The 71,939-nt window shown below is 47.6% G+C and overlaps 1 protein-coding gene and 1 pseudogene across 2 annotated transcripts; both read right to left on the bottom strand.

Annotated features, from left to right (window-relative positions):
- Positions 1 to 14,651: 14,651 nt before the first annotated feature.
- LOC140420108 (uncharacterized) lies at positions 14,652 to 51,011 on the bottom strand. 2 transcript variants are annotated; one of them, XR_011946189.1, is made up of 3 exons: positions 50,702 to 51,011; positions 30,987 to 31,994; positions 14,652 to 18,582 (listed from the first exon to the last, which is right to left on the bottom strand). XR_011946189.1 is itself a non-coding variant. In XM_072504126.1 (2 exons), exon 2 carries the CDS (start codon positions 38,140 to 38,142, stop codon positions 37,366 to 37,368), a length of 777 nt encoding a protein of 258 aa, XP_072360227.1. In that variant the 5' UTR covers positions 38,143 to 38,500; positions 50,702 to 51,011; the 3' UTR covers positions 37,203 to 37,365. The 2 variants fall into 2 exon arrangements, 1 of the variants encoding a protein (XP_072360227.1); XM_072504126.1 differs by lacking the exons at positions 14,652 to 18,582; positions 30,987 to 31,994 and adding an exon at positions 37,203 to 38,500.
- A 14,971-nt stretch (positions 51,012 to 65,982) lies between these two features.
- On the bottom strand, positions 65,983 to 69,394 carry LOC140420103 (uncharacterized; annotated as a pseudogene).
- Between the last annotated feature and the right edge of the window lie 2,545 nt (positions 69,395 to 71,939).

Here is a 71,939-nt window from a genome sequence, read left to right as displayed (position 1 = left end):
GGAGAGTGGCACCCCGCTTTACGGACACCGAGCTTGAGACCCTGCTGGACGCCGTGGAGGAGAGGCGGGCAACCCTGTACCGCGGCCCGGGAAGGAAGCTGCCAGCTGCCACCATTCATCATGCCTGGGCACAGGTGGCAGAGGCAGTAACCTCCGTGAGCAACACCGTCCAGACAGGCCAACAGTGCTGTAAAAAACTGTACAACCTCCTTGGGGTGTGTAGGCAGCACTGTGCCTCTGGCACCAAACCCATCCCATGCTGTTCCTTAGCTCCACCCAAACAGATTTCACATTTTGTATTCCTGATCTGAGATCCTCCCTTATTAATGTACTGATGCCGTCCCTTATTATCAGTGCAACACCACCCCCTTTTCCTTTTTGCCTGCATCAACAGCAAACTCAACAATCATTACCTTCAGACCCATCATCCAAGTCATTGATATAAATTGTAAAAGATTGACTCCCCAGCACTGATCCCTGTGACACACCACTCGTTACATCTTGCCAACCAAATAATGACCTATTTATGCTAGTCTCGGTTTTCTGGTAGTTAGCCAATCTTTCACTGTGAAAGACAGTTCTGGAGTTAAAGGCTGCCAGATTGGGAAAAGAAAAGAACGGAACCCTCAGGAATCACTTTGGACTGATACTTTTATGGTGTAGGTTTCCTACAAAAATAATATTTAGTTAATGTTGCTTCTAGTTTGTTTGTTCCAGTAAAAGTTATAAAACCTTAAGTCATGTCATGTGATCCTTTAATTTGTTGACTGGGGATTTGATTTTTGTTTTGAAGTTACTGATCTTTACAGAGATTCTAATCTACAAGTTCTGTCTACCTATTTAAGCCTCTGGCACCTTTCTGTCTCGTTATTGATCGTGTCAATGACAGCCAGGCAACTGAGCTGAGGGCTGAATTTAGCTGAGAAGAACGGGGCCTGTGCCCCAGTTGGGAATCTGCTATGGGTGTCACACTAATAGACAGGAAGCTGCTGGAGGACTGACTGGGAAATCAGGTGATGGGGATGATTAGGGCTGATGGTGTCTCGAACCCAGGGTTTTGTGCTCCTGTGTTCAAAGTGGGGAGTCAGAGGAACAAGCTACAGAGGAACCGAAGAGAAACATTTGGGTCCCGAATATTGTGAACATCCTTTCATGGTTACTCTTTTACTCTGGTTGTCTTTGATCCGCAAGTAATGTTCCGATATTATTTACAACCATGTTCTATTTCATTAATAAACTTGTTTCATTGAAAATATTTGATTTTTGGTGGTATTTTTCTGCTTAAATTCATTCACTTTGGGGAAAGTGGGTGAAAGAGGTTGACAGGCTCTTTAACTGAAAGTGAGTCTCTCTTAAGCTAATTGTAAAGGTGCCAGAGGGGGAGAGGAGATTTTAGTTTTTGACACAATGTTTGAAAATATGGTTCAGAGAGTCAATTGGGATTGACTAATTTATGGAGTCTTTTTCAGGAAATAACAAGGAATGTCAATATAGGGGAACCTGTTTATCTAGGTTTCCAGAAGGTATTCCCCAGGGTGCCACATCAAAGGTTATTGCACATAATAAGAGCTCAGGATGGTGGGGTGGGCGGGAGGAGCAACATATCAGCATGGTTAGAAGGTTGGTTAGCTAACAGGAAGCAGAGAGTAGGTATAAATGGGTTACGTTTGGGTTGGTAAGATGCAACAAGTGGAATGTCACAAGGATCAGTGCTGGGCCCTCAACTATTTTACAAACTATATGAATGAGTTGGGTGATGGGATTGAATGTATGGGGGCTAAATTTGATGATGGCACAAAGCTTGGTAGGAAAGTAATTTGTGAAGTGAACTTAAGGAGTCTGCAAATGACAAATAATAATAGACAAGAAATAGGTTAAGTGAGTGGGAACAAATTGACAGACGGACCATAACTTGGGAAAATGTGAATGTGTCCACTTTGGCAGAAAGGGTTAAATAATACAGAACATTATTTAAATGGTGAGAGATTGCTGAAGCATGAGGTACAGCGAGATCTGGGCGTTTTCAGAACCCCAAAATGTATCATGGAGTTCAACCAACCTCTCCCTTTAATGGATTTCTTGCTTTTCCGAGCACATGGCTTTTTCCTTAGATGTGGGATTACAATTATGGACACGTGGGTTTTTAAACACAAAACACTGTTTATTCCATGAACTCAACTTAACATCTTAAATAAACTTTGGATCTCTTAACACCCCTTACTTCAAAGATAACTCAGAAAATATTGCAACAGTAAATAACTCCTTAAAATGTTCCTTCAAACTTCCAAGAGACTTAACACCTTGAAACAGTATCACATCAGGTTAAAGGCTTTACTTTAAATCACCCAAATGATCCAGAGATAGTCTTTCATGGTAGAGATCCAGCTCACTGCAAAACACAGACACACACCCAGCTCTTTTCAAAACTTGCAGCTCACTGGAAACACACCGACACACACACGCTGCTTTTTAAACTGAAACTAAAAACCTGCAAAGTGTTTGACCTAAGCTCAGCCCCACCCATTCTGACATCACTGTTTTCTTAAAGGTACATTGCTTAAACATCCATGTCTTAAAGGTACCCTCACATGACAGTGTCCTGGTACAGGAACCATAGTAAATTAGTTTGCAGGTACAGCAAGTGATTAGGAAGGCAAATTGAATATTGTCATTTGTTGCAAAGGGACTGGAATATAAAAGTTGGGATGTTTTGCTGCAGTTGTACAGGGCCTTGGTGAGACCATATTTAGAGCACTGTGTATAGTTTGGGTCTCCTTATTTCAAAATGAAATGCATTAGAAGCAGTTCAGAGAAAGTTGACTCCATCGGTTCCTGGAATGGGGAGGTAACCCTCTGAGGAAGGGTTGGACAGGTTGGGACTGTATCCATTGCAGTTTAGAAAAATGAGAGATGATCTTATTGAAACATGTGAAATCTTGAGTGGAACTGACAGAGAGAATGTGGAGAGGATGTTTCCCCTTGTGGCAGAGACTAGAACTACATTTAAAAAGGATTTCCCATTGAAGACGCAGATGAGGATATTTCTTTCCCCTGAGGTCTATGAGTCTGTGAATCTCTCTTCTCCAGGGAGTGGTGGAGTCAGGGTCATTGATGGACCACCAGACGGACAACCAGCCTCACTGAAGTTCTCAACATGAGAGTTTTAAATGGATGTTCAATGGCTCCTCTCTTTATCCTGAACCCTCAGGAGGAGTCCAACAGGTGAGAGAAAACTCAGAGCTCTGGCCTCACAGTTGCTTAATCAGAACGGAAATGACAACTTGCCAACAGCTCCCAGGTTGTACAGAAAGAGGAAGATATTTGGCCACAAGCCCTCAGCTGAGAGAGATCTACTTTCGCTTTCACAGGCTGGCTGGAAGCATTTTAAATCTCCAGGCAGAGGGGGAATAGAGAGAGTCCAGACTTGCAGTGTGCTGCCTTCCAGGTGTAAATAGAAGTGAATTAAAATGGAGATTGCTTCTTCTCCTAGCCTTCCCTTCAGAGGTTTCTGAAGGGTTACACCAATCACAATGAAGAATGGGGTAAATCTGAGCTGATTGACTGCTAGTCAAGTCCATCAAAATGACATCACGGGACCCTACCACACAGCACAGAGGGGAATCCCTTTGGCCAGTTCAACTAACAGCTTGCAGCGGGGTGTTTCCAAAGTCTGTAGTTCAAACCCAGAAACTGCAATAGTGCAGCAGTGAGCAAAACAGTAAAATAAAGGGACACATAGAACAGACAAGGATTTAAAAAAGATTCCTTGCACATGGACCAATTACAAAACCTGTCATTGAACCATCTGTACCCGCCCGAGCCACGTCAAACTCTCAAACAATTGTCTTCCCCACGCTCCGTCCCCAGTACAGGGAGTCAGCATTCCCATGCCAAGCAGTGAAAACATGGTGGCCTTGACACCCAGGTGTTGTCCAGGATTCCAGGCACTCTTGTTTTCTCTGTCCTCTGGGAGCTGTTTATCTCCCTGTTCCCACACAGCATGTCGTCTGTTCTCAGCTCTGCTCGATTTCTGCTGGAGTTTGGTCCCTTTTACACCTTTCGGATCAATAAAACATTTGGTCAGTGAAGACCCAAACCACAATTTCCCATCCTGTCACCTGTCAACCATCCTGACCCAGAGCGTAATCACAACAGGAATAAAAACAGGAGAAGTGTAACAATCAAATAAAAATAAATCCACAGCCAGTCATAGAATTTAATTTAACGTTCATTAATTAGCAAGAAAACCTGAAGTAGGGGGTCCTCCAGGATTTTTACAGTCCACACCTTGAGGGGGAGGAAAACTCTCTCTGACGCCTCACTCAATTTCATTCAGTTATTTTCCCGTTCTGTTCTGGCTCCACCTGGGGTAACATCTACTCGATCTTTTCTTCTCCTGAAGGAGCACCGTGAGTTCTAGGTCACTGGCACATTAGGACAGGTGCTTCAAGGAACAGATCAAGCATGGATGTAAAAGATTCTCTAGCTCTCTAATTACTCTTATCCAACTTGTGGATAGTTCTTACTCAGTATTATTTCTCCCAAGCCCTTCATTGTCCCATTATCACTTTAATTTCACTCCCACTTTGCCCATGTCCAGTGTGTTTAATTCTATCCTGATTGTTTTAAAGTCAGTTTCTCTCTGGAGTGTGTGTCAATGTCTTGATGATGTCACAATGGTGTCTCAATCTCCTGGCCACATTAACCATTTCATCTCCTGCTGTGTCTCCAGTAGCTGTGTGTGTTTGGGACCCGGTCTTCAGTCCATTTCATCATGAATTTAGGCTTGTTATTTTTCACATGTAAGAAATCACATCTGCACACCCACAACACCCGGTATCCCCAAAATCATGTCACATATTCCTAACTCTCAGATGCTCTGATGAAAAGATCAAAGTGAGTGTCTGTTGGTCTTACCTGCCCTGTTATGGTGGTGATATTTCGTGTAGTATCTGGGCTTTCAAATGTGGATTTCTTTAAAATAAAGTTCATGGACCAGGGTGTAAATATATCTGGGTGGCACGGTGGTCAGCATTGCTACCTCACGACGCCGAGGACCCGGGTTCGGTCCCGGCCCCAGGTCACTGTCTGTGAGGAGTTTGCACGTTCTCCCTGTGTCTGCGTCGGTCTCACCCCCACAACCCAAAAGAAGTGCTGGGCAGGTGGATTGGCCACGCTAAATTGCCCCTTTAGTGGAAAAAAATAATTGGGTCCTCTAAATTTTTTTTTAAAGCACGTCAATATTTCCAAGAGATAGTGATCAACTTTTTCATCCCGTCTGCACATTCCAGACTTTCACTAGAACGTCGGAGGATACCAGATTGATATATTCCATTCACCCACACCCAAGGCAAACATTCCAATCATTAATTGTCCAGGACAATATTCCCAGTATCTTTCAAACAGAAATTAAACATTCCCGTTCGATCTCAGGTATTAACATATTCTGTTTGTTTGTTCATGTCAGGCCTGGGATTGTTCACCTCGGAGCAAAGGAGGTTGAGGGGAGATTTTAGAGAGGTGGACAAGAATATGACAGGTTTATTTGATTTGATTTATTATTGTCACATGTATTGGTATACAGTAAAAAGTATTGTTTCTTGCATGCTATACAGACAATGCATACCGTTCATGGGAAAGGAAGGAGAGATTGCAGAATATAATGTTACAGTCATAGCTAGGGTGTAGAGAAAAGATCAACTTAATACGAGCTAGGTCCATTCAAAAGTCTGATGGCAGTATGGAAGAAGCTGTTCTTGAGTCGGTTGGTACGTGACCTCAAACCTTTGTATCTTTTTCCTGACGGAAGAAGGTGGAAGAGAATATGTCCGGGGTGTGTGGGGTCCTTAATTATGCTGGCTGCCTTTCGAGACAGCGGGAATTATAGGCAGAGTCAACGGATGGAAGGCTATTTTGTGTGATGGATTGGGCTACATTCACGACCTTTTGTAGTTTCCTGCGGTCTTGGGCAGAGCAGGATCCATACCAAGCTGTGATACAATCAGAAAGAATGCTTTCTATGATGCATCTGTAAAAGTTGTTGAGAGTCATAGCTGACATGCCAAATTTCCTTAGTCTTCTGAGAAAGTAGAGTCGTTGGTGGACTTTCTTAACTATAGTGTCGGCATGGGGGGGACCAGGACAGGTTGTTGGTGATCTGCACACCTAAAAACTTGAAGCTCTTGACCCTTTCTACTTCGTTCCCATTGATGTAGACAGGGGCATGTTCTCCACTACGCTTTCTGAAGTCGATGACAATCTCCTTCGTTTTGTTGACATTGAGGGAGAGATTATGGTCGTCACACCAGTTCACCAGATTCTCTATCTCATTCCTGTACTCTGTCTCGTCATTGTTTGAGATCCGACCCACTATGGTGGTGTCATCAGTAAATTTGAAAATCGAGTTGGAGGGGCGGGGAATATTTTGATGCGGTGAATGGTAATGACCTGGAACTTGCTACCTGTGAGGGGCAGGTGTTGTGTGGAAATGAAGTCAATGGAAGATTTCAAACAGAAATTGGATCGGCATTTGAGGGAACTAAACTGCAGTGCTGCAGGGATAGAATGGGGCACTGGGAACATATAAGCCATGACAGGTCAATGGATGGGAGGCAGGTTCGTGTGATGGACTGGGCTGCGTTCACGACTCTGCAGTTTCTTACGGTCTTGGGCCGAGCAGTTGCCATACCAAGCTGTGCTGCAGCCAGATAGGATGCTTTCTATGGTATATCTGTAATAAAAGGTAAGATTCAATGTGGACATGTTGAATTTCCTTAGTTTCCTGAGGAAGTATAGGCGCTCTTGTGCTTTCTTGGTCGTAGTATCGACGTGGGTGGACCAGGACAGATTGTTGGTGATGTGCACACCGAGGAATTTGAAGCTGTCAACCATCTCCACCTCGGCCCCATTAATGCAGACAGGGGTGTGTACGATACTTTGCTTCCTGAAGTAAATGACCAGCTCCTTAGTTTTGCTGACATTATTGTCATTACACCATGCCACTAGGTTCTCTATCTCCCTCCTGTACGCTGACCCATTGTTGGTTGAGATCCGACCCACTACGGTCGTGTCATCAGCAAACACTGAGGTGGAGGTTGAGCCAAATTTTGCATATAGGGAGCTAAGTAAGCAGCCTTGTGGAGCCCCGGTATTGAGGACTACCGTGGAGGAGGCATTGTCGTTTATCCTTATTGATTGTCGTCTGTGGGTCAGGAAGTTGATGATCCCATTGCAGGGGGAGGAGCTAAGTCCTAGGTTTTGGAGTTTTGATATGAGCTTGCCTGGGATTATGGTGTTGAAGGCGGAGCTGTAGTTAATGAATAGGAGTCTGACATAGGAGTCCTTGTTGTCGAGATGCTCCAGGAATGAGTGTAGGGCCAGGGAGATGGCGGTGGCATCTGCGGTGGACAGGTAGGGCCATGGCGTCTGCGGTGGACCGGTTGCGGTGGTATGCGAATTACAGTGGATCAAGGCACTCTGGGAGTCTGAAGTTGATGTGTCTCATGGCCAAACTCTCGACGCACATCATAATGATCGATGTCAAGGACACCGGATGGTAGGCGTTGAGGCACATTGCCTGGTTCTCCTTTGGCACCGGTATGGATGGTGGTCTTTTTGAAGCAGGTGGGAACCTCGGAACGGAGTAGGGAGAGATTGAGGATGTCCGGAAACACATCCGCCAATTGGTCCGTGCAGGACCTGGGTGCACGCCCAGGGCTCCTGTCAGGACCCACCGCTTACCGAGGGTTCACTTTCAAGAAGGCCAATCTGACTTGGGAGGCTGTGACGCTGGGTATGGGTGTGTCCAAGGCTGCTGGGTCAGTTGACAAATGTTTGTTGGTTTCCTGCTGAAGTGAACATAGAATGCATTGAATTAGTCTGGTATTGTCTTTTGATGTCCCTGTTCGCTTTGCAGAGGTCGCACCTAGATTTCTTGTATAGGTCAGCGTCACCTGTCTTGAACTCCTCAGATGTGGCCTTCCGAATCTCCCGAATAACCATAGTTTCTGGTTGGGTAACAAACGTACTACCTTCTTCACGCAATCTTCTACCCACTTGCTGATGAAGTCTGTGATGGTGCTGGCATACCTGTTTAGGTTGGCTGCTGAGTTCTTGAATATGGACCAGTCCACTGACTCCAAGCAGACACGCAGGAGCTCTTCTGTTGCCGCAGACCAGCATTGCACGACCTTCTTAATTGGATTCTCCCGTTATGTTTCTGCTTGTATGCCGGGAGAAGGAGTACCGTCTTGTGGTCCGATTTTCCGAAGTGCGGTTGGGGGATGGATCGAGAGGCGCCCTTGATGTTTGTGTGGCAGTGGTCAAGGATGTTGGGGTCCCTGTTGGGACAGGAGATGTGTTGGTGGAATTTTGGCAGTACACTCTTGAAGCTGGCCTGGTTAAAGTCCATGGCCACAATGAACAAGGCCTCCAGGTATTCTGCTTCATGGTTAGGTGTGACTTCGCTTGTGTTTCATCAGGTTGGATGACGTTCTAAAGCTCTTTGTGCAGTGAGAGCAGCTGAACGGTCTCTCCTCAGTGTGAATGCGCTGGTGGATCATCAGTACCTGAGAGCTTTTAAACCCACTCCCACAGTCAGAGCATTTAAAGGGTCTCTCATTGGTGTGAGTGACATTGTGGCTCAGCAGGCTGGATAATTGACTGAATCCCTTCCCACACACAGTGCAGGTGAATGGCCTCTCCCCGGTGTGAACTCGCTGGTGTGTCTGCAGGTGGGCTAACCGAGTGAATCCCTTATCACACACAGTGCAGGTGAATGGCCTCTCCCCAGTGTGAACTCGATGGTGGACCAGCAGGTTGGGTAACTGAGTGAATCCCTTCCCACACACAGAGCAGGTGAATGGACTCTCCCCAGTGTGAACTCGATGGTGTCGCTGCAGGTGGGATAACCGAGTGAATTCCTTCCCACAGTCAGAGCAGGTGAATGGCCTCTCTCCAGTGTGAACTCGTTCGTGTCTCCGCAGGTTGCCAATGTCAGTGAATCCTTTTCCACACTGGGAACAGGTGAATGGCTTCTCTCCAGTGTGACTCCGTTGATGCCTTTCCAGCTCATGTGGGGCTGTGAATCCCTTCCCACATACAGAGCAGGTGAACGCCTTCTCTCCAGTGTGACTGCGTTGATGCCTTTCCAGCCCGAATGGGCCTTTGAATCCCTTCCCACAGTCCTCACATTTCCATGGTTTCTCCATGGTCCGGGTGATCTTGCATCTCACCGCATTGGACGATCAGTTGAAGCTTCGTCCACACACAGAATACATGTACAGTCACTCCCTGATGTGAATGGTGTGATGTTTTATCAGGCTGTGTAACTGGTTAAAGCTCTTTCCACAGTCAGCGCTCTGGAACACTCTCACTCGGGTGTGTGTGTCTCGGTGGCTTTTCCAGACACACTGATGTTTAAAATCTTTTGAAGCAGACAGAATAGACAAACATTTCTCCTTCCAGATTCAAGACCGATGATATTCGGTTCCCAAGTATTGTGTGACTTAGACAGTTCTTGACGCGATATTTAGTTTGAGATATCGGCCTCAAGCCCCTCTTATTCTAACTTCCTGCAAGAAGATTTGACAAAAGTCATCACTGTCAGTACAGGATAGAAATTCAGAACAGACAATTCTAGTTTCTATCGAACATTGTTTGCTCTCTCTCTTTCCCTCAAATGCTCTAAATCTCCATTCAACACACTCTCCCTCCATTCTCACTTTGCTGTATCTAATATTCACCCTCCCAATTCTCATGAAGGCACTGAATCAGGCTGATTGACAGATCCATGCTCACTGCTTCCTGTCCTGGACACAGAGGCTGCCAGACAGATATGTGTCTATGTTACTGGACAATAAATGTGTGTAATATACGGATTGGATTCACTTCCTTCCACTCCCAATTCTCCTGAAGGTGCTGATTGATGCTGATGAACAAATCTAAACTCACTACAACCTGCACAAGAGTAGAGACTCTCCATCTAAGTGTATTTACTGATTAGAGATGGGGTGATCCTGAGGGAGAATTTTATTTAGTCATGGAGTGGGCATGAGCAGGAACCCACTGCCCACAAGGGTTGTGGAAGTCGAGATGATCAACAATTCAAAATATAATATGAAGAAAATAAGCTTTCAGGTGAACAGGGATATCGAGGGGGAATGGGACTGACTGGATTGCTGTACAGAGAGTCAGCATTGACTTGAGTTACCAAATGGATTCTGTCAGTGCTGCAATGACTGTATGACTGGAAATATATAATGTAGGTACAATACTATATTACAAAACTAGAAATAATAATACATGTATTTTATGACAGAACCATCAATAATATATTTAATACATTCCATATAACACTAGATACATCTCTGTCCGATATAACATTATGGACGTCGATGATGAGGCCAGCATTTATTGCCCATCCCTCGTTGCCCTTCAGAAGGTGCTGATGAGTTGCCTTCTTGAACCGCTGCAGTCCTTGAGTTGTATGTACATCCCTGTGCTGTCAGGGAAGAAGTTCCAGGATATTGCCCCCAGCAACAATGAAGGAAGGGCGATATATTTCCAAGTCCGGCTGGTGAGTGACTTGGATGTGAACCTCCAGGTGGTGGGGTTCCCAGGTATCTGCTGCTCTTGTCCTTCTAGATAGTAGTGGTCATGGGTTTGGAAGGCGCTGTCTGAGGAACAAAGAACAAAGAACAAAGAAATGTACAGCACAGGAACAGGCCCTTCGGCCCTCCAAGCCCGTGCCGACCATACTGCCCGACTAAACTACAATCTTCTACACTTCCTGGGTCCGTATCCTTCTATTCCCATCCTATTCATATATTTGTCAAGATGCCCCTTAAATGTCCCTATCGTCCCTGCCTCCACTACCTCCTCCGGTAGTGAGTTCCAGGCACCCACTACCCTCTGCGTAAAAAACTTGCCTCGTACATCTACTCTAAACTTTGCCCCTCTCACCTTAAACCTATGCCCCCTAGTAATTGACCCCTCTACCCTGGGGAAAAGCCTCTGACTATCCACTCTGTCTATGCCCCTCATAATTTTGTATACCTCTATCAGGTCGCCCCTCAACCTCCTTCGTTCCAGTGAGAACCTTGGTGATTTACTGCAGTGCACATTGTAAATGGTATACACGGCTGCCACTGTTTGTCGGTGTTGGAGGGTTTGAATATTTGTGGAAGGGAGAGCAGTCAAGCAGGCTGCTTTGTTCTGGATGGTGTAGAGCAGCATCTTGAGTGTTGTTGGAGCTGCATTCAACCAGGCAAGTGATGATTATTCTATTACACGCCTGACCTGTTCCTTGTATATGGTGGACAGGTTTTGGGGGTCAGGAGGTGCGTTATTTGCTGTAGTCTTTGACCTGGCCTGGTGGCCACCGTATTAATATGGCTAGTGCAGTTGAATTTCTGATCAATGGTAACCCTCAGGATGTTGGTTGTGGGGGATTCAGTGATGTGAATGACACTGAATGTCAAGGGGTGGTGGTTAGATCCTCCTTTGTAGGAGATGGTCATTGCCTGGCACTTGTGTACCACAAATGTAACTTGCCACTTATCAGCCTACACCTGGATACTGTCCAGGTCATGCTGCGTTTCGACATGGACTGCTTCAATATCTGAGGAGTCGCAAATGGTGTTGAACATTGTGCAGTCATCCATAAACATCCCCACTTCTCACCTTTTGATAGAAGGGTGGTCATTAATGAAGCAGCTGAAGTTGGTTGGGCTGAGGAAACTGCCCTGAGGAATTCCTGCAGTGATGCCCTGGAGATGAGATGATTGACTTCCAATCACCACAACCATCTTCCTTTATGCCAGGTATGACTCCAACCAGCGGAGGTTTCCCCCTGATTCCCATTGACTCCAGTTTAGCTGGGGCTCCTCGATGCCATACTTGGTCGAATGCTGCCTTGATGTCAAGGACAGTCACTCTCACCTCACCTCTGGCATGCAGCTCTTTCGTCCATGTTTGAACCAAGGCCGTAATTAGGTCAGGGGCTGAGTGACCCAGGCGGAACCCAAACTGAGCGTCTGCGAACAGGTTATTGCTCAGTGAAGTGCTGTTTGATTACACTGTCGATGAATTCTTCCATCAGTTTGCTGATGATGGAAATAAACTGAGAGGGAAGGAATTGGCTGGGTTGAATTATGTCCTGTTTACTGTCCCCTTAAATGTCAGCCATCTCCTGGGGAAAGCAGCCCTTTAATTGTGAACATTAGGAAAGAGACGATCCTTTTAGCCAGACAAATAAATGTGTCAAGCTGAGGGAGCAAAGGATGTCAATGTCCTTAAAAGAGAGAGACCTGGGCCAAGCTTTGCAGAGTCTGCACCCTCCCTGGGTTCACTTCCTTTCCCTTCAGTTGCTGCAAGTCACCAATTGAAGGTCAGAATAAGTAAATAAATGGAAAGGGGGAGCAAAGAAAGTGTTTTACTCACAGATGTTGGAGACAGGAAGATGATTGAGTCTGTGTGAAGCTCATTCAGGGTTGGAGGAACAACAGTTTTGCTCGGCAGAAACCTCCATGTCCAGCTTCCGCAATGAGACAATAGGGGAGCTCTGATTGGCGGAGGAGCAGAGTTCTTCCGGTCCTCCAATCATCCCATTGGTCACAACTCAGCAGTAAGGTCTGCGGTTGTGAGCTCACGTGCACATGCGCAGCTGCCCCTGTCGCTCAGACATGCGCAGTCCCGGGCCAGGGGAGAGGAAATCATCGATAGCCGGAGCTGTCAGTCGGTTGCCTGGAAACTGTATCGAGGAAGTGTTGGGGGAGGGGAACAAAAGGTGGGGGCGGGGCACCCGTGTCCGCGCGCTGGGCGTGTGTGCTCCAACGCAATGACGTCAGTGCGGAGCAGATTTATTCCTATTGGCTGATTTGGAGGACGAGCTCCTTTGTGATGTCACAATGTGGAGGTTGGACAATGATTTTCAGACTAAAACTTCCTCCTCTGGGCAACATCTGGGAGCAAATCAATGTCTCCCCCTTTCATAAGTTATAAGATATAGGAGCAGAATTAGGCCATCTGGCCCATCAAGTCTGCTCTGCCATTCGGTCATGGCTGATCTCATCCTGGCCTTAACTCCACCATCCTGAGATTTCGCCATAACCCTAAACTCGATTAAAAATCTGTCTAACTCCTCCCTACATTTACTCCTGTCCCAGCTCCACCGCATTCTGGGGTCGTGAATTCCACAGATCCACAGCCCTTGGGAGAAGCAGCTTCTCAACTCTGTTTTGAATTTGCTACCTCTTCTCGTTCTCGAATGCCCCACAATAGGGAGCAGCTGCTCCAAGTCTACTTTATCTTTCCATTTCTTGTCTCATTCTGGGGGGGGGACGTTGGTGACTTGCAGCAACTGAAGAGAAAGGAAGTGAATCCTTTGTTGCACACATTTTGAGTTCAGTAATATAGACATATTTCTGTCTTGCAGTCTGCATGGAGATTTTCAGGCCTCTCCAAGACTGGAAGCAGTGAGCTGTCAGCCTGAATCAGCACTTTTAGAGAATTGAGAGGATGAATATTACATACAGCAGAGTGAGAATGGAGAGTGTGTTGGATGGAGATTTACAGCTTTTGAGAAAAGAATGTTTCATAGGAACTAGAATTGTCTTCTTAATTTCCATTGTGAATACCTTTTCCAGGATATTAGTCGATTTGCAGAAAAAGACTTCAGGATTTGGAAGAGTCACTTGGTTATGGGCGGCATGGTAGCACAGTACTTAGCACTGTTGCTTTACAGCACCAGGGTGCCAGGTTCGATTCCTGGCTTGGGTCACTGTCAGTGCGGAGTCTGCACGTTCTCCTCCTGTCTGTGTGGGTTTTCTCCAGCTGCTCCGGTTTCCTCCCAAAAGTCCCGAAAGGTGTGCTGTTAGGTAATTTGGACATTCTGAATTCTCCCTCTGTACCCGAACAGGTGCCGGAATGTGGCGACTAGGGGCTTTTCACAGTAATTTCATTGCTGTATTAATGTAAGCCTACTTGTGACAATAAAGATTATTATTATATCAGCACCTGAATATCATCAGGAGAACCATTACTGCAAAAGACACTTCTGGGGTTAAGGATTGCCAGTCATGCAAAGGAATAGAATAGAAGTAAACACAGGAACGAAGAGTCACATTGGGCTGGTTCCAGGAGAATTGAGTGACAACTTCAGCAACGTCACCATGGAGTGTGATTTTTGATAGTATTAAAAGTAAAAAGGCAACATTCTATTTATAGTTTATGGGATACATTCCATTTTTAATAGTGCTTAGGCATTGTTGTTTCTAGTTTGTATGTTGCAGGAAAAGTCATAAAACTTGAAGTTTTTGTCTTATGACTCTTTAATTTGAAATGAAATGAAAATCACTTATTGTCACAAGTAGGCTTCAAATGAATTTACTGTGAAAAGCTCCTAGTCTGGATTTACAATTTATTTTTTTGAATTACTGATCTTTTCAGAGATCTTGCACAGTTGGTTAGTGCCACAAGTTTCAACTTCCCATTTAAGCCTTCGACAACTTGCTGTCTCTCTATTGCTCATGTCACTGACAGCCCAGCAACAGAGCTAAGGGCTGGAGATGCCGTGATCCCTGGAAAGGAGCTGGCATCAGTAGGAAGCAGAACCGTAGGTTGTTTTTTTTGGAAAATATTTTATTAAGGCATTTATAATTGTAACAATTTTAACCATCAGGTATCAAAAGGAACAAAACAAGATAAACAACACACCCATCCAGTAACAAACCCCAGCCAACATGGCTTACAAAAACAGGACCTCGTTCCCCAGCCCCCCTTTCCACTGGTGTTCCTAACCTTACTCAAACCCCCCCCCTGCTGACAGCTTAATTTTTCTTGAAGTCAATGAACGGTAAACCACTGTCGCTATCCCCTCAAGGCGAACTTGATTTTCTCGAGTCTGAGAATCCCCGTCATGTCACTAACCCATAACCCCAAATTTGGGGGTTCCGAGTCCCTCCATCCTAGTAGGATTCGTCTCTGGGCCACCAGAGAGGCAAAGGCCAGAACATTGGCCTCTCCCACAGTAAGTTGTCTGTTCTCAGCTCTGCTCGATTTCTGCTGGAGTTTGGTCCCTTTTACACATTTCAGATCAATAAAACATTTGGTCAGTGAAGATCCAAACCACCATTTCCCATCCTGTCACCTGTCACCCATCCTTACCCAGAGTGCAATCACAACAGGAATAAAAACAGGAGAAGTGTAACAATCAATTTCAAAATAAATCCACAGCCAATCATAGAATTTAATTTAATGTTCACTAATTAGCAAGAAAACCTGAAGTAGGGGGTCCTCCAGGAATCTTACAGTGCACACCTAGAAGGGTGTGTTTGGGGGGGGGGGGAGGAGTCTTTCTGACCCCTCACTCAATGTCACTTCATTATTTCCCATTTCTTTTCTGGCTCCGCCTGGGGTAACATCTACTCCATCTTTTCTTCTCCTGAATTAGCGCCGTGAGTTCTCAGTTACTGGTACATTAGGACAGATGCTTCAAGGAACAGATCAAACATGGATGTAAAAGATTCTCCAGCTCTCTCTTTCTGGACAGTTCTTACTCAGTATTATTTCTCCCAAGCCCTTCATTGTCCCATTATCGCTTTAATTTCACTCCCACTTTGACCATGTCCAGTGTGTTTAATTCGATCCTGATTGTTTTTAAGTCAGTTTCTCTCTGGAGTGTGTCAATGTCTTGATGGTGTCACAATGGTGTCTCAATCCCCTGGCCACATTAACCATTTCATCTCCTGCTGTGTCTCCAGTCGCTGTGTGTGTTTGGGACCCGGTCTTTGTCCATTACACCATGCCACTAGATTCTCTATCTCCCTCCTGTACGCTGACCCATTGTTGTTTGAGATCCGACCCACTACGGTCGTGTCATCAGAAAACTCATAGATGGGAGCGGGAGCCAAATTTTGCCACAGTCGTGTGTGTACAGGGAGTATAGGAGCTAAGTACGCAACCTTGTGGAACCCTAGTATTGAGGACTATCGTGGAGGAGTTGTTGTTTATCCTTACTGATTGTGGTCTATGTATCAGGAATTCGAGGATCCAATTACAGAGGGAGGAGCCACGTCCTAGGTCTTGGAGTTTTGATGTGAGCTTGGCTGGGATTATAGTGTTGAAGGCACAGCTGTAGTTAATGAATAGGAGTCTGATGTAGGTGTCCTTGTTGTCGAGTTGCTGCAGGGATGAGTGTAGGGCCAGGGAGAAGGCGTCTGCTGTGGACCGTTGCGGCGGTATGCAAATTGCAGTGGATCAAGGCACTCTGGGAGTGTGGAGTTGGATGTGAGTCATGGCCGACCTCTCGAAGCACACCATAATGATCGCTGTCAAGGCCACCGGATTGCAGTCATTGAGGCACGTTACCTGGTTCTTCTTTGGCCCTGGTATGATGGTGGTCTTCTTGAAGCAGGTGGGAACGTAGTAGGGAGAGGCTGAGGATGTCCGCAAACACGCCTGCCAGTGGGTCAGCGCAGGATCTGGGTGCGCGATCTGGGATCTCGTCAGGACCCATCGCTTTCTGAGGGTTCACTTTCAAGAACGCCAATCTGACTTGGGAGGCTGTGACGGTGGGTATTGGTGTGTCCAAGACTGCTGAGGCAGTTGACAACGGTTTGTTGGTTTCCTGCTCGAAACAAGCATCAAATGCATTGTGTTTGTCGGGGAGGGGTGCGCTATTGCTGAAGATTCTACTCGGCTTTACTTTGTAGCCCATTATGTTGTTTGAGCCTTGCCATAACCAATGTGAGTCCATGTCGTTAGTCTGTGACTCTAGCTTCACGTGATATTGTCGCTTGGCGTCCCTGTTGGCTTTGCAGAGGTCGTACCTAGATTTACAGGTTGAGCCACCTGTCTTGAATGCCTCAGACATGGCCTTCAGTAGGGAGTGAATCTCCCAATTAAACCATGGTTTCTGGTTGGGTAAGATACGTACTACCTTCTTTGACACACAATCTTCTACCACTTGCTGATGAAGTCTGTGATGGTGCTGGCATACTCGTTTAGTTTGACTGCTGAGTTCTTGAATATGGACCAGTCCACTGACTCCAAGCAGTTGCACAGGAGCTCTTCTGTTGCCTCGGACCAGCACTGCACGACCTTCTTAACCGGATTCTCTGCTTAAGTTTCTGCTTGTATGCCGGGAGAGGGAGCGCCATCTTGTGGTCCGATTTTCCGAAGTGCAGCCAGTGGATGGATCATCAGGCACCCTTGATGTTTGTGCAGCAGTGGTCAGGGATGTTGGGGTACCTGTCGGGACAGGAGATGTGTTGGTGAAATTTTGGCAGTACACTCGAGGTTGGCCTGGTTGATGTCCCCGGCCACGATGAACAAGGCCTCCGGGTATTCGGTTTCATTGTTATTTATAGCGGTTAGAATTCATCAAGCGCCTTCTTCACTTCCGCCTGGGGTGGGATGTAGACCGCCGTGATGATGGCAGAGGTGAACTCCGTGGAAGGCAGTATGGACGGTACTTCACAGTCGGGTATTCCAGGTCCGGGGAGCAGTAGTTCACCAGGGTCGCCACATCCGAGCACCAGGAGTTGACGAGGAGACAAACCCCTCCACCCACTCCAGGTTCAGTCCTGGATGTGATTAACAGCAGGAATAACAGCAGAATCCAACCCAACATTACTTGTGAACCCTTTGGTGTCTCAGCATGTTGGACGACTGAGTGAATCCCTCCCCACAGTGAGAGCAGGTGAATGGCTTCTTTCCAGTGTGGACTCACTGGTGTGTCAACAGGGCAGATGAATCACTAAATCTCTTCCCACAATCAGAGCAGGTGAATCAAGTGTGAACTCGCTGGTGTTCCCGCAGTGTGGATGACTTTCGAAACCTCTTTGTGCAGTGAGAGCAGCTGAATGGTCTCTCCTCAGTGTGAATGCGCTGGTGGATCATCAAACCTACAGCACGTTTGAAGCTGCTCCCACAGTCAGAGCATTTAAAGGGTCTCTCATTGGTGTGAATGACATTGTGGCTCAGCAGGCTGGATGACTGAGTGAATCCCTTCCCACACACGGTGCAGGTGAATGGTCTCTTCCCGGTGTGAACTCGCTGGTGTGTCTGTAGGTTGGATGACTGGGTGAATCCCTTTTCACACACAGTGCAGATGAATGGCCTCTCCCCGGTGTGAATTCGCTGGTGTGTCTGCAGGCTGGATAATTTAGTGAATCCCTTCCCACAGTCCTCACATTTCCATGGTTTCTCCATAGCCCGGATGATCTTGCGTCTTACCACGTTGGACGATCAGTTGAAGCCTCGTCCACACACAGAACATGTGTACAGTCTCTCCCTGATATGAATGATGTAGTATTTTTTCAGACCATGTAACTGGTGGTTGAAGCTCTTTCCACAGTCAGTGCTCTGTAACAGTCTCACATGGGTGTGTGTGTGTGTGTCTCAGTGTTTTTCTAAACACACCGATGTTTAAAATCTCTTGAAGCTGACAGAATAGACAAACATTTCTCCTAGATTCAAAGGTCGATGATATTCGGTTCCCAATAATTGAATGACTCAGTCAGCTCTTGACGTGATATTTAGTTTGAGATATGCACCTCAAATTCCTCTCGTTCGAACTTTCTGCAAAAAAGATTTTACAAAAACCATCACTGTCAGTACAAGATAGAAATTCAGAACAGACAATTCTAGTTTCTATCGAACATTGTTTGCTCTCTCTCTTTCCCTCAAATGCTCTAAATCTCCATTCCACACAATCTCCCTCTATTCTCACTCTGCTGTATCTAATATTCACCCTCCCAATTCTCCTGAAGGCACTGAATCAGGCTGATTGACAGATCCAAGCTCACTGCTTCCTGTCCTGGACACAGAGGCTGCCAGACAGATATGTGTCTATGTTACTGGACAAAAAATATGTGTAATATACGGACTGGATTCACTTCCTTTCCCTCCCAATTCTCATCAAGGTGCTGATTGATGCTGATCAACAAATCTAAACTCACTACAACCTGTACAAAAGTAGAGACTCTCCATCTAAGTGTATTTACTGATTAGAGATGGGATGATTCTGAGGAAGAATTTTATTTAGTCACGGAGTGGTCCCTACTGAAGGCCACTGCCCACAAGGGTTGTGGAAGTCGAGATGATCAATAATTCAAAATAAAATATGAAGAAAATAAACTTGCAGGGGAACAGGGATATCGAGGGGCAACGGGACTGACTGGATTGCTGTACAGAGACTCAGCATTGACTTGAGTTACCAAATAGATTCTGTCAGTGCTGCAATGACTGTATGGCTGGAAATATATAATGTAGGTACAGTACTATATTACAAAACTAGAACTAATAATACATGTATTTTCTGACAGAACCATCAATAATATATATAATACATTCCATATATCTCTGTCCGATATAACAATTTAAAAAATTCATTTACGAGACGTGAGAGTCACGGTTCAGCCAGCATTTATTGCCCATCCTTAGTTGCCCTTCAGAAGGTGGTGATGAGTTGCCGTCTTGAACCGCTGCAGTCCTTGAGTTGTAGGTACATCCCCTGTGCTGTCAGGGAAGAAGTTCCAGGATATCGCCCCCAGCAACAATGAAGGAAGGGCGATATATTTCCAAGTCCAGCTGGTGAGTGACTTGGAGGTGAACCTCCAGGTGGTGAGGTTCCCGGGTATCTGCTGCTCTTGTCCTTCTAGATAGTAGTGGTCGTGGGTTTGGAAGGTGCTGTCTGAGGAAACTTGGTGAGTTACTGCAGTGCACATTGTAGATGATATACACGGCTGTGTAACTCTCAGGATCTTGGTTGTAGGGGATTCAGCGATGGTATTGCCACTGAATGTCAAGGGGTGGTGGTTAGATCCTCCTTTGTAGGAGATGTGTTCGTCGGTGTTGGAGGGTTTGAATATTTGTGGAAGGGAGAGCAGTCAAGCGGGCTGCTTTGTTCTGGATGGTGTAGAGAAGCATCTTGAGTGTTGTTGGAGCTGCACTCAACCAGGCAAGTGGTGATTATTCTATTACACACCTGACTTGTACCTTGTAGATGGTGGACAGGCTTTGGGGGTCAGGAGGTGCGTTACTCGCTGTAGTCTTTGACCTGCCCTGGTGACCACCATATTAATGTGGGTGGTCCAGTTCAGTTTCTGATCAATGGTAACCCTCAGGATGTTGGTTGTGGGGGATTCAGCGATGGTATTGCCACTGAATGTCAAGTGGTGGTGGTTAGATCCTCCTTTGTAGGAGATGGTCATTGCCTGGCATTTGTATAGCACAAATGTAACTTGCCACTTATCAGCCCACATCTGGATACTGTCCCGGTCTTACTGCATTTGGACATGGACTGCTTCATTATCTGAGTCGTCGTGAATGGTGCTGAACATTGTGCAGTAATTCGCAAAAATCCCCACTTCTCACCTTATGATGGGAGGTCATTGATGAAGCAGCTAAAGATGGTTGGGTTTGGGATACTGACCTGAGGAACTCCTGGAACTGAGATGATTGACCTCCAACCACCACAACCATCTTCCTTTGTGCCAGGTATGACTCTAACCGACGGAGAGTTTTCCCCAATTCCCATTGACTCCAGTTTAGCTGGGTCTCCTTGATGTCATACTCGGTCAAATCTTGCCTTGATGCCAAGGGCAGTCACTCTCACCTCACCTCTGGCATTCAGCTCTTTCGTCCATGTTTGAAAGCTGTAATGAGGTCAGGAGCTGAGTGACCCTGGCAGAACCCAAACTGAGCGTCTGCGAACAGGTTATTGCTCAGTAAAGTGCTACTTGATTGCACTGTTGATGACTCCTTCCGTCAGTTTGCTGATGATGGAAATAAACTGACAGGGAAGGAATTATGTCCTGTTTACTGTCCCCTTAAATGTCAGCCATCTCCTGGGGAAAGCAGCCCTTTAATTGTGAACATTAGGAAAGAGATGATCCTTTAAGCCAGGCAAATAAATATGTCAAGCTGAGGGAGCAAAGGATGTCAATGTCTTTAAGAGATAGCGAAACCTGGGCGAACATTTGCAGAGCCTGCACCCTCCCTGGATTCATTTCCTTTCTCTAGTTATTGCAAGTCACCAATTGAAGGTCAGACTGAGAAAATAAAGTGTTTTACTCACAGATGTTGGAGACAGGGAGATGATTTAGTCTGTGTGCAGCTCAAGCTCATTCAGGGTTGGAGGAACAACAGCTTTGCTCGGCAGAAACCTCCATGTCCAATTTCCGCATTGAGACAATGGGGGAGCTCTGATTGGCGGAGGAGCAGAGTCCTTCCGGTCCTCCAATCTTCCTATTGGTCACAACTCAGCAGTGTCACCGGAGGTGAGCTCCCTCTGCACATGCGCAGAGTCCCCTCTCCCTGAGACCATGCGCAGTCCCGGGTGGGGAGAGAGGCAGTCATCGATAGCCGGAACTGTCAGCCAGTTGCTTGGAAACCTTGTCTCCAGGATGGGTCGGGGAGGGGAGAAAAATGGACGGGGGCGGGGCTCCTGTATCCGCGCGCGGGGCGAGTGCACTCAAATGCAGTGACGTCACTGCGGAATGGATTTATTCCTATTGGTTGATTTAAAGGACGAGCATCTTTGTGATGTCACAATGTGGAGGTTGGACAATGAGTTTCAGACTAAAACTTCCTCCTCTGGGCAACATCTGGGAGCAAATCAATGTCTCCCCTTTCAGAAGATCATAAGATATAGGAGCAGAATTATGCCATTTGGCCCATCGAGTCCGCTCCGCCATTTGATCATCGCTTATCTCATCCTGGCCTTATCTCCACTGTCCTGAGAGTTCTTCAGAACCCTTCAACCGATTAAAAGTCTAACTCCTCCCTAAATGTACTCACTGTCCCAGCTCCACCGCACTCTGGGGTAGTGAATTCCACAGATTCACAGCACGTGGGAGAAGCAGTTTCTCCTCAACTCTGTTTTGAATTTGCTACCTCTTATCCAAAGACTATTACCTCTCGTTCTTGAATGCCCCACAAGAGGCAGCAGCCGCTCCAAGTCTACTTTATCTTTCCATTTCTTGTCTCATTCTGGGGGGGATGTTGGTGACTTGCAGCAACTGAAGAGAAAGGAAGTGAATCCAGTCTATGTTGCACACATTTTGAGTTCAGTAATATAGACATATTTCTGTCTTGCAGCCTGCATGGAGATTTTCAGGCCTGTCCAGGACGGGAAGCAGTGAGAATGGATCTGCCAGTCAGACTGAATCAGCACCTTTAGAGAATTGGGAGGATGAATATTACATACAGCAGAGTGAGAATGGAGAGAGTGTGTTGGATGGCGATTTACAGCTTTTGAGGAATGAGAGAGGAACGAATGTTTCATAGGAACTAGAATTGTCTGTTCTTAATTTCCATTAGGTTTACAGGTTTACAGCTTCCGCAATGAGACAATGGGGGAGTTCTGATTGGCGGAGGAGCAGAGTCCTTCCGGTCCTCCAATCATCCCATTGGTCACAACTCAGCAGTAAGGTCTGCGGATGTGAGCTCACGTGTATATGCACAGCTGCCCCTGTCGCTCAGACATGCGCAGTCCCGGGCCAGGGGAGAGGAAATCATCGATAGCCGGAGCTGTCAGTCGGTTGCCTGGAAACTGTATCGAGGAAGTGTTGGGGGAGGGGAACAAAAGGTGGGGGCGGGGCTCCCGTGTCCGCGCGCTGGGCGTGTGTGCTCTAACGCAATGACGTCAGTGCGGAGCGGATTTATTCCTATTGGCTGATTTGGAGGACGAGCTCCTTTGTGATGTCACACTGTGGAGGTTGGACAATGAGTTTCAGACTAAACTTCCTCCTCTGGGCAACATCTGGGAGCAAATCAATGTATCCCCCTTTCATAAGATCATAAGATATAGGAGCAGAATTAGGCCATTTGGCCCATCGAGTCTGCTCTGCCATTCGATGATGGCTGATTTCATCCTGGCCTTATCTCTACCATCCTGAGATTTCTCCATAACCCTAAACCCGATTTAAAATCTGTCTAACTCCTCCCTACATTTACTCCTGTCCCAGCTCCACCGCATTCTGGGGTCGTGAATTCCACAGATCCACAGCCCTTGGGAGAAGCAGCTTCTCTTCAACTCTGTTTTGAATTTGCTACCTCTTCTCGTTCTCGAATGCCCCACAATAGGGAGCAGCTGCTCCAAGTCCACTTTATCTTTCCATTTCTTGTCTCATTCTGGGGGGGACGTTGGTGACTTGCAGCAACTGAAGAGAAAGGAAGTGAATCCAGTCTATGTTGCACACATTTTGAGTTCAGTAATATCGACATATTTCTGTCTGGCAGTCTGCATGGAGATTTTCAGGCCTGTCCAGGACGGGAAGCAGTGAGAATGGATCTGCCAGTCAGACTGAATCAGCACCTTTAGAGAATTGGGAGGATGAATATTACATACAGCAGAGTGAGAATGGAGAGAGTGTGTTGGATGGCGATTTACAGCTTTTGAGGAATGAGAGAGGAACGAATGTTTCATAGGAACTAGAATTGTCTGTTCTTAATTTCCATTAGGTTTACAGGTTTACAGGTGGGCAGCACGGTAGCATTGTGGATAGCACAAATGCTTCACAGCTCCAGGGTCCCAGGTTCGATTCCGGCTTGGGTCACTGTCTGTGCGGAGTCTGCACATCCTCCCCGTGTGTGCATGGGTTTCCTCCGGGTGCTCCGGTTTCCTCCCACAGTCCAAAGATGTGCGGGTTAGGTGGATTGGCCATGCTAAATTGCCCATAGTGTCCAAGGTTGCCCTTAGTGTTGGGTGGGGTTGCTGGGCTGTGGGGATAGGGTGGAGGTGTGGACCTTGGGTGGGGTGCTCTTTCCAAGAGCCGGTGCAGACTCGATGGGCCGAATGGCCTCCTTCTGCACTGTAAATTCTATGATTCTATGATTAGATGATTATTTACCGAAAAAAAGACTTCAGGATTTGGAAGAGTCACTTGGTTATGGGCAGCATGGTGGCACGGTGGTTAGCACTGTTGATTCACAGTTCCAGGGTGCCAAGTTCGATTCCCGGCTTGGGTCACTGCAGAGTCTACATGTTCTCCTCGTGTCTACATGTGTTTCTTCCGGGTGCTCCGGTTTCCTCCCACAAGTCCCGAAAGGCACGCTGTTAGGTAATTTGGACATTCTGAATTCTCCCTCAGTGTACCCGAACAGGTGCCAGAATGTAGCGACTAGGGGCTTTTCACGGTAATTTCATTGTAGCGTTAATGTAAGCCGACTTGTGACAATATAGATTATTATTATTAATCAGGACCTGAATATCATTAGTAGAACCATCGCTGCAAAAGATACTTCTGGAGTTAAGGATTGCCAGTCAGGCAAAGGAATCGAATGGAAGTAAACACAGGAAAGAAGAATCACATTGGGCTGGTTCCAGGAGAATTGAGTGACAACTTCAGCGACAAAACCATGGAGTGTGATTTTTGATTGTGTTAAAAGTAAAAGGGCAACGTTCTATTTATAGTTTATGGGATACGTTCCCTATAAAAATAGTGTTCAGGCATTGTTATTTTTCGTTTGTTTGTTGCAGTAAAAGTCATAAACTTGAAGTTTTTGTCTTATGATTCTTTAGTTTGTTCACTGGGTTTAGAATTTATCTTTTGAAGTTATTGATCTTTTCAGAGATCTTACGCAGTTGGTCTTGAGTCACAAGTTTCAACTTCCCATTTAAGCCTCAGGCAACTTGCTGTCTCTCTGTTCCTCATGTCAATGACAGCCCAGTAACAGAGCTGAGGGCTGGAGATGCTCTGATCCCTTGTCAGAGCTGGAATCAGTAGAAAGAACCATAGTTTCAGGTTGAGCTGTGTGTTAGCTGCCCGACCATGATGACCATATATAAATAGCTAACCAGGTAATAGGTTGTGATGAGGGTTTATAAACAGACCCTGGGTAGACGAGTTAACTGAAGGTGTGGGTTTGTCAGCTGTACAGTGAAACCAGGCTTCCAACAGCCACAGAGACCTGTAATATTGGACACTGGGTTTAACCCTGTTCTGTATTAAACAGACCTATCTGATACTGGGTTATTGTGATAGTTAATCTGACCCTTAATTCATTCAATTCCAAAAGTGAATAACATTGATTCAAGTACAGTGATTACTCTGTTAATCTGTGAACAAAGTGGTGTCAGTTCATGAAGATGTGTCTGAACTCAATTTCATTACTTATTTTTGTTACTGACTAGGGTCTCTCCCACTCTCGCTCTCTCCTCTCCCCTCTCTCTCCTGCCTCCCTCAGTCCCTGGTGCTCCTCTCTCTGGTGCCTCTCTTGCCTTCTGTCTCACTGTTCTCCCTCTCCTGTCTCAGTCTCTGGTGCTCCTCTCTTCTCTTTGGTGCCTTTCCCTCTGCTGCCTCTCTCTCTCTCCTCAATGCTGAGGAAGGCAGGTGGGGGCAGCCCAATGGCACAGTGGTTAGCATTGTTGCCTCACGGCACCGATGTTCCAGGTTTGATCCCGGCTCTGGGTCACTGTCCGTGTGGAGTTTGCACATGAAATGAAATGAAAATGAAAAATGAAATTCACCCTTGTTTGCATGGGTTTTGCCCCCACAACCCAAAGATGCGCAGGGTAGATGGATTGGCCACAATAAATTGCCCTTTACTTGGAATTTATTAATTGGTTACTCTACGTTTATATTTTAAAAAAGGAAGGCTGGTGGGATAGTTTCCTTTGGTAGCCGAGGGCCAAGAATATAAGAGCAGGGAGATTGTGCTGGAACTGGATCAAACACCAGTTAGACCACAGCCGGAGCACTGTGGACATTTCTGGTCACCACATTACAGGAAGGATGTGATCACTCGAGAGAGGCTGCAGAGGGGATTTATGATGATGTTTTACGGGATGGAGAATTTTAACGATGAGGAAAGATTGGAGAGGCTGGGGTTGTTCTCATTGGAACAGAGGAGGCTGAAGGGAGATTGAATTGAGTTGTGTGTAATTCTGAGGGGCTCAGATAGAGTGAATATTCCCCTCAGCAGAGTCCAACCCCTGCAGTCAAACATGAAGTCGCTGGTGTGTCAGGAAGTGGGATGGGTGAATGACTCTCTATCCGCACAGAGAACACGGAAACAGCAGCTCCCCAGCTTGAACTCGCTGGTGTGTCAACAGGCTGGAGGATTGGCTGAATTCCTTCCCACTCCTGGAACATTTTTCAATGTCCTCTCCCCAGTGCCAGCAGGCTGCCTGACTGAGTGAAGCTCTGTCCACAGACAGAGCAGATGAATGGCCTGTCGTTAATATGGAGATGCTGGTGTCATATTGATATTGTTCATTCCGGGGACTTCCGGTGACAACATGTCGGTGGATGTCACTCGTTAGGTGGCTCCTGCGAGAGTCTCGGACTTTTGGACGTTTATGTCTGGTTTTGGGACAGCTTTTAGATGAGTTGTTGTGGGAAGTCATAAGGAGGCTGACGAAGTCCCAGAGGAAAGGTGCTGGAAAGAAGGGGGTGAGCGAAGGTCCGCCGGCGAGTGCTGCTGTGAGTCCTGCAGGAAGGAAGGTGGCGGGGGCTGGGTCGTCGGGTGGGGCCGCTCCCCTCACCGGGGAAACTCTGACCGAGGTGATGTCAGAGCTTCAGACATAAGTAGATATTACCCCTTTGAACTGAATTGGCCACATTCCTCTCGGAGGTCTGTTCTATTCTCTGAGCCTCACCCATTTGTCCCGGTTGATCCTCGGTCGTCGCTGAAACGGAATCTTTGATGCTTGGTTCTTATTCTCCTTCTGACCCGTGTCCCAGACAGGTCAAATTTACTCTACTTCGAACTGTCGAATGACATCTTTCTTCTAACCACAGATCCATTCTTCAGACATTGTGGTTCAAGGTGTCAACTCAGGTTCTGCTCGGCATTTCATTGGTGGTTTGGGAGGCTCTGAAAGTGGTCGTAAGGGGGGAGGTGATCCTGTTTCAGGCCAAGGTGGATAGGAAGGAGAGGGAGGAATGCCAACAACTGATGGAAGAGATTTTGGAGGTGGATGGGAGGTAGGTGGGGGACCTGGACCCAGGGCTCCTGGCAAAGAGAAAGGAGTTACAGGCGAGGTTTGACCTATTGTGCACAGGGAAAGTGGTGCATCAGCTGAGAAGGTTCAGGTGCGGGACAGGATGGAGGAGTTGGTGGCGGCTCCGGAACAGATTAATAAGGTGTTTGAGAGAGTTAGGGAGGAAAGGGCGGCTAGGCAGCAGCTGGTCGACTCCATACTGGAGGTAGACCGTAAATACTCCGAGGCCCCGACCGTAGAGCTCCTAGCGGAGAGGAAAGAGCTACAAAGGAACTTTGACCTGCTCTCCACCAGGAAAGCAGTGCACCAAATCCGCCAAGCACGTGGGAAAAACGGGGCCTGGAAGCACCACTAGTACTGGGAGAGATCATGGACAGCATTAGCTCCATGCGGCGGGGAAGGCACCGGGACCAGACGGGTTCCCGGCGGACTTCTACAAAAATCTGCGACAGCACTGGCCCCGCACCTGCGGGCGATATTTACAGACTCGCTGGCTAAGGCACACTGCCACCCGCGCTAGCACAGGCCTCAATCTCGCTGATACCTAAGAAAGACAAAGCCCCAACGGAATGTGGGTCATACAGACCCATCTCAATGCTGAACGCGGATGCCAAAATACTGGCCAAAATCCTAGCCAAAAGGCTAGAAGACTGTGTACCTGAGGTGGTCGCAGAGGACCAGACGGGCTTTGTCAAAGGTAGACAGCTTACCTCGAACATCAGACGCCTGTTGAACGTGATAATGACCCTCTCCGGGGAGAGAACACCAGAGGTAATCGTCTCCCTAGACGCAGAAAAGGCCTTCGACAGAGTCGAATGGAAATACCTCAGAGGTACTGGAGCGGTTCGGGCATGGAACAGGGTTCACCTCCTAGGTAAAGCTCCTATAAAATAATGAAAAAAGTGAAAATCGCTTATTGTCACAAGTAGGCTTCAAATGAAGTTACTGTGAAAAGCCCCTAGTCGCCACATTCCGGCGCCTGTTCGGGGAGGCTGGGACGACAACGCTCCTATGGCGAGCGTACGGACCAACAATACCAACTCCCGATACTTCCAGCTGCACAGGGGCACCAGACAAGGATGCCCACTGTCCCCGCTGCTGTTCTCTCTAGCGATCGAACACTAGCAATCGCGCTCAGAGCAGCAAAAAGCTGGAGGGGATCCGAAGGGGAGGCAGAGAGCACAGAGTCTCACTCTATGCAGATGACCTGCTCCTCTACATTTTGGACCCACAGAGCAGCATGGACGGAATCATCGCGCTCCTGAAAGAGTTTCGCGCCTTCTCGGGCTACAAACTCAACATAAGCAAAAGCGAGATCTTCCCCGTACACCCACAAGTAAGTGGGGCAGCACTAACGGGACTGCCGTTTAAACAAGTCTAACACAAATTCCGCTACCTGGGGATCCAAATAGCCCATGACTGGAAAGGGATCCACAAATGGAACCTCACCAGTCTGACAGAGGAAGTAAAAAAGGACCTGCAAAGATGGAACACACTCCCACTCTCCCTCGCGGGGAGGGTCCAGACGATCAAAATGAATGTCCTGCCCAGGTACCTCTTCCTACTTAGATCCATTCCGATCTACATCCCCAAGGCCTTTTTCAAAGCGCTGGACAAATTAATCATGGCGTTCGTATGGGGGGGGAAAAATGCTCGGATCCCAAGGAAGGTCCTACAAAAAACAAAATCCAGGGGGGGCTAGCCCTCCCAAACCTACAATTCTCCCACTGGGCGGCGGCGACGACCGAGCGAATAAAGAGATGGATCAAGAAGCCAGAAGCCGAGTTGGTGCGCGCGGAAGAGGCCTCCTGCAGGGGGACCTCCCTCCGGGCCTTCGCCACGGCAGCACCCCCAACCCCACCCAAAAAACACTCCAGCAGTCTGGTGGTGATAGCCACCCTCCAATCCTGGAACCAACAACGGCAGCAATTTGGCCTGTCCAGAATGTCGGACAAAGCTCCCATCTGCAACAACTATAGGTTCACACCAGTGCTGACTGACGCCACCTTCAAAAGGTGGGGGCAGGACGGAGGGAGACTGACAGTCAGGGACCTATGCATGGACGGCAGGATCGCAACACTGGACGAACTGACAGAGAAATTCCAGCTAGCCAGGGGGAACTAACTAAGGTATCTACAGCTCAAAACCTTCCAACGAAAGAAGACAAGGATGTACCACAACCGCCACGACAGACATTACTGGAAGAACTACTAGACGCAAGCATACTAGGTAAAGGAAACTGTAGTGACATGTATGACCGACTGATAGAAAGGGCCGACACCGTACTGGACGCAACAAGAAAGAAATGGGAGGAGGACGGGACTGAGATAGGGCGGGGTCTCTGGAGCGAAGCACTGCATAGAGTCAACTCCACCTCCACGTGCGCACGGCTCAGCCTGACACAGCTAAAAGTGGTACATAGAGCCCACTTAACAAGAGCCCGTATGAGCAGGTCCTTCCCGGAGGTGGAGGATAGATGTGAACGGTGTCAAGGAGGCCCGGCCAACCAAGCCCACATGTTCTGGTCTTTACCCAGGCTTGCAGGGTACTGGACAGCCTTCTTCGACGCATTGTCCAAAGTGATGGGGGTGAGGGTGGAGCCATGCCCGAAAGTGGTGGTTTTTGGGGTATCAGACCAGCCAGGTCTATTCCTGGGGAGGAGGGCGGACGCCCTTGCCTTTGCCTCCCTGATCGCCCGCCGGAGAATCCTGTTCGGCTGGTGGTCAGCAGCACCACCCAAAGCTGCAGACTGGCTGTCCGACCTCTCGGAATCTCTCCAAATGGAGAAAATCAAATTCGCCATCCGAGGGTCAGACGACAGCTTCCACAGAACGTGGGAGCCATTCACCCAATTGTTCCGGGACCTGTTTGAGGCCAACGAACAAGAGGAAGAATAGCCAGGTAGCCAAGAATCAGGGGAAAGTGGCCAAAGCATGAAAGGGAGAGATAGACTGGGGGGGGGGGGGAAGACACACACACACACGACACAGCTAAACCTAAGAGGAAAGTAAGGCGAACCACGGGAAGGGGGGAGGGGAGGGATTCAGGCTGATTGACAGATTCACGCTCACTGCTTCCTGTCCTGGACACAGAGACCTGAAAATATTCATGCAGGCTGCCAGACAGATAGATGTCGATATTACTGGATGGAAAATGTGTGTAATATACAGACTGTATTCACTTACTTTCTCTCCCAATTTTCCTGAAGGTGCTGATCAACAAATCTAAACTCACTAAAATCTGTACAAGAACATAAGAACTAGGAGCAGGAGTAGGCCATCTGGCCCCTCGAGCCTGCTCCACCATTCAATGAGATCATGGCTGATCTTTTGTGGACTCAGCTCCACTTTCCGGCCCAAACACCATAACCCTTAATCCCTTTATTCTTAAAAAAACTATCTATCTTTATCTTAAAAACATTTAATGAAGGAGCCTCTACTACTTCACTGGGCAAGGAATTCCATAGGTTCACAACCCTTTGGGTGAAGAAGTTCCTCCTAAACTCAGTCCTAAATCTACTTCCCCTTATTTTGAGGCTATTCCCCCTAGTTCTGCTTTCACCCGCCAGTGGAAACAACCTGCCCGCATCTATCCTATCCATTCCCTTCATAATCTTATATGTTTCTATAAGATCCCCCCCTCATCCTTCTAAATTCCAACGAGTACTGTCCCTGTCTACTCAACCTCTCCTCGTAATCCAACCCCTTCTGCTCTGGGATTAACCTAGTGAATCTCCTCTGCACGCACTCCAGTGCCAGTACGTCCTTTCTCAAGTAAGGAGACCAAAACTGAACACAATACTCCAGGTGTGGCCTCACGAACACCTTACACAATTGCAGCAGAACCTCCTTAGTCTTAAACTCCATCCCTCTAGCAATGAAGGACAAAATTCCATTTGCCTTCTTAATCACCTGTTGCACCTGTAAGCCAACTTTTTGCGACTCATGTACTAGCACACCCAGGTCTCTCTGCACAGCAGCATGTTTTAATATTTTATCATTTAAATAGTAATCTCTTTTGCTGTTATTCCTACCAAAGTGGATAACCTCACACTTGCTGGTGTCTCAGCAGAAGTGTTGACCGAGTGAATCCCTTCTCACACACGGTGCAGGTGAATGGCCTCTCCCCAGTGTGAACTCGCTGGTGTGCCTGCAGATTGGGTAGCTGAGTGAATCTCTTTTCACAGTCAGAGCAAATGAACGGCCCCTCTCCAGTGTGAATTCGCTGGTGTCTCTGCAGGTGGGATAACCGAGTGAATCCCTTCCCACAGTCAGAGCAGGTGAACGGCCTCTCCCCAGTGTGAACTCGGTGTGCCTGTAGGTTGCTTATTTGAGTGAATCCCTTTCCACACTGAGAGCAGGTGAACGGCCTCTCTCCGGTATGCAGGAGCTGGTGTGTCAGCAGATGGGATGAGATTCAAAACATCTTTGTGCAGTGGGAGCAGCTGAACGGTCTCTCCCTAGTGTGAACTTGTTGGTGTGTCAGCAGTCTGGAAGAAGTACTGAACCCCTCCCACACGTGGAGCAGGTGACTGGCCTCTCCCCGACATGGACTGGCTGGTGCTTCTTCAGATTAGATAACTTAGCGAATCCCTTCTCACACTGAGAGCAGGTGAACGGCCTCTCCCCAGTGTGAATGCGTCGATGAGTTTCCAGTGCTGATGGGAATCTGAATCCCTTCCCACAGTCCCCACATTTCCATGGTTTCTCCAGGGTGGGGGTGTCCTTGTGTCTCTCCAGGTTGGACAATCAGTTGAAGGCTCACACAGATCTCCCCGCTGTTTTTTTCAGGCTGTGTAACTGGTTAAAGCTCTTTTCAGTCAGTGCTCTGGAACACTCTCATTCAGGTATGTATGTCTCAGTGAGTTTCCAGTCACACTGATGGTTAAAACCATCTGAAGCAGAAAGAATAGACTAAACTTTTTCCTTCTCGATTCAAAGGCCGATGATATTCAAGTCCCAGTGAATTGAGTGAATCTGTCAAATCGAGACGCGAGGTTTGGTTTGAGATTTCTGTCTGTAATTCTTCCTCTTCTGATATCCTGTAAGAGGAGTTTACAAAATACATCATTGTCAGTATAGGATAGAGATTCAGAACAGACATTTCTGGTTTCTATGGTCCTCTCTCATTTCCCCAAACCTGTAAATCGCCATCCCACACACACCCTCCATTCTCACTCTGCTGTATCTAATATTCACCCTCCCAATTCTCCTGAAGGTGCTGATTCAGGCTGATTGACAGATCCATGCTCACTGCTTCCTGTCCAGGACAAAGAGACCTGGAAATCTTCAAGCGGACTGCCAGCCTAACGGAAATATGTAACAGGACTAAAATTGTGTTTAATGTATAGGATTGTTCCAGTTGGTTAAGATATAGGAGGTAGTGATTGATCATGAGCTGGAATTTTCTGCCTATGAACGTCCTCAAGCAGAGATGATCAATAATTTCTAACTGAATTAGATGGACGCTGCAGGGTTACTTTTGTCAATAATAAAGATTATTATCCTCCTGTAACCAAAGACTATCCTCCTCACTATTTACCACCACCAATTTTCACACAATCCGGGAATATACTTAGAGACCTGGGCCAACCTTTGCAGAGTCTGCACCCTCCCTGGATTCACTTCCTTTTCCTTCAGAACCAGAGTCCTTCCGGTCTTCCAACTGCTCCCATTGGTCAACACCTCAGCAGAAAGGTCAGGAGGTGGGATCTTCCTGCACATGTGCAGCTTCCCATCGCTCCCAAATTCATGCGCAGTCCGGGCCGCCCGCCCGGCGAATGGAGCGGTTTCACCACCGCAGGGGATTATGGGGGCTATGACCGCCATTACTCATCCTGAGTCCAGTCTCCAAACTCCTTGGAATAGGTTGAAATGGGGGGGGGGGGGGGGGGGGGGGCGCACGAATGACCCCACCCTGACACACAGTACATATGGGTAGTCAGTGGAGTTGATTGTGGCGCCCCCTTAGCAAAACAGCTTGTTAATTTAAGGTGTAAAGATTTCGACGCCTGGGTGAAATATTTTTTGGGGGGGAGGAGGGGGAGGGGAGGGGAGGGCACAATAGATTAGTGTGACACTGAACTAGAGAGTCAGCGCCTTCAGGGGAGGAGATTTTGGGGGAAAGCAGGAGGAGATAATGGGATGAATTAGTGTTGAAATCAATAGGAAGGAGAGAATATCTGGGGAATGAGATGTAGAATTTGTGTCACATCACGGTCTTGGACAACCTTCATGAAACTTTCTTTTACAATTTTCCTGGAATATCCTTGACGTATTTTATTAAGTCAAATGTGCTATCAAAGAGGGCAGCACGGTGGTGCAGTGGTTAGCACTGCTGCCAACGGTGCTGAGGACCTGGGTTTGATCCCGGCCCTGGGTCACTGTCGATGTGGAGTTTGCACATTCTCCCCGTGTTTGCATGGGTTTCACCCCCATAATCCAAAGATGTGAGGGTTAGGTGGATTGGCCACATTCAATTGCCCCTTAATTGGAAAAAATATAATTGGGTACTCTATGTTTTTTTTAAATGTGCTGTCCAAATGAAAATTAATGTTTTATTGAGGACGGCCACTTGAACTCCCCGACTACTCCCAAACACCAAGTACCTGTTCATGAACAGTCTGATTAACTATCTAATTCATACAACCCAGCCCACCCATTCTCAGTGAGTCTTCATTTCTCAATGTTCACAATGAGTAGGCTTGGTCACTTTTCTCTCCTCAAAATACAAGACTGATGGGCTAATTGAGGTCATTAAAATTATCAAAGCTTATGATAAACACAGTGGATGTTTCCCACTTGTAGGGGTAAGAGCAAAACTTAATTCAGGAGAAACGTCTTTCCAGACAGTAATGAGAATGTGGAACCCACTACCAGTGAGTGGAGGTGAATAACATTGATACATTGAAGAGGAAGCTGGATGAACACATGAAGGAGAAATAAACAGACGGACACACTGATAGAGTCAGATGGGAAAGCATGGGAGGAGGATGAAGTGAAGTAGAAATACTAGCAGAGATTGGTTGGGCTGAATGGCCTGTTTCTGTGCTGTATATTCAATGTAATTTAACCTGGTATTGCCTTTAACTCTGACATAGTCCATTCCAGGCTAAAGAGAGAAGTTTCACTCACAGAACGTTTCAGATCATTGTTTCCAGCTATTGTCCAATCAATGCCTTTGTCAGTCTGGTGTCTCAGTGAGTTGCTGAGGTAATAAATTCAACTACAAACATCAAATGTGATGTCTTCTGATATATCTTTGAAGAGCAGATCTTTTTCAAGTGGACTGAATTGGTTATATTTTCTCGGTCACAGTCCTTTCCGGCAACAATTATTTTTTATCAGTCTTATTTAAATTATGGAGTTTGTTTTATACAGTAAGAAGTCTCACAACACCAGGTTAAAGTCCAACAGGTTTATTGGAAATCAAAAGTTTTCGGCGCACTGCTCCTTCATCAGGTGAAGTGAGCAGTGCTCAGAAATCTTGTGATTTTAAATAAAGCTGTTGGACTTTATCTTGGTGCTGTGAGACTTCTTACTATGCCCACCCCAGTCCAACGCCGGCATCTCCACATGTTTTATACAGGACAAAGCACCAGCTTGTTGAGTACCCCGTCCACCACCCGAAACAGTGACTCCCTTGACCTCCAGAGCACAATGGTAGCATTGTGTGTACCATCTACAAGATATTTCACGGTACCACAGTGATAGGGCAGGGCATTAGCACAATAATAGGGGCAGGACGTTAGCACAGTAATAGGGGCAGCACGGTAGCACAGTGGTTAGCACAGTTGTTCCACAGCTCCAGGGTCCCAGGTTCGATTCCAGGCTTGGGTATTGTTTGTGCGGAGTCTGCACATCCTCCCCGTGTGTGCGTGGATTTCCTCTGCGTGCTCTGGTTTCCTCCCAGAGTCCAAAGATGTGCAGGTTAGGTGGATTGGCCAAAGTAAATTGCCCTTAGTGTCCAAAAAGGTTAGGTGGGTTTACGGGGACAGGGTGGAAGCGTGGGCTTAAGTGAGATGTTCTTTCCAAAGCCAGTGCAGACTCGATGGGCTGAATGGCTTCCTTCTGCACTGTAAATTCAATGATTTATGAGCTCACCAGGGCTCCTTCGACATCACCTTCTAAACCCATAACCTTGACTGTCATGAAGGACAAGGGCAGCAAACTCATGGGAACAGCACCAACCACTCTGTGTGGCAGCGAGCTCCACATTCTCACCACTCTTGTCCTTCTCTTCTCCTTCATCTGTTCATCCAGTCTCCCCTGATCCTTTGCTTTGTTGTGAGTTTTCTGTATTTAACACGAAAGTACTTGGAAATGAGTAATTTCCACAACACGTGCTTTTACAGAGCAGCATGACGAGGAGAGAGTCTCTCCCATGGAATTGAAATTCACATCAGCAACAAAATGCAATCGGCATGAAAAATGCCTCCACAACCGAGCAACTTAATTGAGAATACAGACCCTGGGATTTCAAGATGAAACCCCTTCATCTCTTACATGACTTATCAAAGTCCGTAATATATTTATCCATGGATGACCACCTATTTCCTGAAATCTATCAAAGGTTAACAATGCTTCATATGCTTCCAACAACTCATCTTTTTTATACGACTTATCCAAAACGGTAATGGAATATCCAATCAGTTTTCAGTATCCAAATCATTCTCAACGAATTCCGAAAATACTTTCCTCATAACCTTGTATTTTGCTGTTAATGATGAAGCCAAAGCCCTATCCAGCACCAAAGTTTAGTGTTGATCCTCTGCTACCATGTTATTCAAAATAGTACCTTACAATAGCAGGTTAAAGTCCAACACGTTTGTTTCCAATCGTTTCATCAGGTGACTTGCCTGATGAAGGAGGTGTGCTCCGAAAGCTAGTGATTCGAAACAAACCTGTTGGACTTTAACCTGGTGTTGTAAGACTTCCTACTGTGCTCACCCCAGTCCAACGCCGGCATCTCCACATCATTCAAAATAATGTCTGCAGAGGAAGAATCGATCGAAAGCTGAGTCGTACTTTGAACAGGTTTATTTCTAAAACAACAGAAACGCAGATACTCTCCCAGTTCCCCACCCTCACCCTTATCCCATCTACCCTATCCCCACCCTCCCACGCCCAGTTCTCCTCCCCTGAAGGTGCTGACTCTTTCCTAATGTTCACAATTAAAGGGCTGGTTTCCCCAGGAGATGGCTGACATTTGAGGGGACAGTAAATTAATATCAGAGAGAGAAATTTCTACTGTTGTTATATGGTACAGATTAGATCTATCATTGATGGTTCTGTAATAAAATATATTTGTTATTATTTCTAGTTTTGTGATGTAGTTGTGTATCTATGTTTTATTTTTCCAGTCATAGAGTGATTATAGCACAGAAGGAGTCTATTCATTAATTTGAAACCATACCGAATCTGCTGAGCAAACCAGTCAGTACAATTGTACCTCTATATCCATGTTCCCTTGTAAGTTTAGTTCCTTCATGCTCCCAAGCTATTTCATTTTGAAATCAATAATCATCGCAGCTTCCACCAACCTCATAGGCAGGAAGTTAGAAGTCCTGACAACTCGCTCCGAAATAAAGTTTCTCCCGCACACCCATCTCTAATCAAGCAATACAGTTCGGCTGCACAGTGGTACAGCTGCTCACAATGCCAGAGACACAGGTTCGATTCCAGCCTTGGATGTGACTTGGGTGACATATCCTTTTGGTAATATGGTGACCAGAATTGTAGGCAATATTCCACGTGTGGCCTAACTAAGGTTCTGTACAGCTGCAGCATGACTTGCCAATTTTTATACTCAATGCCCGACCAATGAAGACAAGCATGCCGTCTGCCTTCTTAGCTCCTTATCCACCTGCGTTGCCACTTTCAGTGATGTTTATTGTAATTTCCCAATCTACCACAACTTGCCCCTCAGACCATGACAGTTTCCCTCTGCGAGAAACACCCAGATAAATTAGGCAAAAGAACCATGTAACCACCGTAGCCCATCTTCATGGCAATGTGGCTGCTTTGGGAACTAAATATCTTCCAACATGCAGACACCTTTTCATTCTGTGCTCCTCGTCACACATGGAACCAGGTAATCGCAACGAGGCTCAAAAATGGTCAGCCCACCGGAGGCAGAGGTGTTAGACCGGCCAGTCCAGCAGAAAGAAACCCTCCAATCATCACCATTCACCAGATGTCAGAATGAACAAAATGCAGCCCTGGATGTCAGTGAGAGCAGAAACAATCACAACGGAGCCAACATCTGTAATTTATTGTGAACTTGTTGGAGTCACAACAAGTGTGATGAATCACAACCCCCACCCCACATTGAGAGCAGATGAATGGTCTCTCCCCAGAATTAACTCACTAGTGTCTCCGTAGTTGGGACGGATCATTGAATGTCTCCCCTGCTCAGAGCAGGTGAATGGCTTCTTCTAGGTGTGAACTCGCTGGTGTTCCTGCAGGGCGTATGGATATCTGAATCCCTTCTCTCACTAAGAACAGGTTAACGCCGTCTCCCCTGTGAACTCGCTGGTGTCTCCGCAGGTTGGATAACTGAGTGAATCCCTTCCCACACTGAGAGCAGGTGAACGGCCTCTCCCCAGTGTGAACGCGCTGGTGTATCTGCAGGTTCGATGAAGTAGTGAATCCCTTCTCACACTGAGAGCAGGTGAACGGCCTCTCCCCAGTGTGAATTCGCTGGTGTTTCCGCAGGTTCGATGAAGTAGCGAATCCCTTCTCACACTGAGAGCATGTGAACGGCTTTTCCCCAGTGTGAACTCGCTGATGTATCTGCAGGTTCGATGAAGTAGTGAATCCCTTCTCACACTGAGAGCAGGTGAATGGCCTCTCCCCAGTGTGAAGTCGCTGATGTTTCTGCAGGCTCTTTAAAGTAATGAATCCTTTCACACACTGAGAGCAAGTGAGCAGCCTCTCCCCAGTGTGAACTAGCTGGTGTGTCCGCAGGCTCGAAGAAATAGTGAATCCCTTCTCACACTGAGAGGTGAGCGGCCTCTCCCCAGTGTGAACCTGCTGATGCGTCCGCAGGTTCGATGAATCAGTGAATCCCTTCTCACACTGAGAGCAAGTGAACGGCCTCTCCCCAGTGTGAATGCGTCGATGAGCTTCTAGCTGAGATGGGAATCTGAATCCCTTCCCACAGTCCCCACATTTCCACCGTTTCGCCATGTTTTGGGTCTCCTTTAGTCTCTCCAGGTTTGACAATAAGTTGAAGCCTCGTCCACACAAAGAACACGTGTACGGACTCTCCCCGCTGTGAATGGTGTGATGTTTTTTCAGGCTGCGTAACTGGTTAAAGCTCTTTCCACATTCAGTGCTCTGGAACACACTCACTCGGGTGTGTGTGTCTCAGTGCTTTTCCAGTCACACTGATGGTTAAAATCTTTTGAAGCCGACAGAACAGACAAACATTTCTCCTTCCAGATTCAAAGTCCGGTGATATTCAGCTCCAAGGAATTGAGAGACTCAGTCAGATCGAGACGTGACTTTTGAGATTTCTGTCTGTAATTCCTCCTCTTCTAATATCCTGTAAAAACAATTTACAAAAGACATCACTGTCAGTACAGGATAGAAATTCAGAACAGACAATTCTAGTTCCTAGAGAACATTCTTTCCTCTCTCATTCCCCAAAAGCTGTAAATCTCCATCCCACACACTCTCCCTCCATTCTCACTCTGCTGTATCTGTTGCAGGGGCTATTTACCACAGGGCTAAATCACTGGCTTTGAAAGCAGACCAAGGCAGTCCAGCAGAACGGTTCAATTCCCGTAACAGCCTCCCCGAACAGGCGCTGGAATGTGGTGACTAGGGGTTTTTCACAGTAACTTCATTGAAGCCTACTTGGGACAATAAAACAATTTTCTTCTTTTCTTCTTCTTCTAATATTCACCCTCCCAATTCTCCTGAAGGTGCTGATTCAGGCTGATTGACAGATCCATGCTCACTGCTTCCTGTCCTGGTCACAGAGATCATAACAAATAGGAGCTGCAGTCAGCCATTCGGCCCATCAAGCATGCTCATTTATTCTGTAGGATCATTGGCTGGTCTATGTCAGCAACATTCTCAGTGTTATTGACCAGAGGCTGAGTGTGCTGGCTTAATATCTGTGAGCTCAGGAGGCCGAGCTGTAAAACACCAAGGAAAGGATCGACGATCCTGAGGAGGGAATCCTGAATGTTGAGCAAGATGCCTCCTCGGGGAGGCAAGAATTAAATCCTTGGAAAACCGGCTGAGTGATGTGGTGGACTCCTGGAAAACTTGGAGAACCGAGGGTCAGAGAAAGAATATCCGAGTCGTCGGCCTGCCAGAAGGTGTGGAGGGTAAGGCTCCCATTGGGTTCTTCGAGGACCGGCTGCCACATTTTCTCAAGCTGGATGTGAAGCCTGGGTGTTTCAAATTAGAAAGGGCCTCGGATCCTGTCTTTGAGTCTGAGGGATAGTTTTCATCCCAGGCCTGTAATCATTCACTTCCACAACTTGAAAGATCACCAGAGGGTCCTGGAGACGGGCAAGGTGAGGTGGGAACTGGCTCCATGAGGAAGTGAGGATTTTTCGGCAGCCACACAAACGAAGCATCGAGGCTTCAATGAAATCTGAAGGGAACTCAAGGCCGCGGGAGTGAATTATGTCGCTTTATAGGTCCAACGCCGGCATCTCCACATCAAGAAGGGTGTTGACCGTGGCACATTACGAGATCAAGTCTTTCGATAATCCGACTACTGTCTTGGTCTTCGCTAAATCCTTGAAGGGCAAGGATAGGAGCGATGATTTGCAGCTCAGACTAACTCAGGCTCTAATCTGAACTCTTTCCCTATCATGGTGTTGTTGTCTGAAATTGTTATCTTTTATCCTGTTGAAGGGAGTTGTTATTCTGTGAGAGCCGATTGAATGTCTTCTTCTCCTCGAGTGTTGCAGGGACTCGGATTATCTTATCTCAGTTATGGTAGATGTGCCGTGTGCTGATTATCCATCATCTTTCTTCTATTATCCGAGCGGTAATCATTTTTTATAAAAATATATTTTTATTCAAATTTTTAACATATTTTCAACACGGGTCACTTCCTTCCCCTTACAGAGAAAAGAAAAACAAAGAACACATAAGTAAACATCTTACAACTACATCGCGAATTCCCCCAAGATACAAACCCCCCATTAAGCAATAATAAACACAGTAGTAAACACAAAGTACACCCTCCCGGGTTGCTGCTGCTGCTGACCACCTCCGAGAAAGTCTAGGAACGGTTGCCACCTCCTGAAGAACCCCTGCACCGACCCTCTCAAGGCAAATGTTACCCTCTCCAATTTAATGAATCCTGCCATGTTGCTGACCCAGGCTTCCACGCTTGGGGGGCTCGCATCCTTCCACTGCAGCAGAATCCTCCGCTGGGCTACCAGGGACGCAAAGGCTAGAATACCGGCCTCTTTCGCCTCCTGCACTCCCGGCTCATCCGATACCCCAAATAGTGCTAACCCCCAGTTCGGCTTAACCCGGGTGTTCACCACCTTAGAACAGTCCTCGCAATGCCCCTCCAGAACCCATCCAGCACCGGGCACGCCCAGAACATATGGACGTGATTTGCTGGGCCCCCCCGAGCACCTCCCACAACTGTCCTCCACCCCAAAGAACCTGCTCAGCCTCGCCCCTGTCATATGCACTCTGTGAAGATCCGAGCATTAATCATGGCAGAACCGAGTGGCGCCATTGCCGAAGGGTGGGTGTTGAGGTCTTCACGGCTGGGTCTAAAATGCGGGAGGGACATTCGATCCCCAATCCCTTGTTGGCCCTTCTTTTCTTCTCATTTTGGAGAAGGTATCCTGAGGGTAACGACAGTCTGGCCGTGGGGTTAATCCTTCGGGTCCTCAGTCTTATTGAGGAATGTCCCCTTGGATCTATTGTGGTGGTGATTCTTTTGTATTTTTGTTATTTTGGGAGGGTTTATGTGTTGCTAACTTTATCCTACTCTGGTACAGACGGGGCTTTTATCTGTGAAAGGAGTAGTTTGGGGAAACTTTGGTGCCTGTGGTGGAAAGTGAGTTGGAGGAGGGGGTAATAGGGCACGCCCGATTGTGGTGTGAAAATCTGTTCCTGTTCTCTCTGTCGTCTAGCTAATGGTAGCAGTTAATCTGCAAATTTTCTCAGGGAATGTATGGGGCATCCATCACCCTATCAGAAGGAAAAAGATCCTCTCCTTTCTTAAGGAGAAAATTGACATAGCTTTTGTTATAACCTGCCTGTTTACCATTGGCTGGAGACTAATGACAATCCCATAATCCTGTGGGAGTATGAGCTTCCCCAATGAGGGGGCCGGAGAAATCATTAGCAGATTCCCTGTATAAATAAAGCTGGCTAGTTTGGAACCAGCCAGGAAGGAGTGAGCAGCAAGCAAAGTTGCTGCTATTGTGTATATATATATTATTGTAAATAAATGTTATTTCTTTGTATCCTTAAAACTTGTGCTGGATTCTTCGTGGCCCTCGCAAAACTGGCAATGAGGGTTAAAGTGAATAGCTGTCTACACTGCTGAAGCCACCTCCCTGGATTTTTGTTGGATACAGGTTGGAAGTTATTTTCTATTACACCATGTATGGACGTTTGGATGTTTTTGATGCTGCGCTGGAAAGCTGGAACCAGTATGCACAACGGATGCATTACTATTTCCGGGCTTCCAATATCACCGAAAACGAGCGCCAGGTGGTCATATTGCTCACCGCCTGCGGCCCGCATATGTTTGGGGTGATTAGGAGACTTACGTACCCACCTGCGGCAGACACCAAAACGTTTGATGAACTTGTGAACTTAGTGGGCAACATTTTTTTTTTTTTTTTAATATATTTATTAAAGTTTTTTAACACAACTTTTCTCCCTTCCTCCCCCCCCCCCCCCCCCCTAACAAAAAAAAACGAGAAATCGCACAGAGCAAGATGTATACATGGCAAAATGATATATTTACACAGCTTTGTACACTGGCCCTCACCCGTACATGCCAGTTTCCCCAACCCTTCATGTTATCTCTTGCTCATCCACCCTCCCAGGCAGTCCCCCCCTCCCAGGACGTCCCCCCCCAAAAAAAAGGTTGCTGCTGCTGCTGACCAACCTTCCTCTAACTCTCCGCGAGATAGTCTAGGAACGGTTGCCGTGGGGCAACATTTTAACCCAACCCCGTCCACGATAGTCCAACGTTATCGGTTTAATACCGCTGAGAGGACCCCAGGAAAATCCCTTGCCGACATTCTATCCAAGGCTACGCAAGATTGCGGAGTACTGTGACTATGGTGAGACCTTGTCAGAAATGTTACGAGACCGTTTGGCTTGCGGTATTAACAATGCGGCCACCCAGAGAAAGTTGATAGCTGAGCCAACATTGACTTTTCAACATGCCATTCAAATAGTATTGTCACGAGAGAGCGCAGAATGAGGAGTGCAAGAGCTACAGGGAATGGAGGTGCATGTCTTGGGGCGCAACCACCCCTTCCGTCCAAAAACGTCCCCCAGAACTCCTGCGGTACCTTGGGCGAGGCGACGTCCGGATCGACGCCAGTGGCTGTTGGACATTCCTCCCCGAAGGGAGCCTTCTCCAGAACCAATGGATGAGGAGCCATGTCCATGTCAGACATCGGACGCCGGTCTGGGGGCGCCAGAGGCGCCGTCTCTCTGACCGAAACTGGGACCAGCCCAGGGGCCGTACCTTCTATGTGGATGAACCTGCGGCGACTACTCCTGAGGATGTGGAGACGGAGGACGACTGCCTGCAGCTGCATTGTGTGGCAGCTCCCCATGTGGCCCCTTTAAGGTGACAGTAAGGGTCAATGGTCACCCGCTTGAGATGGAGTTGGACACTGGCACAGCGGTCTCCGTGATCGCCCAGAGGACATTCGACCGCATGAAGCAGGGTATACAGACCCTTACATTAACTGACACACAGGCCAGGTTGGCCACCTACACGGGGGAACCATTGGACAGCGCAGGAACTACGATGACCCCTGTTGTTTATGGACGCCAGGAGGGGCGTCTCCCACTTATCGTGGTGCGCGGCCATGGGCCCAGCCTGTTGGTCAGGACTGGTTGCGCCATTTGCTCTTGCAGTGGCAGCACATCCTCCAAACAGTTTCTGGAGGGTTGACTGAGGTGCTAAGACGATACCCAGATGTATTCCAGCCCGGGTTGGGGAAAATAAAAAGGGCCATAGCCCATATCCAAGTTGAACCAGGAGCCACGCTGCACTATTTCCGGGCCCGCCCGGTGCTTTACGCCTTGCTCGAGAAGGTAGAAGGGGAGCTCACTTGTTTGGAGACTTTGGGTATTATCAGGCCCATCCGTTTCGCTGATTGGGCAGCACCAATTGTACCTGTAATGAAGCCAGGTGCCACAGTTCGCTTGTGCGGCGACTATAATCTTAGTGAATACGGCTTCCCGACTCGACCAATATCCAATGCCTCGCATAGAGGATCTCGACGCGAAGCTTGCAGGCGGACTCTCATTCACAAAATTAGACATGAGTCACGCCTATCTACAGTTGGAGCTGGACCCTGCCTCCCGACCATATGTAACAATTAATATACACCGGGGCCTGTATGAATATACACGTTTGCCCTTTGGAGTATCCTCTGCCTGCGCTATTTTTCAACGCGTTATGGAGTGCATTTTGAGAGGTTTACCGCGTGTCGCTGTCTACTTAAACGACGTTTTGATTACAGAGACGTGGGAGCAGAAACATTTGAAAATTCTGGAGGCTGTCCTCAAGATGTTTTTCGGAGGCTGGAGTCCGTTTACGTCGCACAAAGTGCGTCTTTCAGGCGAAGGAAGTAGTCGACCTGGGTTATCGGGTGGACCGCGAAGGTTTGCACCCCGTTGCAGAGGTGCGCACTATTCAACAGGCCCCCGCCCCGACTGACACTTTGCATCTTCATTGTTTTCTCGGCCTCGTAAACTATTACGGGAAGTTGCTCCCCAATCTGGCAACTACGCTGGCCCCGTTGCACCTTCTGCTAAAGGAAAATCACACCTGGGTTTGGGGTCAGCCGCAAGAAACCGCTTTCCGGCGGGTAAAGCAACAATTGTCGTCGTCTGGGTTACTAACCCACTATGATCCTGGAAAGCCTTTGCTCGTCACATGTGATGCATCCCCGTATGGTATTGGGGCCGTCCTACCCCACAAGATGGAGAACGGGGCCGAGCGGCCGATAGCTTTTGCCTCCCGCACATTGACTGCAGCGGAAAAAAAGTACGCGCAGATCAAGGAGGGGGGCCTGGCAGTGGTCTTTATGGTGAAATGTTTCCACCAGTATGTGCATGGCCGCCACTTCACTATCGTGACTGATCATAAGCCTCTGCTGGGACTTTTCAGAGAGGATAAGCCAATACCGCCCATTGCTTCCGCACGGATCCAGCGCTGGGCTTTGTTGCTCACTGCATACGAGTATTCTCTGGAGCACAAACCAGGAACGCAGATAAAGAATGCCGCCGCACTGAGCCGATTGCCTTTATCGACCAGCCCCATGTCGACCCCCACTACCGGTGAGGTGGTTGCAACCCTAAATTTTATGGACACCTTGCCTGTCACGGCATCACAGATCTGCGAGTGGGCCCAGACAGAGCCAGTCCTGTCAAAGGTTTGGCACATAGTCCTGAGTCCTGTATTGTCGGCAGCATAGACAGCTCCCAGGCGAGTTGCAGGCATTTTCGTCCAAGCTGTCAGAATTCAGCGTGGAAGACGGCATCCTCTTGTGGGGGACGCGTGTGATTGTCCCGGAAAAAGACAGGAGCTGATACTAAGAGACTTACTTGCACAATGGGCATCCAGGTGTGACCAAAATGAAAATGTTGGCCCGGAGTTATGTCTGGTGACCAGGCCTCGACACCGACATTGAGAAGGTGGCCCAAAACTGCTCCATTTGCCAGGAGCATCAGAAGCTTCCGCCGGCCGCGCCTCTACATCACTGGGAATGGCCAGGGCAGCCTTGGGCGCGCTTGCATGCGGATTTCGCCGGCCCTTTTCAAGGATCCATGTTCCTTCTATTAATCGACGCCCAGTCTAAATGGCTAGAGGTGCACAAGATGCTGGGCACAACGTCCTGCGCAACAATTGAGAAGATGCGATGGTATTTCAGTATGCATGGCCTCCCCAAGGTGGTCACGGATAACGGCACTCCATTCACAAGTGAGGAGTTTGCGAGGTTCATGAAGATGAACGGCATACTCCATACCCGCACTGCCCCTTACCACCCAGCTTCAAATGGGTTGGTGGAGCAAGCAGTGCAGACATTCAAACGAGGCCTAAAGAAGCAGTCTTCCGAGTCAATGGACACGAGACTGGCTCGCTTTTTGTTTTCGTATAGGACCACCCCCCATGCGGTGACTGGGGTAGCTCCCGCAGAAATCCTAATGGACCGGAGACTTTGCACCCACCTTAGTATGGTTTTCCTGGACATTGGCGCAAAAGTACGCCGCACACAAGAATGACAGGGACAGGGATTTTCTCGGCATCGGCCGATTCGGCAGTTTGCACCCGGTGACCCAGTGTTCATTCGGAATTTTGCTGATGGTGCCCAGTGGGTCCCTGGCGTAATCTTTCGCCAAATGGGCCCAATATCTTAACAGGTGCAAGCCCAGGGTCGTCTCCAGCGCAAACATGTAGACCACGTTCGGTCCAGAAGACTATCCCTTCCAAAGATTTCCCACCACCAGAGCTCATTTCCACAGCCACAGAGACCAGAGACAATGGAAAGTAGCCCTCACAATCTTCCTCTGGTGCCTCACTCAAAGCCTGCGCAGGTCGTTACAGAACTGCGTGGAGATAGAGACGCCGAGATGATGGAGGCAGCAGACTCTGACTCCGAGATGGAGACACAGGACTCATCAGAGGGGGAATCATCGGGTCCACGGGCCTTGGATGTACAACCGTTACAGCGTTCATCACGGAAGCACCGGTCTCCGTCTCGTTACACACCGCCCGATCCAGCGCCTTGTGCAAATGGTGTCCGGCCAGTGGCAAAACGAGTCCGGCGCCCTCCTTCGCCAGGGTCTTCGGTGGATTCCTTGGACTTGGGGGGGGGGGGACGACAAACACTTCAAATTGAGGCGGGATTGGGTGGGGCAGGACTTTTCACCTCCTTCATCAAGTAGCAGGGGTGTGGCGATCCTTATTAATAAAAATATCACATTTAAGGTTGAAACCTGCACCAAGGACAAAGGAGGTAGATATGTGATCATTCGAGGTTCGGTGCATGGAGATGTTGTTTTAATAATGAACGTTTAGGGATCCCCGAATTACTCCCCGGAGTTCATTATAAAGGATTTTGTGGATTTTGCAGAGTTAGCTTCAACTAACTCTTTTGTGGTTGGTGACTTCAACTGTCCCTTAAATCCGCTGGTAGATAAGCTCCCGGTTACCAAGACCCCCCCCCCCCCCACGCTGCAAGCTAGGGTGTTGGCCTCGGCTTGTGAGGAGGTGGGTTATGTGGATGTTTGGAGAACTTTGCACCCGAGGGGCGGAGATTTTACCTTCTTTCCAGCCCCACATCAATGTCATGCTAGAATCAACAATTTGTTTGTGCCGAGGACGATCCCACACCTGGTGTCCACTTGCACCACAGGGAGCATCGTAATCGCAGACCTTCCCCCGTTTGTCTGGAGTTTCTGCTCGAGGGCTCACCCCCAGGTCGAGAATGTGGAGGTTTGGAGCCTCCCTGATAAGAGACATTTCATTTACTACACACTTTACGGAATAGTTTGAGTTCTTCCTTTCGGTTAACTTGACCCCTGGTATTTCCCCCTCCATTTTGTGGGAGACGTGTAAAGTTTATACTCGGGGGGCTGATCATTTCTTACCCTGCTAGTAAAAGGTGCAGGATGCTGGAGAACTAGCGGCATCTGGAGTTTTGTTTGGCGAAAGCAAATAAATCATATGGAGGGCCCGAGTCAGCTATTGTTGAAGGAGGTTAACACGGCAAGGGCGGCTTTGGGTTAACACGGCAGGAGCGGCTTTGGGCTCCCGATTGTCTCAGCAAAAAAGTTGGACGTTTGCGAGGCAGAAGTTGTACGAGTTTGGGGAATAAGCTGAGCAAATACTTAGCCTGTTTGACAAAGAAAAGTTACCTCTGTTCGGCTTGGGAGAGGGAAATGGGTCATGAAGACAAACTTGGATTTCAGGAATTCTTTGCAGGATTATACAAGTGTGAGCAGTCTGGTGATGTGTTGGTGGGTGTGGAACATTTTTTCTCTTCCCTGAAGCTTCAGGAGGCCTCAGAAAGCCAGCGTGAGGCTCTTAATGCTCCCCTTTCTAGGGCAGAGTGTCAAAGGCCATGAAGGAGCTGCAGTCAGGTAAAGTCCCGGGACCAGATGTCTGTGGGTGTGAGTTTTATCGGGGGTTTGAGGATTTGTTGTTGGACCTGTTGGTAGATATGTATTGTCACTCTTTTGACTCTGGGATGCTGCCACCGTCTCTTCGTGAGGCTAATATCTCTTTGATTCTGAAGGTGGACAAGGACCCAGAGGAGTGGACCTCTTATCGCCCAATCTCTCTTTTGAATGTTGACTTGAAACTGCGATCTTATATTTTGCCGATAAGGCTGGAGGACATCCTTCCGACAATCGTGTGGGAGGACCAGACTGGGTTTATACGGGGAAGATTTTCCAGTAACAATGTTGGAAGGTTGCTGAATGTGATTCAGGCTTTGCAGAAATGTGCATTGGATGGGCTGCTGATCTTCTTCGATGCAGAGAAAGCTTTTGCTCGAGTTGAGTGGAATTATCTGGTGTATCCGCTGCGAGGCTTCGGGTTGGGTGAGGATTATAATGAGTGGATTCAATTGTTATATCACATACCGGCAGCGGCAGTGCTTACCAATGGTATAAGGATGTCACATTTTGAGCTTCAGAGAGGGACTAGACAGGACTGCCCTCTGTCCCCCTTGCTGTTTGCGTTGGCCATTGAGCCCTTGCCGGAGGATATTAGATCGGATCCTCAGATATCGGGACTTGAGGGTGTGGTGAGGCAGCACAAGATCACTCTGAGTGTGCACATGACAGGCTGCTGTTTGTATCGAACTCCAGTGTTTCAGTCCCGGCCTTTATTGGAGTAGTGGATAGGTTTAGTGGCTTCTCTCGTATCGAGATCAATTTTACTGAGTTCGAGCCCATGTCGGTGGGGAGGGGTTGAGGGGTAAGCCCCCTCCTCGTGCTAACTTCCCCTTCAGATGTCCCCCCCCACACCATGCCATTTAAAAACCTGGGAATGTCAATGTCCCCCTCTTTCAGACAGCTATATGGGGCCAACTTTCCACAGCTGATGGTGGCTATTAGGTGGGACCTTGCCCAGTGGTCGGCTCTTCCGATTTCATGGCGAGGGAGAATCGCCTTCATTAAAATGAATGTGTTGCCCAGACTGTCCTACCCTCTGCAGATGCTGCCTATACTGCTGTCGACCAGAGTCGTTAGGGAAATTTATCAAATCAGGGCAGGACCTACTCAGTTAATGGTAGGGAGTTGGGGAGACTTACAGAACAAAGAGATCTATGTGTACAGGTTTATAGCTCCTTGAAGGTGGAGTTGCAGGTGGACAGGGTGGTGAAGAAGGCATTCAGTATGCTAGGTTTTATTGGTTAGAATATTGAATACAGTAGTTGGGATGTCTTGTTGAAGTTGTACAAGACATTGGTAAGACCACACAGGGACTACTGTGTTCAGTTCTGGTCACCCTATTATAGAAAGAATATTGTTAAACTAGAAAGAGTGCAGAAGAGATTTACCAGGATGCTGCCATGACTTGATGGTCTGAGTTATAAGGAGAGGCTGGAACATTTTTCCCTGGAGCGTAGGAGGCTTAGGTGTGACCTTATAGAAGTCTATAAAATAATGAGGAGCACAGATAGGTATATAGTCAACATCTTTTCCCTAAGGTAGGAGTCTGGAACTAGAGGGCATAGGTTTAAGGTGAGAGGAGAGAGATACAAAAGAGACCAGAGGGGAAATTTCTTCACACAGAGGGTGGTGAGTATCTGGAATGGCTGCCAGAGGCAGGTACAATTTTGTCATTTAAAAAGCAGTTAGACAGTAACAAGGGCAGGGTGGGTATAGAGGGAAATGCTGACAAGTGGGACTAGCTTAGTGACAGAAACTGGGCGGCATGGACAAGCTGGGCCGAAGGGCCTGTTTCCATGCTGTAAACATCTATGACTCTACCTGGAACAAAAAGAAATATCGCCTCAAGTTTGTTAAGCTCCAATCACCAGGAGCTAAGGGAGGGTATGGTCTCCTGAAAATTAGGCTTCATCAATTGGGCTCTCGTCTTAGGGATTGGGTTAGGATGGAGCCAACATTCATCAGGCTCAATACAGAAGCAGACCAGTCAGTTCTCCCTCTATCCAAAACTGGCAGAGGCTGATTATGGAATGCATTTCCATTCAATTTTTAATGTCTGTAATTCATTCTGAGTCTGATGCATTGGGTAAAGTATGGGACTCCCATCTCAAATACATAGGCTCTAATTTGACTGACTTGCTCCTCCTGGGCTTCCATGAGTGAATTCAATTTAACTTAGGCTGGGAGTAGGGCACAGTGGTTAGTACTGCTACCTCAGCTCCAGGGACCCAGGTTCAATTCCAGCCTTGGGTGGCTGTCTGTGTGGAGTTTGCATATTCTTCTTGTGTCTGGGTGTGTTTCCTCCGGGTGCTCCAGTTTCCTCCCACTGTCCAAAGATGTGCAGCTAAAGTGGACTGGTCACGCTAAATTGCCCCTTAGTGTCCAAGATGTGTAGGTTAGGTGGGTTGACCATGATCAATGCACCGGGTTACGAGGATAGGATGGGGAGTGGGCTTCAGTTAAATGCTCTTTCTGAGGCTCAGTGCAGACTTGAGGGGTGAATGGCCTTTTGCACTACAGGAGTTCTATGTCATCTATGTTGTGTCATTCATTTTAATTTGATTATGCTGTTAGTCTGTAATATTTTTGGGTTTACAAACTGAATTGTTATCCTCCGTTTTTATATAATCTTACCTTCTTCCCCCATTCACTATTTTAACCTGTTAATCGGTTGTTCAATTAATCCATCATTTCATCTCGAGGCTCTGGTCCCTCAAATATCCTGTTCCAAATTAATTCTGCAATGTGTTGCTTGTATTTATATTGGCAATGTCTCTTGTTCCGCTTTGGGCCCATTTTCCACCATTTTTTCTGTTACTCTGTTGCGTTCATTGTTTAAAACATGATTTTAAAAAATAACAATTTATTAAAAATCTGTCTAACTCATACATGAATATATTCAATGACCCCCACACCCCACTGGTCCCTGTGGAAGAGAAATCCAGAGACTAATAACCCTCTGAGGGAAGAGATGACTGGTAATATGTAATGTAGCGACAGTACAATATTACAAGGCTCGAAATAATAATAAATGTACTTTGTTAGAGAACTATAAATAATATATCTAATCTGTACCATATAACATGAGACATGTCTCTGTCCGACAATAATCTACTGGCTTCTTAAATGTCAGCAATCGCCTGGAGAAACCAGCCCTGTAATTGTGAACAAATATATGTGTCAAGCTGAGGGAGCAAAGGATGTCAATGTCTTTATGAGAGAGAGAGAGAGAGAGACCTGGGCCAAGCTTTCCAGAGTCTGCACCCTCCCTGGATTCACTTCCTTTCCCTTCAGTTGCTGCAAGTTACCAATTGAAGGTCAGAATGAGAAACGAAATGGAAAGGGGGAGAAAAGAAAGTGTTTTACTCACAGATGTTGGAGAGAGGAGGGGGTTTCCGTCTGTGCGAGGCCCCAGTTTTGCTCATTGTCCAGCTTCCGCATTCAGACAACGAGGGAGCTAATTGGATGGTGGAAGAGAGTCCTTCCGGCTCACCAACTCTTCCCATCGGTCAGCAACCTTCCGGTGCACCCATAGGAATCCGCGGTGACGTCTCACGGTCCCAGTGCGGAGGCCCGGCGGGCGGATACAGCAGCTCCGCCCCACTCCCCGAGACAAGGTTTCCAGGCAACCGGCTGACAACTCCGGCCAGAGCGAGAAGCCTGTCGGCGATCTGCCCCCGGCCTTTGACTGCGCATGTCCAAGAGAGAAGAGCGGTTGCGCATGTGTGAGGGAAAGCCCACCCCCTGACCTTCCTGCTGAGGTATTGACCAATGGAAAGAGTTACGACCGGAAGGACTCTGGTCCTCCAGCCAATCAGCGCGAGCGAGAAAGAGCTTTCCTCCTGTCTCCAACATCTGGGAGTAAAACACTTTCTTATCTCATTCTCACCTTCAATTGGTCACTTGCAGCAACTGAAGGGAAAGGAAGTGAATCCAGGGAGGGTGCAGACTCTGGAAAGCTTGGCCCAGGTCTCTCTCTCTCTTAAAGACATTGACATCCTTTGCTCCCTCAGCTTGGCACATTTATTTGTCTGGCTAAAAGGATGGTCTCTTATATAATGTCCACTATCCCCTGCAAGACCCCTGACGCTCTCAGTGCCATCGCCAATGGTCCTATAGCCAGGGCAGTCCCTCCGTGCAGCCTGAAATAATCTGAACTCACCTGGTTTGTTTGTATAAATGCCACTGGTGCCTGGTATAACAACCAGACCCAGTCCACAAAACCCTGCCCAAATCCAAACCGCCCCAGGACCTCCCACAAACAGTCCTGCTCGATAAAAGCCTTCTCGGCATCCACGGCAACCACCACCTCTACCTTTCGTCCTTCTGGAGGTACCATGATCACACTGAGTAACATCCTGATCTTGGCCGCCAGATGCCTCCCCTTCACAAACCCCGTCTGGTCCTCCCCTGTCACCCCGGGACACAATGCTCTATTCTCAAGGCCAAGATCTTAGCCAATAGTTTGGCATCTACAGTTAGCAGTGAGATCGGTCTGTATGACTCACATTGTTCCGGGTCATTTTTATGCTTCAAATGAGAGAGATCGAAGTCTGTGACAACGTCGGGGGACGGGGGGGGGGGGGGGCACTTCTAGTTCCCTTGCCTTGTTCAAGTCCCTTACTAGCAGCAGTCCAAATACACCAGGGGCTGTTTAGCACAGGGCTAAATCGCTGGCTTTGAAAGCAGACCAAGGCAGGCCAGCAGCACAGTTCAATTCCCATAACAGCCTCCCCGAACAGGCGCCGGAATGTGGCGACTAGGGGCTTTTCACAGTAACTTCATTGAAGCCTACTTGTGACAATAAGTGATTTTCATTCATTCATTTCATACTCCCGAGAATTTCTAATAACCCGTCCGGACCCGGGGCCTTGCCCGATTGCATCGCTTCAAGCCCCTCCACCGCTTCTACCAGTCCAATTGGGGCCTCCAACAGCTCCTCATCCACCTTCGGGAACTCCAACCCCTCTAAAAACCACCTCTATGAGTTCCGACTCAAACAGCTATAGAAGTCCATAAACACCCCATTCACCCCCGCCGGGTCCAAGACAATATTCCCTCCCACGTCCTTCATTTTCCCGATCTCGCTCGCAGCCTCCTGCTTCCTCAACTGGTGCGCTAGCATCCTGCTCGCCTTCTCCCCATGCTCATACACCGCCCCTCTCACCCTTCTCAACTGCCCCACCACCTTTCCCGTAGATAGAAGCCCAAACTCCATCTGCAGCCTCTGCCGCTCCTTTAGCAGCCCTGCCTCCGGGGCATGAAATGAAAATGAATGAAAATCACTTATTGTCACAAGTAGGCTTCAATGAAGTTACTGTGAAAAGCCCCTAGTCGCCACATTCCGGCGCCTGTTCGGGGAGGCTGTTACGGGAATTGAACCGTGCTGTTGGCCTGCCTTGGTCTGCTTTCAAAGCCAGCAATTTAGCCCTGTGATAAACAGCCCCAGTTTACATATCTCTACATATCTCTTATCCACCTGCAGCATTTCTTCCACTAGCCTTTCTATCTTCGCCTGCTACGCCTTCTCCCTCTGTGCCCAATTCAAAATAAACTCCCCCCTGACCACTGCCTTTAGTGCCTCCCATACCTTACCTGCCGAGACCTTACCCGTGTCCTTTATCTCTACATATCCCTGGATGGCCTTCCTCACCCGCTCACACGCCTCCTCCTCCTCCGCCAACGACCTCACTTCCAGCCTCCATTGCGGGCGCTGGCCCCACCTTTGCTCACCCGCAGGTCCACCCAGTGCGGGGCATGGTCTGTCACCACTATTGCCGAGCACTCAACATCCACCACCATCCCTGTCAGCAGCGTCTTATCAAAACAAAAAACTCCATTCGGGAATACACCTTGTGCACATGGGAGAAGAATAAAAATTCCTTCGCCCTCAGTCTCCCAAATCTCCACGGATCCCCCCCCCCCCCCCATGTTCTCAATGAACCCCCTTAGCTCCTTCGTTGCTGCAGACACCCTCCCGGACCTCGACCGATCCAGTCAGTCTCGGATCCAGAAAATGAGCCGATTCGAGTCCAGGTCGGGGATCCTCCCCAGCACCTGCCTCATAAATTCGACGTCATCCCAGTTCGGGGCATAGATGTTCACTAATACCACCGGCATTCCCTCTTGGGCCAGACAGCAGCCTGCGTCCCGCACCTCCTCAGGCCCGCTCTCGGGCACCCACCGTCATCGATCCTCCTCCTATCACTTTTTAGAAGCCCGTCCCCAGTTCATTCCCCCCCCTCCACCCCCCCCTCGCAAACCCCCTAAACAACAGTCCAACCCCCATCCCCTCACTAACCACCTGCTCACCCCCCACTGCGCTTCTGTGAACTATCCCGCTCAGCTAGCCTGGAAGCCCTCGCCCAAGGCACCTAGCATCCTAGCACCCCCCAGCCATCCTGGTGCAAACAAAACAACCCCAGCCAGACCCAATCGAAGAGAACAACCCCCCCACCAAAGAACAGAAACAAACCTAAAGCAAACCAATGGTCCCAAACACAGTATAACAGTGACCCAACCCAACCCCAGAAACACAGCGCAAAAGGGGGGGGAATGTCAGAATTATGGGGATATTAGAGGAATTTGGCCAGTTCTCAGGTTACAAACTGAATATGGGCAAGAGTGAGGTTTTTGTGATCCAGGCAAGGGGGCAGCAGTGGAGACTGAGGGAGTTTTAGGTACCTGGGGATTCAGGTGGCTAGGAACTGGGGTCAGCTTCATAAATTAAATTTGGGCAGGGTGATTGAGCTAATGAAATGGGACTTCCGTAGGTGGGACGTGCCCCCGCTGTCATTGGCGGGGAGGATACAGACTGTGAAGGTGACAGTCCCCCCGAGATTGCTGTTAGTTTTTCAGTGCCTCTCAATCTTCATCCCCAAGGCATTTTTTCGGAAGATGAACGCGGCGATCTCGGGTTTTATATGGGCCGGGAAAGCCCCGAGGGTGAAGAAGGTCCTTCTTGAGCGGGGGCGCGGGGAGGGGGGGTTTGGCCCTCCTGAACTTTATTAATTATTACTGGGCAGCTAATATATCAATGTTTAGGAGATGGGTAGTGGGAGGGGTCGCTGAGGGAGCAGGTGGAAGTGGCACATTGTAAGGGCACGAGCTTGAAGGCTTTGTTAATGGCGTCTCTGCCATTCTCGCCGGCTCTGTACTCCACAAGCCCAGTGTTAGTGGCAGCCCTGAGAGTATGGGGGCAATGGAGGCAGCATATGAGACTGGAGGGGGTGTCGGTGTGGTCACCGATCTGTGATAATCACCGGTTTCCTCCGGGGGGGGGGGTGGGTTGGACGGGGCTTCAGAAGGTGGCAGCGGGCAGAGATTGAGAGATTTGGGGATCTCTTCATTGAGGAGGGTTTCCCGAGCCTGGAGAAACTAGAGGAGGAGTTTGAGTTGCCGGGTGGGAACGGGTTCCGGTACCTGCAGGTACGGGATTTTGTTCGGAGGCAGGTCCCGAGTTTCCCTCACCTCCCACCAAGGGGACTACAGGATAAGGTGGTGTCTAAAACAGGAGTTGGGAAGGGGAGGGTCTCGGAAATATACAAGGAACTGATGTCGTGGGAAGGGGTTCCAATTGGGGAGGTGAAGAGGAAGTGGGAGGAAGTGCTGGGAGGGGAGTTGGAAGTCGGGTTATGCGAGAAGGCCCTGAGGAGAGTCAATGCATCCTCGTCGTGTGCCAGGCTCAGCCTGATCCAGTTCAAGGTGGTCCACAGGGCTCATATCACTGTGGTCCGGATGAGTAGATTGTTTGAGGAAGTGGAGGACAGATGTGGGCAATGCGGGGGAAGTCCTGCGAACCATGTACATATCTTTTGGGTGTGTAAGAGGCTGAGGGGATTCTGGCAGGGATTTTCAGATGTCATGTCAGAGGTCCTGGAAGGGAGGGTGACTCCTAGTCCAGAAATGGCAATATTTGGAGTGTCAGAAGATCCGGGGGGGGGGGGGGCGGGGGGGAGAGAAGCCGGCGTTTTGGCCCTTGCCTCCCTGGTGGCCCGGAGATGGAATTTGCTGGGATGGAGGGACTCGGAGCCTCCAAAGTCGGGGTTTGGGTCAGTGACATGGCAAGGTTTCTCAGGCTAAAAAAGATCAAGTTCGCCTTAAGGGGTTCACTACAGGGGTTCGCTCGGAGGTGGCAGCCGTTCATCGACTTCTTTAAGGAAAACTGACTGTCAGCAGGGGGAGGGGGGGGGTGGTGGAGGCATGGAAGTGCCGACTAAGGGAAGGGAATCTAATGTATGGGTAGTTAGGAGTTTGGGCTGGGGAAGTCGGGTGTGTTATTGTGGGGCTTTTGCGCGTGTTGGATCTCTCTGTTTAAAATGTTAAAACTATAAATGCCTCAATAAAATATTTTCTAAAAAAAAGGATAGAGAACAAAAGGGGTAATAATTCTGAGCAGCCTATATTTAGTGAATAATTAGACAAAGGAATGAGACAATCCAGTCCAGCCGGTGGCTGCAGTTTGCAGCAACACAGTTGGGCAGATAGGGTGGGGCCGCCCCAGTGGATAAAACACAATCACCAACCGCCCTTGGGCCGAGGATACTGAGCCTCATCTCCCTGTGGCCAGAACCAATAGATATTGGGAATTGAAGGAAAAGGAGAGACATTTAGTAAACCCACAGGGTAAGACTAATCCTGAAGGAACACAAATTTGCTGAGGAATGGCAATGGTGTCACTTTACCTGCCTGAAGACACAGGAAACTGAACGATAAAATGAAACAATTCAGCTGGACAGCTGGAAATGAAATACAGGCTTGTGTCTCAAAGGAAAACTCTGTCTGTGAAAAAGCATTTTTACAAACTTTAAACCAAGGCCATTCAGAGCAAGTAGATAAGGACAAGTACAGCTCCTCCTGCGATTACCAAGGGAGAAGCTCCCCTAAACATTCAGTCATATATTCTCCCCTCCCTTGTTCTGGCGAGTTAGCAACAGTTATGGTTAAAAATGTAACATTTGAATTTACTGTTCCATTTGAGATGCTAATAAGAGGTTTTAATTGTGTTTAGTTCTAAAAAAAAATGTTTACAATTTGTTTGGATAGGAAACTAAACTTCATCTAATGTGAAACTCTGATTTAAAAAAAATTAAAACCGTTAGGATTCAAGAGATAGGTTTGAAAGTAAGTAACCCATGTTTAGGTCAGTCTGTTCCAAAACAAAGATAAGACGAGTTTGGCAGCAATCCAATTTTAACTCCCCAGTACATTTGGGTGATAAAACATGTTGAGAGTCCGTTAACAACTCATTTCACAAAATATCGCTTGCAACTTTGCTTAAGTAGCAAATATTGGAAATTGAAGGGGAAAAGAATAGACAACAGAAATTAAATTGAAGCACATAGGACAAAAGAAGTCGTAAATTGTGAAAGGGGACACACATTGCGTGCCAAGTCGCCCTGTCCCTTTAGGTTCTGTAGGAAAATTAACCATTTCAGCAGATTTGTTTTAGATCACCCAGAAAATTGTGTCTGTGATTCTGTAGATGTCTATTTTAATTTAAATAAAGTTTAATTGTGGATTTGTGGGAATTCAACAAGACCAGTTAAATGTGGAAATTTTAAGCATAATTCAGGGCAATTTGGAATCAGTGTGAGAAATATATCCTGGGCGGGATTCTCCAACCCCCCGCCAGGTCGGAGAATCGCTGTGGGGCGGCATGAATTCGACCCCCGCCGGCCGCTGAATTCTCCGGCGCCAGAAATTCGGCGGGGGGCAGGAATCGCGCCGCGACGGTCTCCCCCCGCCGCCGATTCTCCGGCCCGCGATGGGCCGAAATCCCGCTGCTGTCATGCCAGTCCCGCCGGTGGGAATTAAACCACCTCTCTGACTGGCGGGACCGGCGGGCTCCAGGATCCTGGGGGGGGGGGGGGGGGCGCAGGGCGATCTGGCCCCGGGGGGTGCCCCCATGGTGGCCTGGCCCGTGATCGGGGCCCACTGATCGGTGGGTGAGCCTGTGTCGTGGGGGAACCTTTTTACTACGCGTCGGCCATGTAGGTCTCCGCGATGGTAGACGCCTAGGTGACCCCCCCTTGCGCATGCGCTGGAATGACATCAGCAGCCGCTGACGCTCCCCGCGCATGCGCGGACTCCCGCCGGCCGGCGAAGTCCCTCCGGCCCTGGCTGGCGTGGCGCCAAAGGCCTTTCCCGCCGGCCGGCGGCGCGCCAACCACTCCGGCGTGGGCCTAGCCCCTCAAGGTGAGGGCGTGGCCCCTAAAGGTGCGGAGAAATCCACACCTTTGGGGCGGCCCGACGCCGGACTGGCTCCCGCCACTCCATCCCACCTGGACTGCCCGCCCCGCCGGGTAGGGGAGAATCCCGCCCCCTGTTTGTCACATCCCCCCAGACAAGGAACAAGCATTTTTGCAGGTGGTAATGTATTTATTTTTGACAAAATGTAACAATCTGTTTCCCACAACCTAAATCCCACCCAGTCACTAGTGAGGTTAAGATAATTAGGAAAGGACAACAAAGAATAGAGAGAAAATGAACACAAATCCTTTCCTGTGTGAATGATTCCTTGTGTGTGTGTAAGTGCTGTTTGTGTGAGCGATCTAATGACTTGTTAACTCCCTATCGTCGGCTCGTGTGTCGTCTCAGTTTTACTCCTTGCCTGTTTAATATGTGTCCCATATTTCTAGGGAATTATGAAAAGTGATAACTGTGTGTGTCTAAATTTGCAGTGAGGGATTGTGAGTTTGCAGTGTTCTGTCTTTGAGGTCCTCGAGCGACAAGAGAATGAACTGTTTGAAATTTACAGCTGTGAAAATGGTTGTTGTTTTTGCTTCATTTGAATGTTTATGGGTTTGTTTTATTATTGGTTTTGGCAAACTTAACCTTGATTTGTGTAAATGTTGCCCTGATCGGGGAAATCAGAGGTAGGGCTGCCAGCTCATTAAAAGGGACACTTACTAGAGGAATAAGAAGCACTTTGAACGAGAGGGAGTTAACTCTTTCATTTAGACTGAGACATGAATCCATTCCACCTCAAACACACTGGACCCCTGTGGTTTGTTTAGGAAGTAGATTTGGCAGAATTAAAGAAGACAGCTCAAAACCATTGCTGAGATCATTTTAAAATTGAAAAGGAAGTCAGACACATAATTTAGCGAGCTACCTATGGAAAATAAAACATGTTTAAGGAAAACAAGGAAAAAGTAAATGTGTTAATGCCTGGAAGATGTTTGTGTTCTGTTTTAAAGATATTATAAAAACACTCCATCGGACTGACAGAGGGGATTCCTTGAACTCAACTGGGTACCGACCAAGGCATGACCCGGGTAATTTAAAACTTGGCCCCTCTATTAGGAAATCATGCAGTCGCCATTAATAAATTAATTGGGATAGGGAAAAGATATTTTGGATGATGCAAATAAGAATGATGTCCGTAGCATCTCTAGATCGTGGGCGCTTGAACAGGTGTGAGAAAATCTAAGACAAATTATCAAGGGAATAGTCCCACTGTGGGTTACAAATGAACATCTATTTAACCCATCACAAAATGCCAACCATAGGTTGACTGGATGCCAGCTCAGGGGATTAACACATATATGTTGAATGTATTATGAATAACAAAATGTTAACAGGTACTGTTTTAGCGATACCCATTATAGCCATGTTGTGAGGAACCTCTTTTGAATCCTTACTTGCCCTTGTTTTCCTTTTTAATTTCTGCCTTGCTGGCTGCTATGAAACTGCAAACTTTGGTTTTAAACTGACCCCCCCCCCCCCCCCCCCCCCCCCCCCCCGCCGCCGCCTTGGCCTAAGGTGCTATTTGAACTGGCCCAAGAGAACTCCCCCCTTAGTGCAGTGTACTATGTGGCATAGTCCGGTGATGTCATTTTGATGGACTTGGCTAGCAGCTAACCAATGCTTCTGAGATTCCGGGACTAATTCAGTTCTCAATTTTGATTGGTAGAGTGCTTCTGAGGTTTCTGCGATGAAGAAGCGCAGACTCCATTTTAATTCAGTTCTGCTAAAACCCTGGAGTGACCAGGTCTGGACTCTCTCACTATCAGCTAAGGCTGGTGATTAAAACATTCTCCAGCCAGGCCTGTGAAAGTAACCTCTGATTGAAATGCTGCAAGCAGTCTCTCCAGCCAAGCCTGTGAAAGCTTAATCCTCTGTTTGAAAGGCTGGGAAAAGCCCAGTCTGATATTTCTCTCCTGAGAATCCTAAAAGGTCCTGAAGACCAGACCCTTCTCTCTCTCTTCATACCACAGCTAGAAACCCTGCACAAAGACCAGACAAGCAGTTGGAAGGCAGAGTGGATGGAGAACCAGCTGTAAACCCTCAGGTAGAGAATTCTAATGTTATCTCAGTGATATTGAGAATCAATCTGGCAAAGGCGACTCGCCAGAGGAATTCCTGCAGCCCGAGGTCTCATTGAAGGCTGATACTAAAAGATCCAAACCAATCGGTGGTTTTCGACACCTCGTGTTCCGAGATCACCACCTGCAAAGATCACAACCTCAGCAAAGATACCGATCTCTCATTCCCAGTTTAATGCCTGTTTTTCTAACCCTTCCCTACCCCACTGTGTGCCTGCCATGTGTGTGGGGGTGGAGGGTGGGATAGTGTGAGGGGAATAATTAGATTAGCAGACCGTTGTTCCATTGTTACAATTACATGTTTATCTCTTCTTATAAATAAAGTTTTTCATATTTTACTTCCAATCTTGTGCCTGTAAGTCATTGATTGGAGCAGTCAAGGGTCAAAGATCTCAGGAAAATACACAAACTATTGGTTAATTCACTTATGTTGGGACTCCGGGGTCTGTGGGGCTGGAATTGACCGTGCTCTCACCCAGGGTGTCGTAACAATGTCAACACTAATTATACAGATTGGGGCAATTAGAGGAAGTCGTTATATCAGATATCTGGTTAGCACTGTTGCATCACAGCTCCAGGATCCCAGGTTCGATTCCCAATGTGTCAGCCGTATTGACTTGCCTGGTTTGATTGGTATTCCTTGCCGACAAACCTGGCCTAGCTTCGCTGCCACTGTCCAGTAGCTGCATCCACCCCAGTCACAGACTGCTGACCACTGCCCAATCAGGACTTCACATTGTGGGAGTGCAAGCAGACATTGTGTCGGCTGTTGAATAGTTGACCACAGAGCCGCAGGTCACATACTGCCGATCGGTGGCGGGGGACAAGCCGAGCAGCACGCAGAGGACAAGCATCAAAGCGGAGCTCCAAGCTGGGGCCACCACTGTCAGCATCATGCACCTACGTGGACATCCGCCGGTCCCAGTTCCCACCCCCCCCACCCAGGTGCGGTGACCAGCACACAACTCAGCCTTGCGCCGCCCCTCAAACACCGCAACCAGACGAGGACTGCCAGCAGCGGCATTCTTAAAAGCCAGGCCCGGTTATTCGGGACTTCTTCCCCCTTCGGGAACGCTGCAACCAATCACTTTGCGACCCTCCCGACTCCCACCCGTGGGTCGTGCCCCTGAGTTTGAAAAACCTGGCCTAGACCTTATGTATGCTTCCTTTTTCTTTTTGACTAGTCTCACAATTTCCCCTGTCATCCATGATTCCCTAATCCTGCCATTTCTGTCCTTCATTTTTGCAGGGTCATGCCTGTCCTGCACTCTAATCAACTGGTCTTTAAAAGATTCCCATATATCAATTGCGGATTTACCCTCAAACAGCTGCTCCCAATCCACATTCTCCAGCTCTGGCTGAGTTCTGGTATAGTTAGCTTTCCCCCAATTTTGCGCCCTCACTCGAGGACCACTCTTGTTCTTATCCATGCGTGTTCAAAAACTTATGGAATTATGATCACTATTCCCAATATGTTCCGCTACTGAAACTTTTATCACCTGGCCGGGCTCATTCCCCAATACCAGATCCAGTAAGGTCCCCTGCCTGGTTGGACTATCAACATTTCAAAAAACCCTCCTGGACAGACCTTACAAATTGCTCTGCATCCAAACCCCTGGGAGTCCAAGTCATTATGGGGGAAATAAAATCACCCACCACAACAACCCTGCTACTTTCACATCTTCCAGAATCTGACTATATATCTGTTCCTCTGTACCCCGCTGTTTGTTGGGAGGCCGATAGTACAACCCCAACATTGTGATTCCATCCTTCCTCTTTGTGAGTTCAACCCATAATGCCTCACTGCAGAATCCCTCCAAGATGTCCTCCTTCATCACAGCTGTGATGTTCCCTGACCAGTAGTGAAACTCCCCCACTCCTTCAACTACCCCCTCTGTCTCGTCTAAAAAATAGATATCCCACAACGTTAAGCTGCCAGTCCTGTCCTTTTAATCATGTCTTCATAATAGCAACAATATCATAATTCCCCACATTAATCCAGGCTGTAAATTCATCCATCTTACCTGTTATACTTCTTGTGTTGAAGCAAACCCGCTCCAGCAGTAGTGCCACCACTCTGGCTATTGCTGCTGCTGTCATCTGATGGGCCATCTCCTCATCAGTATCCAAAAGGGCATACTTGTTGGAGAGGGGGCAGCCAGGGGACTCCTGCATTGACTGTCTGCCCTGTCTAACGGTCACCCATCTATCTTCCTGTACCTTGGGTGTGACCACATCTCTTTTACTTCTATCTATGACGCTTCCCGCCATTTGGCTGCTCTTTCTTACCTGCAGCTGCTGCTCAAACCGATCCATTTGTTCAGTCAGCAAGTGCAGCTGGATACACTTCCCCCAGATGTAATTGTCAGGGATGTTGTCAGCATCCATGATTGACCACGTCTCGCAGGTGGAACGCCAAGCTCCACCAACTGTCATGACTAACCCTCTGTTAAATATTAAATTACTTTAATAGATTGGAAAATATTCACGAGAACGTCCTCACCAATCAGCTGCCTTCTTAAATCCACACTCAGAAGAGTGTTTCTCGCAGGTTTGGTGCAGTCTCTCTCCCTATTGTTTTGGGTTTGAGGAGTGAGGGATGGAAACACTACAGCAATGTAATGTTTGGGCCTATTCCGTTCTTTGACAGTGGGTCCTCCTCAATCCCCTTCCAAGTTTCAGTGATTGCACTGATTTCTCCCAGAATGCTTCAGTACCACCCTGTTTGATGCTGCTCCTCTTGTTGAGTGCAAGGGTCCTTCTCCTCAATCACCAACTACACCTCCTCTGCATGGACCCCTGTGAACTTCTCATATACCCAGTTTCTATCCTTCGCAGATTGAAATTGATATCGACACTAAACTTTGCTTTACAAACCAATTCAAAATCGTCATCCATATCCGCGGCCTGTCTAGCCGTTTGAGCTCTGCTCTTCGATATGAGTTCTCACTACTCCGGGAAGTGAATCTTTAAATTCCTCCAAAATAATTATTTCCCAAAGTGCCACATCCGTTTGGTTTATTTTTAGTGCTCTTGTCCACCTATCAAAATTAGCTTGTTCAATTCTTTCCAAATCTATATGGGTCTGACCTGGTTCTTTTCTTAGATTTCCAAACTTCTGTCTGTAGGCTTCTGGCACCAGTTCATAGGTACTTAATATTGGTTTCTTCACCACATCATAATGCCCAGATACCTCCTCTGACAGTGAGACAAACACATCACTAGCTCTACCTGCAACCTTTATTTGAACAAGCACCACCCACGTCGTCTTTGGCCAATTCAATTGTTTAGCTACTTTCTCAAAGGATATAAAATAAGCTTCAAAGTCGTTCTCATCGACTCTTAGAAAGCCTTGGATATATTTAAACATGCCCCTCCTAAACCTTTGACTAGGGGGGATTTCTTTCTCAGCTCCTGCCTTGTCTCCAACATTTTTCATCATTGCTCTCTGAGAGAATCCAGGTCGGCCCCTGGCTGGCTCGCCAATTGATGGATCCCTGCGTCTATTCGGAACCCTGGATATGTGTCACCCCTTCTCAGGTCCCCAATAACAGAGATTCCAGACTGTGTTTCTCGCTAAAGATATTTGAAACTTTATTTGTCAGCTTATAGTGTCTACTGCTAAGCTCGATTTTCAGTACAAAATTCAGAAAGTTCCAACTCGCCCTGCAGCAAGCTAGTCTGATAGATTGTCTTTAGCAAATACAGATCGTTGAATTCAAAATACAATAATAGTTTTTGGTAATTCAGCTCCAAATCAAGATGCACAATACAAAATGACTGCGTGATTTAAAACAAAATAAAATGGTGATTTTGCAAAACAAGCAGAGAGAATAGGTTTTAGAAAATAGGTAAAAGTGATTCCGGAATGAATTTTCTCATTCCAACAATTGATTTTTAAGGAGATTACTATCTTAAAGTGTTGCCCTCTTTACAGCTGTGATTGGCTTTAACTAATTGATAATTCGCTCAATTCGACCACACTGTCTGTCTGTCAATTTAAGAGATAAATGATTTGGGGTAATTTTCCATAACATTGTCCGAGTGAAACACAATTCGCATCAGAACGTATCACTATGGGCTGACTTGGCATTACCATGGAAATGGAACTGGGATCTTAGCCCAGTTCTTTAACACAAAGGGTCTGTCTGCTATTTGAGCTTGTGGACTCTAGCAGTTTGTTCGATTGCAAATTCTGAAAATTAGGTCTTATCTGATCAATTCCCAGCTAGTCAGCTTTTCTCACTCTCATGGTTAATATGATTTCGGCAATTACTCTTAATGATCTCTTATTTAAACCTTTTATCTATCATCTCTAGCTAACTCAAAAGGTTGATTTCTATCACTCTCCTTCCAGTGCCAGTTTCTACAGTTCTCATTCTCTCTCCCGTTCGTGCCCTTCTCCCATGGTCAATCTCTCTCTCTCTTCCTTTGCTAATCTTTCCCTTTCCATTTCAATCTTATTCCTTTCCATTTCCAATTCATTTCCATTTCCCTTTGAAAAACTCTTTTTCTTTGGCTTCATTTGCCATCTCTATTTCTCTCAGTTTTTACAGCATTTCCAATTCTTTAATTTTTAATTTGATTTGAGCTAATTCTAATGGGTTAGACTATGATACTGTAAGTTTAGATATTGAACCATGGTTTGTATTATCTCTGCCTTCTTTGGCCCTTTTGGCAGAGTTAACTACAGTTCCTCTGCCAAACTCAAAAGCTTTGCTTTCGATTTCCCTTTTAAATCTTCCCGAGTGATTTCCTCCACCCCCAGGAGACCTTATAACAACTGCAAGGACCATCTCCAGTCACTCCCTATTCAATATTTCAAACCGGGAAAGGAGGCAATCGATCCACACACACCCACGGTCTTTAAGTTCGATAACCCCAAGCCAAACAAGGAATTATGCATAAGAATATCCCAACCACGAGCCCCAATTTGTTATGGACGCCTGGTCAGTTCTCACCAGTGGCTAAAATATTGGACCAGAACCTTTTAAAGTTTTAAGGTAGTGCGGAAAGATCGATTTGTTCCAGGAGTGATAATAAAATAAATAGGGCTTGGTTATTTTGTAAACAAACCTTATTAAAACAAAAATTATATTTAAACTTTTAAACTTCAATCCTAATATTAAAAGATTACATGTAGTTTCATAAACTTAATGCACTAGTTCCCATTAAACATAACTTTACATGAACATGCAGCTCTCGTTCCACTTGCACAAACAGGCAAAGGCGATACTTGCATTTAACAAAACAATTTTTATTCTGTTATGGACATTCGTTCATGACCCTTTACCAAAGACTGCCTCGGTGGCAACTTTCATAATAATAATCATCTTTATTAGTGTCACAAGTAGGCTTACATCAACACTCCAATGAAGTTACTGTGAAAAAGCTTTCTCAGTCTATTTCCTAAACCTCCGGCTGTAGCTGTTTAAAACACCATTCCTTCTCTCTCTCTCTCTAACTCCACCCAACCCCTCAAACACAGGTTTTCTGGTGTTTCCACACTTCAACTTATAACTGTTATTTTGGCTGATTTGATGGCCCACTCCCATTTATACAAAAGAACAGAGTTGTGCTGTTGGTATGCAACAAACCTCCCATTGATGGACAAAGAGGCCATCAGACTCTGCAATGGGCTAATTGCTAGTCAGACTGGAATGTCCCAAAGAACAATGGATCTGGGGCATCCCACAAATGGGTTTAAGTCTGACTGCAATAATCAAAGCAAAGTGGGAGGAAGAGCTGGGAGAAGTTATAGAGGAGGGGGTCTGGTGTGAGGTGCTCCGGAGAGTGAATGCCTCCACCTCATGTGCGAGGTTGGGGCTGATACAGCTGAAGGTGGTATATAGAGTACACCTCACGAGGGCGAGGATGAGACGATTTTTTGAAGGAGTAGAAGATGTGTGTGAACGTTGCGGGGGGGCCCCGCTAATCACGTTCATATGTTTTGGTCCTGTCCAAAGCTAGAGGAGTACTGGAAGGAGGTGTTTAGGGTAACTTCCAAGGTGATACGTGTGAAACTGGACCCAGGTCTCCGGGAGGCCATATTCGGGGTGCCAGCCAGGGTTGGAAACGGGTGCGGAGGCAGATATCATAGCCTTCGCCTCGTTGATCACCCGAAGGCGGATCCTGCTGGGATGGAGAGCAGCCTCTCCACCCTGTTCCCTGGCGTGGCAGGGGGACCTGTTGGAATATGTGACCCTAGAGAAGGTTAAGTTCGAATTGAGGGGAAGCTCGGAGGGGTTCTACAAGTCATGGGCACTATTTATTATGCACTTTCAAGAACTGGATAACATCGAACATTAGTTGGGGGGGGGGGGGGGGGGGATGGGTTGGGGGGAGGGGGGGATGTATATATTAAAGATGACTATGGGTAATCCCTGATTCCTTTTTGTCATTTGTTTATGTAAACATGCGGGGTGATGTTTGGGGGTTGGTGGGAGGATGGGATCGTTGTTATTGTTATGGGGTTTGACATATTTGTTGTTGATTATTGTTTGTTGTTGGTGGGTGTAAATCCGGGAGAAAATGTGAAAAAGGAGGAGAATAAAAGTATTTAATTTTTTTAAAAGTCTGACTGCAACAATGTAGCTTGGCCAGGTGTGGGTGTATCCCTCTGACTGTGCAGGCAGGTTTTTTTCCCCTCCGTCTGTTCAACCCCTAAATTGCCTGCTACATTGGGGTCTCATTTCTGAACCGAGTTTCCTAATATCCCCCTCGCGTGACAGATGAGAAAGCTCTCGAAACACAATAATATCTCAGCTGGGATTGAAGCTAACCCCCCACAAAGACAACCTTTAAAATCTAACTGCAGCTGTCTTCCAGGCATAGAAAGATTAAATTAAGCCTACCTAAAACTATACTAATGTTCACCCAAACAATAAAGGTCTTTTTGTTTCCAAACACTCCCAGTGTCAAAGAGCATCAGCCCACTGGGCACAAAAATGTGGGCCCGGCCAGTCCAGCAGAAAGAAACCCTCCGACCCTCCCACTTTACCCACTCTCAGAATGAACAGGGTTCAGTTCTGGATGTGATTAACAGCAGCAATATCAGCAGACATCACAATCCCTGTCATCACTTGTGAACTTGCTGGTGCCTCAGCAGATGGAATGACCAAGTGAATCCCTTCCCACACAAGAAACAGGTGAATGGCTCTCCCCGGTATGAACTCTCTGGTGTCTCCTCAGTGTGGATGACGTTTTAAACCTCTTTGTGCAGTGAGAGCAGCCGAACGGTCTCTCCTCAGTGTGAATGCGCTGGTGGATCATCAGTACCTTAGAGCTTTTGAAATCCATCCCACAGTCAGAGCATTTAAAGGGTCTCTCATGGGTGTGAGTGACATTGTGGCTCAGCAGGGTCGATAAGTCACCAAAACTCTTCCCACAGACGGTACAGGTGAATGGTCTCTCCCCAGTGTGAACCCGCTGGTGTGTCCGCAATGTGGATGACATTTTAAACCTCTTTGTGCAGTGAGAGCAGCTGAATGGTTTCTCCTCAGTGTGAATGCGCTGATGGGACAACAGATCCTCAGAACCTTTGAAGGCACTCCCACAGTCAGAGCATTTAAAGGGTCTCTCATTGGTGTGAGTGACTTTGTGTCTCAGCAGGGTCGATGAATAACCAAATCCCTTCCCACAGTCGCTGCAGGTGAATGGCCTATCCCCGGTGTGAACCTGCTGGTGTCTCCGCAATGTGGATGACCTTCTAAACCTCTTTGTGCAGTGAGAGCAGCTGAACGGTCTCTCCTCAGTGTGAATGTGCTGGTGGATCATTAGTACCTTAGAGCTTTTGAAATCCATCCCACAGTCAGAGCATTTAAAAGGTCTCTCATTGGTGTGAGTGACATTGTGTCTGACCAGGCTGGATGATTGAATGAATCCCTTCCCACACACAGAGCAGATGAAAGGCCTCTCTCCCGTGTGAATTCGGCAGTGTCTATGCAGGGCGGGTAAGTGTGCGAATCCCCTCCCACAGACAGAGCACGTGAATGGCCTCTCTCCGGTGTGAATTCGCTGGTGTGTCTGGAGGGTAGCTAAGTGAGTGAATCCATTCCCACACACAGAGCAGATGAATGGCCTTTCCCCGGTGTGAACCCGCTGGTGTGCCTGCAGGTTGGATGACTGAATGAAACTCTTCCCACACACAGAGCATCTGAATGGCTTCTCACCTGTGTGAATTCGCCTATGTGACAGCAGGTGGGCTAGCTGACTGAATTCCTTCCCACACTGAGAGCAGGGGAACGGCCTCTCCCCTGTGTGAAATCGCTGGTGTGTCTGCAGACTATGTAACTGAGTGAATCCTTTCCCACATTCAGTGCAGGTGAATGGTTTCTCCCCGGTGTGAACTCGCTGGTGTCACCGCAGGCTGGACGAATCACTGAATCCCTTTCTGCACTTCAGGCAGCTGAATGGCCTAGTCCCAGCATGACTGCGTTGGTGGGTTTTCAACTGAGACGAGTACCTAAATCCCTTCCCACAGTCCTCACAAGTCCACCCTTTCTCCATGGTGCAGGTGCCCTTGTGTCTCCAGACCAATCAGTTGAAGTCTTACACGTGTACGGTCTCTGCCCACTGTGAATGGTGCAATGTTTTTTCAGGTTGTGTAACTGGTTACAGCTCTTTCCACAGTCAGTGGAACACTCTCACTCAGGTGTTTGAGTGTGTCTCGGTGCTTTTCCAGTCACACTGATGGTTCAAGCCTTCTGAAGCAGACAGAACGGACAAACACTTATCCTTCCAGGTTTAAAAAACAAGAATATTCTGCACCCGAGTGCCTGAGTAATGCAGTCAGATTTTGATGTGAATTTGGGTTTGAGATTTCTGTATGTGAATCCTCACCTTCTGATATCCTGTAAAAGATTACAGAAAGACATCACTGTCAGCACAGGATAGAAATTAAGAAGACAATTCAAGTTTGTATTCAACAATTGTTACTCTCTCTTTCCCCAAAAGCTCTAAATCTGCATCCCACACACTCTCCCTCCATTCTCACTCTGCTATATCTAATGTTCATTCACCCTCCCAATTCTCCTGAAGGTGCTGATTCAGGCTGATTGACAGATCCGTGCTCACTGCTTCTGGTCCAGAACACAGAGGCCTCAAAATCTTCATGTAGGCTGCCAGACAGACGTATGTCTATATTACTGGACTAAAAATGTGTGTAATATACAGACAGGATTTATTTTCCTTTAGTTGCTGCAAGTCACCAATTACCCCCCAGAATGTGAAAAGCAATGGAAAGGAGGAAACATTGATTTCCTCCCAGAAGGGGTGGCACAATAGCACAGTGGTTAGCACTGTTGTTTACCAGCGCCAGGGTCCGTGGTTCGATTCCCGGCTTGGTCAGTCTCTGTGGAATCTGCACGTTCTCCCAGTGTTGCATGGGATTCCTCCGGGCGCTCCCGTTTCCTCCCACAGTCCAAAGATGTGCAGGTTAAGTGGACTGTCCATTCTAAATTGCCCTTAATGTCCAAAAATGGTTAGGTGGGATTACTGGGTGACGGGGATAGGATGGAGGTGTGGGGCTTAAGTGGAGTGCTGCTTCCAAGGGCCGGTGCAGACTTGATGGGCCGAATGGCCTCCTGCACTGGAAATTCTATGTTGCACAGAGGAGGAAGTTTCAATCTGGAGCTAATTAGGCAACTTCCGCATTGTGACGTCATTATGGAGCCCTGCCTGAATCATCCAATAGCAATCACCCTGCTCCGCGGTGACGTCTCCGGGCTCTCGTGCCCTGATCATCTGCTCACCCCCACCCGTTTCCCCGCTCCCTGCACCTCCTCCAGGCAACCGGCTCCGGCCAAAGCGAGAAGCCGCTTCGTGATCTCTCTCTCTCTCCCCTCGGCTCAGGGCTGCGCATGTCCAAGGAGAGAGGCAGCTGCGCATGTGCAGGGGAGTACACCTCTGCTGACCTTACTGCTGAGGTGTTGACCAATGGGAAGTTAGGAGAACCGGAAGAACTCTGCTCCTCCGCCAATCAGAGCTCCCCCATTGTCTCAATGCGGAAGCTGGACATGGAGGTTTGTGCCGAGCAAAGCTGTTGTTCCTCCAACCCTGAATGAGCTTCACAGACTGAAACGTCCTCCTGTCTCCAACATCTGTGAGTAAAACACTTTATTTTCTCCCACTTTCCATTTCTTTTCTCATTCTGACCTTCAATTGGTCACTTGCAGCAACTGAAGGGAAAGGAAGTGAATCCAGGGAGGGCGCAGACTCTGCAAAGCTTGGCCCAGGTCTCTCTCCCCCTTAAAGACATTAACATATGTCTACTGTTCTTATATGGAATGTATTAGATGTATTACTGATGGTTCTGTCATAAAATACATGTATTATTATTTCTAGTTTTGTAATATAGTACTGTAGCTACATTATATATTTCCAGACATACAGTCATTGCAGCACTGACAGAATCCATTTGGGAACTCAAGTCAATGCTGACTCTCTGTACAGCAATCCAGTCAGTCCCATTCCCCCTCGATATCCCTGTTCCCCTGAAAGTCTATTTTCTTCTTCAATTCCATTTTCAATTCTTGATCATCTTGACTTCCACTACCCATGTGGGCAGCGAGTTCCCGGTCATGACCACTCCATGACTGAATAAAATTCTTCCACAGAATCTCCCCACCTCTAATCAGTAAATATACTTAGATGGAGAGCCTCTACTCTTGTGCAGGTTGTAGTGAGTTTAGATTTGTTGATCAGCATCAATCAGCACCTTCAGGAGAATTGGGAGGGGAAGGAAGTGAATCCAGACTGTATATTACACACACTTATCGTCCAGTAACATAGACATCTATCTGTCTGGCAGCCTCTGTGTCCAGGACAGCAAACAGTGAGCATGGATCTGTCAATCAGCCTGAATATGCAGCGTCAGGAGATTTGGGAGGGTGAATATTAGATACAGCAGAGTGAGAATGGAGGGAGAGTGTGTGGGATGGAGATTGAGAGCATTTGGGGGAAAGAGAGAGGAAAGAATGTTTGATAGAATTGTCTGTTCTGAATTTCTATTCTGCACTGACAGTGATGACGTTTGTAAACATCTTTTGCAGGATGTTAGATCGGAAGGAGTTTGAAGCCGGTATCTCAAACTAAACATCAAGTTAAGAATTGACAGTCACTTAATTCTCAGGAAATGAATATCATTGGCCGTTGAATCTGGAACAAAAAATTTTAGCTAATTTTGAATGCTTCAAGAGATTTTAAACATCACTTCCAGTCCACTGACTGTGGAAAGAACTTTAACCTGTTACACAGCCTGAAAAAATACTATACTATTCACAGCAGGTGTACACATGAAGGGGCTGTTTAGTACACTGGGCTAAATCGCTGGCTTTTAAAGCAGACCAAGGCAGGCCAGCAGCACGGTTCAATTCCCGTACCAGCCTCCCCGAACAGGCGCCGGAATGTGGCGACTAGGGGATTTTCACAGTAACTTCATTTGAAACCTACTTGTGACAATAAGTGATTTCCATTTCATTTCACATGTTCTGTGTGTGGACAAGGCATCAACTGATCGTCAAACGTGGAGAGACAGAAGATCACCTAGACCATGGCGAAACCATGGAAATGTGGGGACTGTGGAAAGGGATTCACAGCCCCTTATGAACGCAGTCACACTGGAGCGAGGCCATTCCTCTGCTGTGAATGTGGGAAAGGATTCACTCGGATAGCCCACCTGCAGACACACCAGAAAATTCACACTGGCGAAAGGCCATTTACCTGCACTGTGTGTGGGAAGGGATTCAGTCAGTTACCCAACCTGCTTAGCCACAATGTCACTCACACCAATGAGAGACCCTTTAAATGCTCTGACTGTGGATGTAGTTTCAAAAGCTCTCAGGTATTGATGATCCACCAGCGCATTCACACTGAGGAGAAGCCGTATAGCTGCTCTCACTGCACAAAGAGGTTTAGAACGTCATCCGACCTGATGAAACACCAGCGGGTTCACACCGGGGAGAGGCCATTCGCTTGCTCCGACTGTGGGAAAAGATTCACTCGGTCATCCCACTTGCTGAAACACAATGTCACTCACACCAACGAGAGACCCTTTAAATGCTCTGACTGTGGGAATGGGTTTAAAAGCTCTCAGGTACTGATGGAACACCAGCGCATTCACACTGAGGAGAGACCGTTCAGCTGTTCTCACTGCACAAAGAGGTTTCAAACATCATCCACACTGCGGAGACACCAGCGGGTTCACACCGGAGCGAGTCGATTCAGCTGCTCTGATTGTGGGAAGAGATTCCGTGATTCATCTGCCCTGTTGACACATCA

This window comes from Scyliorhinus torazame, chromosome 5 (genome assembly GCF_047496885.1).
Source record: "Scyliorhinus torazame isolate Kashiwa2021f chromosome 5, sScyTor2.1, whole genome shotgun sequence".
NCBI classification, from domain to species: Eukaryota; Metazoa; Chordata; class Chondrichthyes; order Carcharhiniformes; family Scyliorhinidae; genus Scyliorhinus; species Scyliorhinus torazame.
This window is presented reverse-complemented; position numbering and strand designations above follow the sequence as displayed.

Coding starts and splice junctions, on each gene's coding strand:
- LOC140420108 (XM_072504126.1), bottom strand. CDS start 38,142: ATGGCGAAACGGTGGAAATGTGGGGACTGTGGGAAGGGATTCAGATTC.